The sequence below is a fragment of the Pan troglodytes genome, chromosome 1 (assembly GCF_028858775.2).
Source record: "Pan troglodytes isolate AG18354 chromosome 1, NHGRI_mPanTro3-v2.0_pri, whole genome shotgun sequence".
NCBI lineage: Eukaryota > Metazoa > Chordata > Mammalia > Primates > Hominidae > Pan > Pan troglodytes.
This window is the reverse complement of record NC_072398.2, coordinates 208,406,117-208,464,183: the sequence shown is the minus strand read 5'-3', so window position 1 is coordinate 208,464,183 and position 58,067 is coordinate 208,406,117. Positions and strand designations below refer to the sequence as shown.

General features: G+C 54.7%; 1 protein-coding gene across 1 annotated transcript; it reads left to right on the top strand.

Moving 5' to 3' along the window:
* Positions 1–5,180: 5,180 nt before the first annotated feature.
* EPHA8 (EPH receptor A8) lies at positions 5,181–47,343 on the top strand. The gene is made up of 17 exons (XM_024356921.2): positions 5,181–5,416; positions 10,969–11,033; positions 17,799–18,462; positions 29,961–30,116; positions 32,356–32,691; positions 36,762–36,886; positions 36,960–37,122; positions 38,665–38,758; positions 39,542–39,609; positions 40,750–40,914; positions 41,114–41,299; positions 41,588–41,649; positions 42,275–42,484; positions 44,401–44,550; positions 44,638–44,828; positions 45,040–45,213; positions 45,377–47,343. Exons 1-17 carry the CDS (start codon positions 5,323–5,325, stop codon positions 45,489–45,491), a joined length of 3,018 nt encoding a protein of 1,005 aa, XP_024212689.2. The 5' UTR covers positions 5,181–5,322; the 3' UTR covers positions 45,492–47,343.
* Positions 47,344–58,067: the final 10,724 nt, after the last annotated feature.

Below are 58,067 nucleotides of genomic sequence, written 5' to 3'. Positions count from 1 at the left end.
CACTGCACTTCAGCCTGGGTGACAAGAGCAAAACTCTGTCTCAAAAAAAAAAAAAAAAAAAAAAAAAGACTTTTTTGGAGATAACATTTTAAATTGTACGTTTTAAGTTTTGGTGCCTTACAGTTTCTGAAGCATTCCCTTATGTGGAAGGGGGTTTTGTAATTGCCTATTTAATTATCCTGTTAGACGGAAACGCTGTGAGAACAAGGCCTGTGTCTGTGTGGCTCGCTGTCCTCTTCCAGCACCTGGCACGGTGCTACAGGGGGTGCCCGGCGCACATTTGTTGAATGAGTGAATTTAGTAATAAATTAATATTACATACCAGGCACCACTCAATCAACAAATGTATTCTTACATCTAATTTCACCTATTTCTTTCTTTCTTTCTTTCTTTTTTTTTTTTTTTTTTGAGATGGAGTCTCACTGTTATAACCCAGGCTGGAGTGCAATGGCACGATCTTGGCTCACTGCAACCTCTGTCTCCTGGGTTCAAGTGATTTTCCTGCCTCAGCCTCCCGAGTAGCTGGGATTACAGATGCCCATTCCCATGCCCGGCTAATTTTTGTATTTTTAGTAGAGATGGGGTTTCACCACGTTGGCCAGGCTGGTCTTGAACTCCTGACCCCAGGTGATCCTCCTGCCTCGGCCTCCCAAAGTGCTGGGATTACAGGTGTGAACCACTGCGCCCAGCCTTCTTTTTACTTTTTAATGTGATGCTAACCACATTTTAAATTACATATGTGGCACACACCACTGTCTTTCTATCAGATGGGACAGTCTTAGACCCTTCTGCCCTGACTCTAGAGGCAAAGTACAAAGTTTAAACACATTCCCTGTGGTCTGCGTGGAACTCTCCCATGCAACATAAGCTACTTCCTCACTTGTTTCTGGCTGGGACACTTCAAGGGCAAAGTCAGAACTTATTACCAGGGAACCCCAGCAGCAGCCCGGTGGAGTGCCAGCGCCAAGCTCCATTCCCCTTGCAACTCCGGAAAACAGCTGGAGAAGGAACCTTATAGGTGGAAAAGCAGAGGCCCTAAGCGGGAAAGCAACATGGACCTCGTGTTAGGAATAGGTCTCTTCCAAGATCTCCGATGACTCCACCTTCCAGCCAGAGGAGAGGGAGAGATTTAGATGCCAGTGTCCGGAAAGCCCTGTCCCCTTTGAGACCCCTCACAGAGTGAACCAAGCCTGCTCTGGGATGTGGGGTGGGAGTTTCGAGACAGCTTGGGTGGGCAACAGGAGATCCAGGCCGAGGGCAGGGTGGCTCAAGGATGGGTGAAGATTTAACCACTCACCACTGCCCCGACTTGACCCCTCACACTCCTACACATCTGTCTTCTACCAGAACATCTTTTCTACCTGGGCCTAAAATGGCACCCGGCCTAGTTCGCCCGCAGAGCGCAGAGCCGCTGGGCTTCAGTCCCTTCCTCTAGCCTGTAACCATGCCTTCCAATCTTAGATCTCGTTATAGGTTTCCAAACACGTTTGCATCTATGAACTCACTTACGCTTCACAGCAACCCTGTGAGTTGTTGGCATTATCCTCATTTTATAACTGGAGAAACTGAGGCTCAGAAAGGTGACGTGAGGAGAGATACATCTGGGAGCGTCCGCACATAGACGAGGCTTGTCTGATGTTCTTTGCAATTACTCTTCCCCCTTCCAGAGGGAAAAGACATGGGTCAGGGAGGAGTTGAAAGTGGGGAAGGACTGACTCAGAGGCTGCCCTGCTCTGCCAAGCCCAGCTCTGCCCACTGCTGCCCCCAGCTTGCCTGTTTTGTAGAACAAGGTCCCGATGTACTGATGGGAGAGGGAAAGCACTGTTCAGATTCACCTCTAGGGTTCAGGCCAAACCCACTTGGCAGGTACAGCTAGCACACCTGAACAGCTATCCAACTGTCCTGTAACTCTAGCCATGCTCACCTGGCATACTTGGCCTGCAGAGTGTGGCCCTTTTAGACAGCTGCTCATTCAGTCATTCAGCAAACGTTCCTGCAGCGTCTACAGTGCACCAGGAAGACCCAGCGGGACCCAGCCAGGACCCTGCCATGGACTCTGCTCTCAAGCAGTTCAGAATCCAGTTGGGGAGAGGAGACAAAAGAAGCCGCAAGCATCAGGGATTCCACCCATGCACCTCACAGGGCTCCCTGTCCATCAGTCCTCTCAAATCTCATTGCGCTTCTCTTTAAAATGGGTGAAATCTATGCATTGCGGGGATTCAATGAGAAAAGGCATTCCGAGTCCGGCCTGGATGGTGTTCGCAGTGCTGTGGTGGAGCTGGGGAAGATTCGCCTCAGCGGGGAGCCTGCCCCAGTCCCCCTCTGAGGCTCTCCCCACAGCCCTGTACTGCTTGACCCTTCAGGGAGGATGGAAGGTCAAGTCAACAGATGCAAGGTCAACTGTCTTCCTATGGAACTGTCATGTCCCCAAGAGCCCAGTGAGATCACCTGCCCCTCTAAGAGTTTCTTCCTTCCCATCGGCAGATGGGCAAGTTGCCCCTTTGAAACCCAGAACAGCAGAGGGGAGGGGTGGGAGAGAGAGACCCCGGGGAGAGGGCACACCTCGGCTGGGGCATCCTGGGAGTTTCACAGGGGGCAGGGAGACAGCTGAAAGCATGCTGCTCTTAGCATTCCACGGAACATTGGCAAAATGAATTCCTTATTTTGCTAAAGAGCTTTGGAATGTAGAGCAGACTCCTGACTCAGAACCATCCCTCATGCCCACTAAGTCCCTCAAGGACTCCCCAGGTCCAGAAAACTTGGCTTTCTTCAGTTTCCTCACCTACAAAATGGGCAAAACCCAGATTTGGTCGGCTTCACATACATGTGGGGATGCAGATCCCCAACCCCCAGCAAAGCCTCTCTCCACCAACAAATCTTTCTGCGAGCCTGGGATGGAGTAGGGGATGTCCAGGATGCTTGTGACTGTGTTCTGCATACTGTCTGCATTTTTTTCTTTTTCTTTTCTTTTTTGAGATAGGGTCTTGCTCTGTCTCCCTGGCAGGAATACAATGGCACAATCACGGCTCACTAATGGCTCGCTGCAGCCTCAGCCTCCCAAGCAATCCTTCTGCTTCAGCCTCCTGAGTAGCTGGGGCCACAGGTGTGCACCACCACGCCCAGCTAATTTTTAAACAATTTTTTGTTGAGATGAGGTCTTGCCATGTTGCTCAGATTGGTCTCAAATTCCTAGGCTCAAGCGATCCTCCTGCCTCTGCCTCCCAAAGTGCTGGGATTACAGGCATGAGCCGCCATGCCTCGCCTTGTCTGCGTTTTTCTGCCTCTCATCTGCCCACTTCTCTGACACCCCAGGAGTGAGTTCCCAGCCATGGATTCTTCCATCTGATGAGCCTTGAAGCACAGCCCGGAGGCCTGTGGGCTACGGCCACTCTACTCACAGGTCTGCCTACACTATGGTGTTATTAAAATGTTTACATTAGCTGCCAACCTTAAAAATCAAGACGTATCACAAATAAGTTCCAGATAGACAACTTTTTCTTGAAAATGCAGAAAACTGGACACACATCTCCACCAGCAATGTTGGCTGGATCTGGGTACACTCTCCTAGCAGGCTCTGTAAGGGTGCCTGCCTATCTCATGTAGGCATTTGAGTTTGCCACTCTGGATCTAGTCCAATCTGCTTTGTACTCACCTGCCCTCTTACAGCATCTCTGAACAATTTCTAGCTAGTATCTGCTTAAATGCCTCTGGTCGCAGGAGGCTCACTACATCAGTGAGGCAGTCCACCTGAGCTGCGAGGAAGGGGCTCCTATGGAACTGTCTTCCCCCTTTCTGTAGCAAAAAAAAAGACACAGAGGAAAGAAACGGGCGTTGGAGCCAAGCAGCTGTGGATCTGAGTACCTCTCTAGCATTCAACCAGCTGTGTGATCTAAGGCAAATTATGGCCTTTCTGAGCTTCTGTTTCCTTAGGTGTGCCAGCCCTGCAGGGCTGTGTGAGGCTTAAACTGGAGCGAGTTTATAAAGCCCCTAGAGCAGGGTCTGACTCAGGGCACATGTTCCCCAAATGGCCTTTCTCATCCTATGTAACTTCCAGCCATGGCTCCAATTCTCCCCACCCCCCAGTGACCATGAGAGCTGGGAGCGAAGGAAGAGGGGACTGGACGATGGTCTGTGCCAGACGGCAGTTGGAAGCGATCAGGCACTTGCTCCCGTGGGCATCCACCCTCTCAGGAGGCTGCAGGTCTCTTGCCTGCTTCTCGGACTGCTTGGCCCACCAGGTGTGTGAGGGACTTGAGGGTGGCAGAGCAGGCCCCAGGATGCAGCCCTATATCCCTGTCCTCCCCTCACAGCCCAAAGCCATCCCTGGATGAGACCCCTAGTCCTGGGGGATGGAACTGGAGACAGGGAAGGTCAGGGGAGGGAAAAGCAGGGAATGATAGTCCCCCTCACTGGAGAACAGCTCCCATGACCGGCCACCTGGCTGTGTGCCCGGCCGTCTGCCAGGAGTTCCACCTGGGCCCTTTCACACCACCCTAGGATATCGATACTGGTATTCTTGTTTTACAGACATGAAGTTTTAGACTCAGAGAGCTTAAGAAACTTGCCTAAGGCCACACAGCAGGACACTTGTCTTCCTGGTCCCTGAGCCTGCCCTCCTGACCACTGCAATCTAAGGCCTCCCTAAAATCCCGTGGTCCCTAAATGCCAAGTTGTTGGGGTGGGGAAAGGGAGAGAGTTTTGGTTTTGGTGTTTTTTTGGTTTTTCACCTAAAAGTGCCTCTGAGTTTGCCGCTGAGCCCATCTCTGAGCCTCTGCCCATGAACTAGTGTGTATCCATTGGAGTGTGTCACCACGCGAAGCACTCGGTGTTGGGGTCATGCGTGCAGGAGCGAGCGTGCGGTGGATGTGCGGCCCGCGCGTGTGTCCACAGAGGGAATCCCTGGGTGGGTCTGGTCCTGGTGTCGCCGGGACGTCCCGATGGTGGCTTCGCGCACTGGGGCCCTGAGCCCCGAGTCCAAGTGCGCAGCGCGGGGCGCGCCCCCGAAGGTGCCCGCCGGGGGAGTGTGGGCGTGCGCACGTGTGGCGGCGGTGGCCGCGGGCCGGGTGGCCGCGGTGCGGGCTCCGTGTCCCCCACCCCCCCGCCTCGGTGCTGATTGGCTCGGCGCCGTGACGGGCCGGCCCCCGCCCGGGGCGGCGGCGGCGGCGGGCGCGGGTGCCCGCGTGTGCGCTGGGAGCCGCGTGTGCGCCGGGGTGTGCGCCCGGCCGGGTGTGCGGAGAGCGAGGGAGCGCGCTCCCTCCCGACGCGCGGGCCGCCGCGGCCGAGCCCGAGGGTGCGTGGCGCCCCCGCCCGCCCGGCCCGGCCATGGCCCCCGCCCGGGGCCGCCTGCCCCCTGCGCTCTGGGTCGTCACGGCCGCGGCGGCGGCGGCAACCTGCGTGTCCGCGGCGCGCGGCGAAGGTGAGCGGCGGCGGCGGCGGCGGCGGCGGGGCGGGGCGGGGGCGGACGAGGGGCTCGGGGCGCGGCGCGCGCTGCCTGCGGCTCAACTTCCTTTGCATGGACCCTGAGCTCCAAGGCGGCCGGGATCCCTCGGCCCGGGGGGCGGGGTGGCACCGCGGAAGAGACCCGGGATTAAGGGACAGAGCGGTGGAGATGGGAACCCGCGAGCTTGAGGAAGACGGACAGGTACCGGGGGCTGGGGGACAGTGGGAAAGGACAGGAGACAGGACTGAGGGATGTGCAGCTGGGGACAGAATACTGAGGGTCGGACGCCGGGGACAAGGGGACAGGACTGGACAGAAGACAAGAGAAGAGGTAAGGAGGAGAGGGTACAGTGAGGTAGGGCAAGGAACAGGGTTGGGGACAGAGGACAGGGGGGTAGGCACTGGGGTTGGAGGGACAGGAGAATGGGGGAGGAGGTTCAGAGGGCAGAAGGAAAAGGGGGTGGGGACGGCATTGAGAGAGAGGAGCCAGGCGCTGAGAAACGGGACCCCGGAGAGCAGGACTGGCTTTGAGGGGAGGCAGGAAGGAGGGGTGCGGAATGAGAGTCTGGGAGAGGGGTCAGGGCCCGAGGGCCACAGTCTGGCGACGGGCTGGAGAGAAGAAGGGAAGGCAGGGGAGTTCCAGCTGGAGGAGAGGCAGCTTCGTGGGCAGCGGGAGCGGCTTGGGGAGGAGAGGGCTGGGGGATGGGGAGGCCACAGAGAGATTGAGGCAGGCAGGCCCCGGGAGAGCAAAGTCTTGTCAGAGAAGGCTGGGATGGCAGGGTCACTCTGGGGCCCTGTGTGGGAGGAAGGATTGGGGTGGGGAGGTACACTGAGTCGTTGGGACCAAAAAGGTCTGGGAAATGACTTCTGGTGGTGGGGGCACAAGAAGAGCTGAGAGGGAACACTTAAGCCTGCCATCCACACACCCGTTAGCTCCCTGGAGACCCCAGCTCCATCCAGTTCAGGAGTTTCCCTGGGTCCCACTCCCCACACCCCAACCCCTGCCCTGACCCTCCTCTGTTCCCACAGCTCTGCCCCAAGGAAGCCAGAGCGTCTCTGTGCAGGCTCCCAGGGCTGATGTCCAGGGACCAGAGCTGGGTCCTCACCCTGCCAAGATGAACTTCCAGGTGTAAGCGAACTCCGGAGCTGGTGCTGCTCTTCCACGCCCAGACAGACCACACATCTGCCCTTCACACACAGCTCACCGAGGTCCCACCCTACACACAAGCACACACACAGGCTACTTGGGATTCACACTTGTGACCCAGGCCTGTAGAGACTGACATGTGTGGTCAGTCCACCCCACATAACATCCACAGCCACACACACAGAAATGAAGCCAGTATGCATGAGCACAAACACACATGTACATGCACGTACAGATGCATGCACATGAAAATACGCAACTCTGTGTCTACATATATACATCACACCACATATGTAAGGAGCCCGTCGTTTGCATCCATGCCCACGGAAATGCATGTGCACCAACAAACACACACAGACACAGATAAAATCATAGTCTCCCATGAGCCCAGGGCCCAGCGTGGAGGAGGGGCACGGCAGGGTGGCCAAGAAGTGAGATGCCGGCAGAGCAGGGCCGGGTGGGTGTAACAAGGCACAGGTTCCCGGGGCACCAGGAGAGGTCTGGGGTTGGGGGGTGCTGGGGAGTAGGAAAGGGGGCAAGATTGGAATCTAAGAGGCCTTGGGGCCCTGGGAGCTGCACCTGAGAAGACGGCTTTCTGAGGGTGGGTGGAGGGAAGGGGACAGTTCGTTTGCCCAGCAGGCTCTGAGGACCCCTCCATCGAGGCGCTGGGAGTCAGGTGGTGCACCCCCAACCCCCTGCCTCAACTCTCTTCTCTGGGAAGGAGCCAGCACCCTCTGGAATCACAGGCTGGTAGCCCCAGAGCCCCTCGAAGAGGGGGCTTGGACCAGGCTCATGTGCTGAGGACAAACCATGGGTCTGGGGAGGGGACCTGCGCAGTGGGTGGGGGCCAGCAGCTGAGGAAGAGGCAGGGTCTAGAGAGAGAGGCAGGTGGGGAAGTCTGTGTCCAGGGTGAAGGGAGGCATAGCCCAAGGGCGAGAGTCCACGCCCTCTCCGATCAATGCAGCAGGGTACCCACAGCCAGGCACAGGTTACCCACGCGAGCCAGACAGCCATGGGGTGGAGACCTGGGACCTGAGTTCCATGTGGTGCATCTGGGAGTCCTCTCCAGCACTGTCCCTGGGCTGGTCTAGAGCAACCAGAGCCAGCTGAGGGGACTGTTGGAACTCAGGGAGGGGCCTATGCTCCCAGCTGGGTCTAGCAAAGGTAACAGGACCTTAGCCTGGCCAAACACCCCTACAACAGGCCACTCTCAGAGCTTTTGCTGGGGCACCCGTGGGCCCAGGAAGGGCCCTGCACCTGCAGGGACGCCCCCCGGACCCCTGCCAGGCCCAAGGCTGCTTATTGCTCTCTGGTGTGGCTTATCCTCCACTTTGAGGTGATCTCCAAGGCATTCAGAATCCTGGCTGACGTCCCCTGGCCACCCCGAATTCTCCAGCCTCACCATCATGCGCTGCGTCCTCAGGGAATGTAAATCAATTTAAGTATTAGTCTCAGCGAAATGGAATGGGGGAAGGCGACGGTGCCGGAGAAAAAAAGAAATCGCATAATGCCTTCCACAGTCGAACAGGAACGGCTTAGGAGTTATCTGTGCTTCCCAGAGCAGGAGAGGGACCCGTCTGATCCCCCCAGAACAGCCCGGGCAGATAGGCCTAGGAGGGATGCCTATGGACATCTTTCAGATAAGGAAACTGAGGCAGAGGGGTTAAGTGCTTCGCTTCACTGAAGGGCCCTAGGAGACCATGGAGTCCAATCCCCGTGTTTGGTAAGCGGGGAGATGGGCCCACAGGGGAGAATTGGCTTCACAGTCCGGCAGCGCAAGAGGCAGGAGAGAGGCCAGCTGCGGTGACCAGAGGGTCTGAATTCCCAAGGGGACCCAGGCCCAGGCTGGGTGGGCCTAATGCTGGCGTTCTCTTCAGCACTCATCAAACCTCCTATGGACTTGGGGCTTCCTTCAAGGCACACTCTGCGTTCTCACCCATTCAAGGGGACATGGATGGGGAAGGTGGAGATGGGGACAGAGGAAGAGGAGGGAGGGGAGGGACACAGAAGGGTCTGGAATGAATTGGAACAAACAGCCCTGGAATCCCATAGCCCTTCCTGAGTCCGATAGCATTGACTTTTGACTTATCTTTGGATTATCTGATCCCCCTGGCTGGTTGATCAAGAATCAGCTGCAGATACGGTGGGGCTTCCCCCAGGAGGGCAGGGCCTGGAGAGCGGTGTCTGCAGGCCCTGAAGCCAGCACGCTCCAGGGCGAGAATCCTAAGCAGTGGACATCCACTTGAGTGGCTCCGGGATAGGGACAGGTCTGGGCTGCATCCAGGCCAGGTCACAGAAGGGGCCCAGTCACCCCGAGACCTGTGTCCGGGATGCGGGGTGGGGCGGGGGGACCCATACGTGTGTGTCCTTCCCTCACCATCTCCCCAAACTCGGCTTTGCTGGTCTGGGGGAAACTGCAGTGCGGCCCCCTCCCCCTCCCACCAGCCAGCAGGAGGAGAGAGCTTGCCTGACCCAGTTTTCTCTACATTGCCTGAGAGGGAGGGAGGGAGGCGGGAAGCCTTCTCTCTGCCTCTGCCCCTGGCGTGGGGCCGGCTTGGGGAGGGGGAGGTCCCTCTGCGGACATTCGCTGTGTCCCCTGATCCCAAGTGGCCCCTGGGGACCCAGGGAGGAATGCAGGGAGGAGCGCGGAGACCCCCTCCCTAGTTCTGCCAGCCCCACTCCAGCCGGCCTCCTTCAGGGTCCCTGACGGTGGGGTGGGGAGGGTGAGAGGCAGGAGAAAATCAGCAAATAAGAGCATCCTCACTCCAGCATTTCCTGAGGACACTTGTCTCTGTCTTTGAGGGGCAGGCTTAGAGCTATGCAAATCTCAGGCAGAAGGACACCCAGCCTCCCCACGGGAAAGTTCCAGGAGAGCTCCACCTTTAACCCCCGTCACCTGCCCAAGCCCGCTGATTGGGGTGGTTAAAAGCCCATGGCTGTTGGCTGGGAGAGGAGGTTCATGGAAGGCAGAGTGAAAGGGAAAGCTGTGGGACTCTGGAGCCAAAAGCCCTCTCATACAGCAGTCACCAGCTAGATCAAAAGGAAGCAAAGAGGTGAAGGGACTTAACCAAGGACACACAGCAGTTAGAGACGGCTGAAGCCGGAGCCCTGATTTCTAAACAGCATAATGCATCTGTATCACCTTAAGTGAGGGTGTGACCACAAGGGACATGGAGAGAGGCAGGGGGCGGGGGACTTAGAGAAGGGGAACTAGTGTTGGTAAGGACCAGCCCTGGCTCCAGGCTTCACATACTTTCCTGACCCTCAGCCCACCCTTAGGTACTATGAACCCATTTTACAGATGAGAAAATTGAGGGTCACTTGCTAATAAGTAGCTGCCTTGAGACATGGGCCCAGGAATGTCTGACCCCCAAGATGGGCTCTTTTCCCTACCATGTTGAGCCTGCAGGGTCCCCTTTGCAGAGGGCCTGACTTAGAGTGACTTTGCCCTTTGGACCAGTGCTCCTTCCCTGCCGTGGAGACTACCCAGAGGTTCTGTTTCTCGGGCCCGAGCATCCAGGGATGGTGGATGGCCTGCAGTTGCTACAGCAAGTGCTCTGAATGGCAGCTCCGCCAGCTACACCTGTGGGGCTCTTGGCACATTCCCGGACCTCCCTGAGGCTCGGTTCTTTTATCTGTAAAATGGAGGTAATACTGGCCGCCTCTCAGGTTGTTGTGCGGGGTGCAGATGAGGCATCTCAAGCTCCCCTTGCAGATATTGGCACATAGTAGGTGCTCACTAAGAGGCAGCTCTTACCCCACTAAGCCCCTCCACACCAGATGTGCACGGAGGACATGCTAAATGCCAGGCACCGTGCTGGGGGAACAGGGTAATTATGAAGCTGGGGCCAGTCCTCAGAAGGGAGGTATGACTTTGCAGCATGGACCTTGAATGCCATCATGGCTCTTACAGGAGAAAAGGATCAGGTCATCGTCACAAAAGCCCTGTGGGACCGGAATCGTTATCACCCCATTTTACAGAGGAGGAAGCTGAGACTCAGGGAGGTGAGGGGGCTTGCCCAGGGACGCACAGCTCCTAAGTGGCACAACTGGGATTCAGAGGCCTGCCAGCTTCGAGCCCACCTCAACTATCCCACTGTGCCACCAACCAAGGATGTCTGGCACTTGGAACAGCTTGTGTTCTGGGAGTTCAGAATATTCCTTTTTGGCCAAGAGGGTGAGAGGAAGGCTTCAGGGAAGAGAAAGAACTTAAACTGGGCCTTCAAGGAGAGGGGAAGAGAGAAAGAGCATTCAGGCAGAGGGACCCGTGTGAGCTGTGTGCTGGGGGCTGAGTGTGGACCAGTGTAGCTGGGTCAGGCTGCTCTTGAGGAGCTGGGGAGAAGTCACAGGGGCCTGATGCCCTCTTGTCTCCTGTTTTACAGTGAATTTGCTGGACACGTCGACCATCCACGGGGACTGGGGCTGGCTCACGTATCCGGCTCATGGGGTGAGTGATGGGCACTGGGGACAACATCATCCCTCTGTGAGCAGAGAGAGGCTGCCACTCACAGAGTCTGCATGAGATAGATCAAAAGGAAGCAGAGGCCCAGAGAGGTCAAGGGACTTGCCCAAGGGCACACAGCAGTTAGTGCTGCTGATCTCTTAACAGTTTAGTGCATACAGACCCTTGAGATTACAGAACCAACCCTGGCACCAGATCCCTGATTCTTCAAGTCTAAGGCCCTAGGTCCGGGGATCCCCATGGCTGCATCCTACAGATTCATAAGGTGCCAGGCCAGGACTAAAGAAGGCCAGCCAGGCCTTCCTGCCTTCTGGGTTGCTCCCTCCCTCCCAGCTGCCCTGGCCTCACCAGTCCTCCGACCTCTGGAGTCTCTGCTTGTCTGTCTCCCCAATGTGGCCAAGCTCCCGGTCCTAGCCACAGACTCTGGACTCAGCCTTCAGGTCGCTGTGGGTCATGTGCTCACAGGCCGTGCCCCCATCCTCCTGGGGAAGGGCTGCAGTGAGCAGGCTGCACTGCCCCGTCCCTCTGCTTCTCTTCTCTGAATCCTGCGGGGGCAGGGCAGTAGAGTAGGAGTGAGCCCGCGAGCCTGGTGAGATCCCAGCTCTGCCCTTGACAAGCAGGTGGCCTTGGGTCACCATTTCACCTCTCTGAGTCTCAGTTTCCCCATCTATAGAAAGGGACAAGTCTGTGATGACCTCCCAGGTCTGCGCCAGGGTGAGAGTAGATGACACAGTCTTGGCACCGAGTCTGGCACAGGGTGAGCCCTCGATGAACATAGGCTTTTATAATGATCATTAGCATTGTTACTCACGTGTGTTCTCTCACACAGTTACTGTCACATGAACTTCCTCTCACCAGCGTGCTCAGAAACACACACATGCACACACACACGCACGTACACACACATGCACGTGCACACACATGCACACACGTGTACACACATGTGCACACACACGCACGCACATGCACATATGCACACATCTCTGCCACAGGCACGAGCACATTGTGCATACTTGAGTTCTTTCATGTCCACGTTCAGCTTCTATGGCTGAGGACAGAGGGATAATAATATTAATAATGATGATGATAACAACACCAACAGTTAACATTTATGAAGGGCGTTTCTTGACTTTGGGTAGAGTTTTCATCTGGGCCTTTTGTGGGGGGCCTGTGGTTGGAAGTCTAGACACGGCCCCGCTTCTCTCTCTCTGGGGGTCTGGTCACCAGGCAGTGGTGAGCTGAGCCTGTTATCAGCCCTCATGCACCGGGCTCCCGGGAGCTGGGGGCAGGCCACATGGCCCTGGCTCTCCAGGTCCCTGAGCCTGGAGGAAGCCCTCGTCACCTGACCCAGCACCACTGCCTGAGGACGGACGCCAGGTTCTTGAGGTGTCCCTTTACCTCCCAGCCCATCAGTTCCCCACTCTGTAAAACACTCCTTGGTGTGGCTGTCTTCCCCGCGTGAGCGTGGTGTGGAAGGGCTTTGGTGCAGTGAGCTGGTCCCCCCGTGGCAGGGTTCCACCCATGAGGAGGTGGGTCCTGGTCCCTCCCTCACTGCATGGCGGTTGGCTGAGATGGCATTCTCCTGAGTCCCAGCAGCTAGGAGGGCACGCCTGGGCCCTGGCTGGCTCCGGGGTGTCTTTATCCCACTCAGAGCATCGGACTTGGTGTTTAGGGTAGTGAGGAATTGTCAGGGTTTTCAGCAGGTGGGGAGCATGGCTGGCCTCGTGTTTTGGACGCTCACACTGGCAGTCTCAGGTGGGTTTTCATGCGGGGCGCTATAAAGCATAGCTCAGCGTTCTAGCATTGCATTTGCGAGTTAGAACATATCAGGCAACTTAGATTCGCTGAGCTCTGAGCAGGTCACAGGCGTAATCTCATCACTCCCCACAACCAATCCTTGAGGTGGGTGCAGCCACCACACTTCACAGGTGAGGAAGGTGAGGCTCAGGGCAGTGAGGAGTAATTTGCCCATCATCAAGCAGGTTCCAGCTGATGGCAAGCTGGGACTCAAACTTGGGTCTCTCTGGGCCCAGAGCCTGTGGTGAGTCCCTTACGCCACCTTCGAACTGCAGGCAGTGAGGCCCACTCTCTGCTGAGGCAGGGACCACCTGCCATCTTCAGGGGGCCTGTAGACTGGGGTTTCTCGGAGAGGAGAGAAGGCTGGAATGAGATGCCTGATTTCCAAACTCTAGACCTTGAACCTGTGCCAGGCTAGCAGGTGAGGCATGCAGAGTCCCACATCCAGGAGGTCTGCAGAGGGGCCTGGGAATCTTCTGTTTAATTAGCTTTCCAGGGAGCCAGGCATGGTGGCTCACACCTGTAATCGTAGCATTTTAGGAGGCTTGCTTGCGACCAGGAGTTCGAGACCAGCCTGGGCAACATAGTGAGACCCTTTCTCTACAAAAAAAATTAAAATTAGCTGAGAGTGGTGGTGCACGCTTGTGGTCCCAGCTACTCAGGAGGCTGAGGTAGGAGGATCGCTTGAGCCTGGGAGGTCAAGGCTGCAGTGAGCCACTGTACTCCAGCCTGGGTAATGGAGAGAGATCTTGTCTCAAAAAATAAAAATAAAAAATAATAAGCTTTCCAGGTGATTCTCCTGCCCAGCTGGGAGGGGGAACCTCTGGAGATGGTCCTTGAGGTTCTATCCACCCCTCTGACTCTGGAGTCCATTCAGTAGCTTGAGGACAAGGGTCACCCAGGGCAGTCTCCAGCCTCAGAAATGTTACCCGATTATCAGACAGGTGCAGAGCCTGAAGGGCCAGGGCACTGGGTCCTGATGAACGGGGGCTCCGCCTCCTGTAGTCAGTGTGATTCGGGCAGATTACTTACTTCGCCTCCACCTCCTCATTTATAACGTGGGGACAATCTTAGAACAGCTCCGTGCAGTGCCATCATTGGGCTGATAGATGAAAAGGCCATTTTACCAACGAGAAACTGAAAACTCTCAGAGGCAAAGCAATTCTACGAAGACTGGGGGAGGTCTGGCCCAGACCCCCTGCTCTTCATCAGGCTGCGTCCTTCCCTCTGCTCCCGGGAACTTCCGCACGCTGGGACGTGCTCCGCCTGCTCTGGCTAATTAACATGGACTAACGAATGCTGCTTTAGGTAAGTGGGCAGGTTAATTTCCATTGTCTCACTGGATTCTCACCACACCCTGGAGTAGATGGAAGGAGCAGGCATTTGCTACCCCATTTTACAGAAGAGAAGCCCAAGCCCCAGAGAAGGGATATGCCTCACCAAGCGCTGCACAGCTGGTTTGCTGCATTCTGATATGGGAGGAGGACAGAGTTGGGGGAGCAGCGTGCCAGAGTCAGTTTTTGGGCTTGAGAAGCAGCGGAGATGAGAGTGGCACCCATCACGGGGTGGGGGTGCCCCAGGCAGAGAACAGGGCTGATTCTGCCCTTGCACCAGACCTCCAGGAGTCTGTGCCACTCTGGGCATCAGCAGCTCCCGGGGCTGGCAGGGCTAGGCCAGACCATTGGCCCCGGTGGGGCAGCTGGAGTAGACTCAGATGGAACTGATTAATTTATCCGGGTCCCTGGCAGGAAACAGACAGGGAGCAGCTGGCTGGCTCTTTGGTGCTCCATTAATTGTGACAATGACTTTAACCCCAGATGTGATGCTGTGCTGCTTGGAGCCTCTGACAGCAAAGCGGGGTGTGGAGCAGGGGTCCTTCTTGGGTCGGGGAGACTCGGAAGCCTAAACTCTTTCAGGTGAGGCTGGCGCTCCCTGGGGCCCCTTTGGAAGCAGGAAATCCTCCTGCATGGTCCCTGGAGGCAGGCGTGGTGGGCTGTGAAGATGCTGCCAGTTCAGTATCATATTAGGGCCATTGGTCAAGGGCCTTCCCGTGCCAGGCCTGAGCTAAGCACTTTGCAGAAATTTTCCCACTGCATCCTCTCAAACCTCGCTCAAGTGGGGCCTGTTTGAGTCCCATTTTACAGATGTGGGCACTGAGGATCAAGACGAGATTAGATGGAGGGGCTTGGGATGGGCAGAAAAAGACTTGAGATGCCCATGACCTTCTTTCTAGTGCTTGTGGAATAAGCCCAGAACTCCACAGGCTCTCAGAGCATCTGGTCATGAAGCCCCCCTCCCCCTTTAAGCAATAGGATCTCTAGTTCAAGGACAATTGAAAAAGGTCAAGGTGTTGCATGCGTGGAGGAACCAGGACAGGGGCCCAGAGACCAACCCCTCCCTCTGCCCTCATCCTCCAGCTCCTCCTCAGAGCCCTCATGAGTCCCTGAAGTCAGCTCAACAAGGGACTGCTCCTGGCCAGCCGGTGCTCAGCAGCCGAGGAAGCTAGGACTGTCCCCTCCCCTGTCTTCTGCAGACCTCCACCCTTGCAAGAAGGTCCTGCTTCATTGCAGTGCCAGGTTGACAGGTAAACTACAGATGCCCACACCCAGGAGGGCTGGGAAGGGGCCTGGGAGTCTTGCCCACCTGGATTCCCTCAGCTCATCACCCTGCACTGCCTAGTCTGGTGGACCCGGGGCACTTGAGGACAGGGAGTGTTCTTGGCATCTTTCTTTTTTTGAGATGGAGTCTCGCTGTGTCACCCAGGTTGGAGTGCAGTGGCACAATCTCAGCTCACTGCAAACTCCGTCTCCCGGATTCATGCCATTCTCCTGCCTCAGCCTCCCGAGTAGCTGGGACTACAGGCGCCTGCCACCACGCCCGGCTAACTTTTTTGTGTTTTTAGTAGAGATGGGGTTTCACTGTGTTAGCCAGGATGGTGTTGATCTCCTGACCTCGTGATCCACCTGCCTCAGCGTCCCAAAGTGCTGGGATTACAGGCGTGAGCCACCGCGCCCAGCCAGGCATCTTTCTTTCTTTCTTGTTTATTCTGGTGAAATACACATAATGTAAAGTTTACCGTCTTAACCCTTTTTAAGTGCACACCTCGGTGACATGTAGTGCATTCACATTGCTGTGTGGCCATAACCACCACCACTGCCAGAACTCCGTTCATCCTGCAAAACGGAAACTCCACACCCTTAAACAGTAACCGCCCCCTCCCTGCCAGCCCCTGGCAGCCAGCATTCTACTTTCTGTCTTTCTAAATCTGACTATCTAGGTACTGCGCATACATGGAATCCTAACTATTTGTTTTTTGTTTCTAGCTTATTTCATTTGGCATGTCTTTAAGGTGTATCAGAATTTCCTTCCCTTTTAAGGCTAATACTCTGTTGTAGGTATATGCCACATTTTGCTTATCTACTGGTTCATTGACGTACGCTTGGGTTCCTTCTACGTTGTGGCTATTGTGAATAATGCTGCTATGAATAGGGGTGTACAAATATCTTTTTGAGACCCTGCTTTCAATTCTTTGGGATATATACCCAGAAATGGGATTGCTAGATCATATGGTAATTCTATTTTAAACACTTTGAGAAGCTGCCATACTGTTTTCCACAGCAGCTGCACTATTTTACAATCCCACCCGTAATGCACAGGGTTCTAATTTCTCCACATCCTTGCCAACACTTATTATTATCATTTTTTTTTTAAGAGGGAGTCTCGCTCTGTTGCTCAGGCTGGAGAACAGTAGTGCGATCTTGGCTCGCTGCAATCCCTGCCTCCCAAGTTCAAGTGATTCTCCTGCTGCAGCCTCCCGAGTAGCTGGGATTATAGGCACGCGCCACTGCACCTGGCTAATTTTTCTATTTTTAGTAGAGACAGGGTTTCGCCATGTTGGCCAGGCTGGTCTTGAACTCCTGACCTCAGGTGATCCACCTGCTTCGGCCTCCCAAAGTGCTGGGATTACAGGCGTGAGCCGCCACACCTGGCCTTATTATTATTGTTTTTTATAACAGCCATCCTAATGGGTATGAAGTGGTATCTCATTGTGGTTTTGATTTGTATTTCCCTAATGATTAGTGATGTTGAGCATCTTTTCATGCACCATTTGGCCATCTGAATATTTTCTTTAGAGAAATGTCTGTTCAAGTCCTTTGCCCATTTTCTAATTGGACTGTTTCTTTTCTGTTGTTGTCGAGTTGTGGGAATTCTTTATGTATTCTGGATATTAATCCCTTATCAGCTACATGATTTGCACATAGCTTCCCCCATTTCCTGGGTTACCTTTTCACTCTGTTGAGAGTGTCTGGTTTATTTCGGAATCACTGATGCCCAGCCAGCAGGCAGCACAGAAGCAATTAACACTCAACTTTCTCACATCCTGGGATTCCCTTGAGTGGGACCCAGGCCAGCCCAGGGGAACAGCAAGAAGAGCAGGGAGGAGGGAGTCTGTGGATCAGGCAATCACTCAACAAGCAGCAGTGCAGGAGAGGCTGCTGAAGGATTTGAAGTGGGGGCAAGGCATAGTCTGGTTCATATATTAGAAAGATTCCTCTGGCAGCTGATATGGAAACTGGACTTGCTGACTTCCCCAGGCAAGTCCTCCCACTCTAAGATAGGAGGAGCCATAGAGAAATGAGGGCAGAGCTTTGGTATCAGACAGGCCCGATTCCCGTCCAGCCATTGCTCGATAATGACATGACCTCAGATGTGTGGCTCACAGGTCAGAGCCTCTACTTCCTCATCTCAAGAGTTAGTAAATAACACTTCCCCTGAAGATCGTGGCCCTCTTCGAGATCATGTCTGCAGGGGGCCTGGCATCTAGTAGCCACCAGGAGGCCAGCTCCTTTGTCTTTTTTTTTGCCAGCGTCCCCAGCACAGAACACAGGGTCATTGGCAAAAGAGGGTGAGGTGCTGGCTCTGCTGTAGTGGCTGTGTTCTCTCTGTCCACAGTGGGACTCCATCAACGAGGTGGACGAGTCCTTCCAGCCCATCCACACGTACCAGGTTTGCAACGTCATGAGCCCCAACCAGAACAACTGGCTGCGCACGAGCTGGGTCCCCCGAGACGGCGCCCGGCGCGTCTATGCTGAGATCAAGTTTACCCTGCGCGACTGCAACAGCATGCCCGGTGTGCTGGGCACCTGCAAGGAGACCTTCAACCTCTACTACCTGGAGTCGGACCGCGACCTGGGGGCCAGCACACAAGAAAGCCAGTTCCTCAAAATCGACACCATTGCGGCCGACGAGAGCTTCACAGGTGCCGACCTTGGTGTGCGGCGTCTCAAGCTCAACACGGAGGTGCGCGGTGTGGGTCCCCTCAGCAAGCGCGGCTTCTACCTGGCCTTCCAGGACATAGGTGCCTGCCTGGCCATCCTCTCTCTCCGCATCTACTATAAGAAGTGCCCTGCCATGGTGCGCAATCTGGCTGCCTTCTCGGAGGCAGTGACGGGGGCCGACTCGTCCTCACTGGTGGAGGTGAGGGGCCAGTGCGTGCGGCACTCAGAGGAGCGGGACACACCCAAGATGTACTGCAGCGCGGAGGGCGAGTGGCTCGTGCCCATCGGCAAATGCGTGTGCAGTGCCGGCTACGAGGAGCGGCGGGATGCCTGTGTGGGTGAGCGCGCCATGGCCTGGGCATGGGTCAGCCGGCAGCGGTGCTTGGTCTTGGCAGGGCTGCCAGGGTGTAAGGGTGAACGTCAGAGCCCACAGGCACCTGGGTGACCCACACAGCCCCTGGGAAGATGGATAAACCTCCAGTGTTCCTACATCCGGAAATAGGCGAGGCCACCTGTGTCCGTGTGTTGGGAAGGACGTGGGAGCAAGATGGGGGAGGGGAGAGGGAGGGAAACAGACTCCAGCCAGGCGGTGCCTTCTGTGGGAGGTACAGCTAAAGGCACCTGTGCAATTGGGTATGTTATGGGATTCCTACCCGGATTAGGGAGTGATACCATGGGCTAACTCAGGTCAGACATAGTTCTAAGCACTTTGCGAGTATTAACTCATTGAATCCTGGCCACTACACTATGACGTAGGAACTACTGTTATCCTGGTTTTATAGATGAGGAGAGACAGTGAGGCAAAGCAACTTGCCCAAGGTCATGCAGCTGGGGATGGCAGAGCTGGGATTTCAACTCAGAAGTCTGGCTCCAGAGTTGGTGCTCGAAACCGCTGAACTTCTAACCTGTAGGGTGGAGGGAAGTGGGACCGGGGCCCTGGGTGAATGAGCACACTGAGGGGTATGAAGCCAGGGGCACCCAGGGAGTACAGTCTGGGTTGGGCCTGTCCCTGGGGCCCTGAACAGGCTGCTTCTGTTCAGGGGGAATCTTATCAGGGACCTGTGTGAGAAGACAGGCAAGGGCCTTGTGGAGGACAGTGAGAAGAGAGCCCCTGGGCCATGACTTAGGGTGGCAGCTGTACCCATAGGTGTGCTGCTGGGTTCCTGTGTCGGAGCAGGAGCAAGGCATGCAGACGAGGGAGCCTAGGCCCAGGTGGTGTGCATGAGTGTGTGTGTGCATGTGTGCGTGTGTGCATAAGTGTATGTATGCATGTGTGTGCATGTGTGCGTGTGTGCATGTGTATGTGTGCATGTGTGTGTATGTATGCATTGTGTGCCTGTGTTCATGAGTGTGTGCATGTGTGTGTGCATGTGTGCGTGAGTGTGTGTGCATGTGTGTGTGCATGAGTGTATGCATGCGTGTGCATGTGCGTATGTGTGCATGTGAGTGTATGTGTGCATGTGTGCGTGTGTATGTGTGCGTATGTGCATGTGTGCATGTGTGCGTGAGTGTATGTATGCATGTGTGTGCATGTGCGTAAGTGTATGTGTGCATGTGTATGTGTGCGTGTGTGTGCGTGAGTGTATGTATGCATGTGTGTGCATGTGTGCGTGAGTGTATGTATGCATTGTGAGTGCGTGCACATGTGTGCATGAGTATGCGTGTGTGTTCACGTGTGTGCATGTGCGTGAGTGTGCATGTGTGCATGTATGCATGTGTATGTATGCATGCGTGTGCATGTGTATGTATGCATGTGTGTATGTGCATGTGTGTGAGCGTATGTATGCATGTGTGTGCCTGTGTGCGAGTGTACACATATGTGCGCATGTGTGCGTGAATGTGCATGTATGCATGTGTGCATTTTTGTATGCGTTTGCGCATGTGTGCGTTGAGTTGTGCGTGTGCATGAGTGTATATGTGCATGTGTACGTGTGCATGTGTGCGTGTGTATGCATGTGTGCATGTGAATGAGTGTAGTGTGCTTTTGTGTGCATGTGTGTGTGGGTGTGTGCGTGTGCATGTGTATGTGTGCGTTTGTGTGCATGTGTGCGTGAGTGTACCAATGTGTGCATGTGTGCATGAGTGTGCATATGAGTGCATGAGTGTGTGTGCATGTGTGCAGGTGTGTGCATCTGCGTGAGTATGTGCATGTGTGCGTGAGTGTATGTATGCATGTGTGTATGTATACGTGTATGCATGTGTGTGTGCATGTGTGCATATGTGCGTGAGTGTGCATGTGTGCATGAGTATGTGTGCATGTGTGCATGAGTGTATATATGCATGTATGTGTGCCTGTGTGCGTGTATGTGTGCATGTGTGTATGTGTGCATGTGTGTATGTGCGTGTGTGTGTGTGTATGTGCAATGTGTGCATGTGTGCGAGTGTATGTATGCATGTGTGTGCGTGCACATGTGTGCATGAGTGTATGTGTGCATGTGTGCATGAGTGTATATATGCGTGAGTGTTTGCATGTGTGCATGAGTGTGCATGTATGTGCATGTGTGCGTGAGTGTACGCATGTGTGCATGTGTGCATGTGTGCATTTTTGTATGTATGTTTGTGCATGTGTGCGTTTATTGTGCATGTGTGCATGAGTATGTGTGCATGTGTATGTGTGCATGTGTGCGAGTGTATGCATGTGTGTGCATGTGCCAGTGTAGTGTGCATGTGTGCATGAGTGTGCATGTGTGTATGTGTGCGTATGTATGCGTGTGTGCATGTGTGTGCATCTGTGCGTGTGTGCATGTGTGTGCATGTGTGCGTATGTATGCATGTGTGCGTGAATGTATGTACACCTGTGTGTGCATGTGTATGTGTACATACACATGTGTACATGTGTGCATGTGTATGTATGTATGCATGTGTGCATGTGTGCATGAGTATGTATGCATGTGTGTGCATGTAGCGTCAGTGTATGCATGTGTGCGTGAGTGTATGCATGTGTGCATGTGTGTATGTGTGCATGAGTGTGCATCAGTGTATGTGTGCATGTGTGCGTGCATGAGTGTGTGCGTGTGTGTGCATGTGTGTATGTGTGCGTGTGTGTCTGTATACCCGTGTGTGCATGAGTGCATGTGTACGTGTGCATGAGTCTATGCCTGTGTGCATATGTATGCATGTGTATGCATGTGTGCATGAGTGTATGCATGTGTGTATGTATGCGTGCATGTGTGCGTGCTTTAGTATATGTATGCATGTGTGCATGAGTGTATGCATATCTGCATGTGTACGTATGTGTACGTGTGTGTACATGTGTGTGTATGCATGTGTGTGCATGTGCATGAGTGTGTGCATGTGTGCATGAGTGCATTAGTGTATGTATGCATGTGCATATGTGCATGTGTGCGTGAGTGTGCACATTTGTGTTAGTGTGCATATGTGCATGAATGCGTGTGTGCATGTGTGCGTGTATGTCTGCGTGTGTGCATGTATGTGTGTGCATGTGTGTGAGTGTATGTATGCATTTGTGCATGAGTGTATGTGTGCCTGTGTGCATGAGTGTGTGCATATGTATATGCATGTGTGCATACGTGCAAGTGTATGTACGCATTTGTGCATGTGTGTGTGAATGTATGTGTATGTGTGTGCATATGTGTGTATGTATGCGTGTGTGCATGTGTGTACATGTGCATGCCTGTGTGTATATGCATGTGTGCATGCATGTGTGTATATGCATGTGTCCGTGTGTGTACATGTGTGCATGTGTGCATGAGTGTATGTATGCATGTGCGTGTATGTGTGCATTTGTGCATGTGTATGTATGCATGTGTGTGCATGTGTATGCATGTGCGTGAGTGTGTGCATGTGTATATGCATGTGTGTGCATATGTGCAAGAGTATGTATGCATGTGTGCATTTGTGCATGTGTGTATGTATGCATGTGTGTGCATGTGTGCGTGAGTGTGCACATTTGTGTGTTAGTGTGCATGTGTGCATGAATGCGTGTGTGCATGTGTGCGTGTGTCTGCGTGTGTGCATGTGTGTGTATGTGTATGTGTGCATGTGAGTGTATGTATGCATTTGTGCATGAGTGTATGTGTGCCTGTGTGCGTGAGTGTGCGCGTATGTATATGCATGTGTGCATACGTGCAAGTGTGTACGCATTTGTGCATGTGTGTGAATGTATGTGTACGTGTGTGCATATGTGTGTATGTATGCGTGTGTGCATGTGTGTACATGTGCGTGCCTGTGTGTATATGCATGTGTGCATGCATGTGTGTATATGCATGTGTGTCCGTGTGTGTACGTGTGTGCATGTGTGCATGAGTGTATGTATGCATGTGCGTGTATGTGTGCATTTGTGCATGTGTGTATGTATGCATGTGTGTGCATGTGTATGTGCATGTGCGTGAGTGTATGTGTGCATGTGTATATGCATGTGTGTGCATATGTGCAAGAGTATGTATGCATGTGTGTGCATTTGTGCATGTGTGTATGTATGCATGTGTGTGCGTGTATGTGCATGTGTGCATGTGTATGTGTGCATGTGTATATGTGTGTGTGCATATGTGCAAGAGTGTATGTATGCGTGTGTGTGCATGTGTGCGTGAATGTATGTGTACCTGTGTGCATGTGTGTGTACGTATGCATGTGTGTGCATGTGAGTATATGTGTACATGTGCATGCATGTGTCAGAGTGTATATATGCATGTATGCATGCATGTGTACATGAGTGTATATATGCATGTGTCCATGTGTGCATGAGTGTATGCGTGTGTGTATGTGTGCATGAGTGTATGTGTGCCCGTGTGTGCATGTGTGCATGAGTGTATGTGTGCATGTGTTTGCATGTGTGCATGAGTGTATGTGTGCATGCATGCATGCATGTATACGTGAGTGTATGTCTGCATGGTGTGCGCATATGTGTGTGCATGTGGGGGAGTCTGTGCAGCCAGGCACCCCAAGAGTGGGGAACACTAAGCAAGCTTGTGTGGACAAACAGCAGGTGTCCAGCTGTTCCTGGTCTTGGCCAGGCTTCTCTCCGTCGTTTTCTTTGGTCTCATGAGTGGCTGGGCACATGGTGGCTCAGCCCCCCGGGCACAGTGAAGCCTGGCTGTTGAGATCATTGGATCCCCTGGACAGAGGAGGTGAAAGGGAGGAGGATGTTTCTATGCAGGGATCAGAGAGACAAGAGCCTGTCCCCAGATACCCTTAGTGAAAACTGGAACGGGGCCCTTGTCAGCTGCTGGGAATATGCTTCTAGCCCTTTGCTGCTACTATACAGGCCCTGGGGCCACAGTGAGATGGACCTTTAGTCCTCATCACCCATCCCTCTACCCCCAGCAGGCAGGCAGGAAAGGCCCCTGAGCGCTAATAGGACTGGGCATGACATAGGCTGACAGCCTCAGGTGATAACAGGTGGGGATGGAGTCCAGCTGGCTCCACTTAGGAGCCATCTTGCCCAGAGATCTCTGGGGCCAGGATCTTCCCTGCAGCCACTAGGCCCTTTGAAGCCCTTCCCAGAGGCTCTCTGGTTTTCTTTCTTTCTCTCTTTTTTTTTTTTGGAGACGGAGTTTTCACTTTTGTTGCCCAGGCTGGAGTGCAATGGGGTGATCTCAGCTCTCTGCAACCTCCGCCTCCCGGTTCAAGCGGTTCTCCTGCCTCAGCCTCCCGAGTAGCTAGGATTACAGGTGCCCGCCACCACGCCCAGCTAATTTTTGTATTTTTAGTAGAGACAAGATTTCACCATGTTGGCCAGGCTGGTCTCAAACTCCTGACCTCAAGTGATCCGCCTGCCTCGGCCTCCCAAAGTGCTGGGATTACAGTCTTGAGCTACCACGTCTGACTCGCTCTCTGGTTTTCTTAAGAAATCTCATTTCACATCCCCAATTTCTATGAGTCTTCTCCTGTCCCGAGCTCTAAACCCCAAAGCACCTTCTGTGGCATTTGCCCATTTCTGGATTTGTTCTGCCCTCTGCAGCCTGGTTTGCCAGGCTCCCCAGGCCACAAGCTCTCATGGTTACTATCACAGACAGCCCTGTGTGTCAGCTTTGCACTGGGGAAGAAAAAACAACCAACACCCCTATTGCCTTCACAGCTCATAGCGGGGCGCATCACATACCAGCTCATTTGCTCATTGCAGCAAGGCAGGTATCACAATTCCATTTTACAGATGGGGAAGCTGAGGTGTAAGAGGTAGTGTTACCTGCTTAGGCCTTACAGCTAGTGAGAGCTGGAGCCTGAAGACAGGTCTGTATTGCTCTGAGCCAGGTACAGGCTTTTAGCGTCTCCCTAGCCTGCCCCGGGCTGCTTTGTCCGCCAGAGCTGCGCCAAACCTCTCCTCATTCAGGTGGGGCTAATGAAGGACCTTAGTGATGATTTTTCGTCTTTGATGTAATAGTTATCCATTCTGCTGAGCATCTACTGTGTCCCGGCATTGGGGATACAGGTACAGGGAGTCCCTGCCTCTGGGGACTTAGCAGTTTCTTATCCTTACAACAGTCCTTTAAGATAAGTATTATAGTCCCATTTTACTGATAAGAAAAACTGAGGTCCCTCAACTTAAGTAGCAGAGTAGTGATCTGATCCCAGGTTGCCTGACTCCAGCACCTTCAATTGCTTCCTCTGTGCACAAAGCCCTCTGCAAAGCCCCACTTCCCTCCTCCCTGGGGTAGCATTCGGATGGATGGTTAGCAACTGGTACAGCATAAGTCATAACAATCTGGCTGGTTGGCCGGTGCATACGCACTCAGGGTCGGCCACCGTCCCCAAGTCTGGATTTAGCCAGCGAGTACAAATACGCCAATTATTTGTCCCAGGTGAACTGAGCCACATTTGTCTCTAGGAAGAAGACCTGCCCTCCTGTCTTTGGGGTCAAGACCTCGCTTGGAGGTCTCAGGTAACGCTGCAGTCTCCCTGTGTGGCAGAAGAGGGAAGCGGAGCCCAGAGAGGGGATATGTCTTGCCCAATTTTCTCAGCACATCAGGGGTGGGGCTCTGAGTGGAAACCCCAGGGCCTGAGTGGCAGGACCTCACGGGGGCTGGGAGAGGCCAAGGCCACTCCTATTTCCTGGCACTGCTGCCACATTAATAACAAATAAAAAGAAATGCCAAAGTGGGGTTAGGGAATTGCAGCATATTTTGAATTTTACATTTAAATAATAATACAACATAATTATGCCAGTTGCAAGATAATTACAGGTTTTATAAAAAATATTAATTCATAGTGCACTGCAGGCAGTGAGATTTGGGAATGGAAAGCCCGTTTTAAGTCGCACAAGGAAAGACATTTCTCAGCCCCGTTGGTGGCTTCTGTGGCTGTGTAACCTCATTTGGGAAGGTCAGCACGGGTCTCAAACTAAGGCCTTTCACAAATGGGAGCCAGGTCCAAGAGCCCTGCCTTGTCCCCCTTTCTACCCCTGGAGAAGCCCTTGACCTCTTTGGAGCTGCCCGGCTCCTTGGTGGATGGCCTGGGGCAAAGGAAGGGCTGGGAACAGAGTGGGGTACCTTTCCTGGGATACTTGAGATGTCTTCTGCAATCTGGGACTGCCCCTGCCCAGCCTGAGGGAGTCTTCAGGAGACCTGCTGAGGTCCATGGGGCCCCTGCCTGGTTTCAGAACATCCTGATCCCTTTTGGGCAATTCTCTCAGCAAACAGTTAAGGAGAGGAAGGGCGTGGAGTCAGGGGGTCTCAGCTCGCCCAGTCCTGAGCCCTTGTCCTTCTAGTGACAGGAGCAGGGGTTGAGAGCCTGAGACCCACAGCAGGGGCCAGGCCCCCTTCAACAGCTGCCCTCCCTGCCTTGGGTTTTGCCCTTAGAGGTACCCTCAGAAGGTGGCCAGGCAGTACTTGATTTTGCAGAAGACAGTATAGCCTGGGATAAGGGACCCGCCAGGTCACATGGCTCTTTAGAGGCCTTGCTTAGATTGCACTCGGACCTCAGAGACCCATGGAAAAATGTCAGAGCCATGTGGGGTTCGTCCAGTTTACCACTGGGGAATTGGAGGCCCAGAGAAGTGAAGTGACTAGCCCAAGGGCACACAGCGAGGGGTGGTTGATAGAATCTCACATCTCCCAACTCCTTGCCCAGAGGAAGCTCCCCACACTCCACAACTCCGGATCCAGTGACCTCCCCACACCAGACTGCACTTCCCAGCACCCCCCGCACCCTGGTTCACCCCAGAAAGAGGAAGGGCCTCTCAGCGCATCACCCAGCGGAGCAGCAGCTCAGAGTCTGAAGTCCTGGTTGCTGTCCTTCCTGTCACCTGGACGCAGAATATAAATCACCCTTCGCGGCCCTAATCATCTTTCTATAAATATCAGAGAGTCTCATTTCGGAGGGGGAGCAGGAACAGTGAGCTCTTTTGCCTTCCTGACTGTGTTTAAAATCTGATTTAGAATTAATTTCCTTTGGTTGTCCACCAGCGGACACCTTATTTGTCAAATCTCCGGCTCTTTGCGGGGGAGAGCAGAGAGGTGGCCAGGGCCACAGGCAGGTGCTGGCCTGACAGGCGGCCTGAGCAAGGTGCCCTCAGCAGGGTCAGGAGCCCCTCCTGGCTCGCGGCCCAACACCCGGGCACGTGCAGGCTCCGGAAGCACCCTGGGTCGACAGGCAGGGCCGGGCCCCAGCCCAGAGCCGCTCCATCTGTCTCAGCCATTAATTCCCGGCCCAGCCTCCAGGTCTCTGGGCTCCCTGAGGCCTGGTGATTAGTATTCTTATTAAAGATTATTTTATTTTCATTGCGTGGATTAATCTGGCCTTGACACATTATAGCCATATGGGTATTAGCCGAGTGTGTGAGAACTGCCGACTGGTGAGCCACAGCGGCGCAGCCATCTCTCAGCTCTGGGATGGTGCTGGGAGGACGGGGGGAAAGGCCATAGCTCCAGAGGCTCCCCCGCCTGACTGCACATTCTGGCTCTGCTGGGAAACTGGGGCAAGGCATTCAGGCTCCCTGAGCCTCTCTTTCCTCTTGTGTCGAACAATTGTAAGAATTCCAACTACATCAAATTATTGTAACAACAAGTGCCAGGCACTGCCCTGGCATGAATTTATGTGTCTTCACTCATGTCATGCTTGCCATCTCCAAGGCGGGTAGAATTATGATCTCCACCTTAAAGACGAGGAAACTGACTTCCAGCAACTTGCCTAATGTCACTGAGCTCAGATAAAGGGGGTTAGACGAGGACGGGAACCCAGGTGCTACACCCGAGCTTCTGCTCGGGCCTGACAAGGACCAGGTGGGCCCTGGAAAGGGTCAGAGACTTGCAGGGCCAGCCGTGGTGCTGGCTTCCCTCAGGCCCCGCATCACGCCATGAGGCTTTGCCTGTCCGTCTGCCAATGCCGTGGAAGCTCCCTAAGAGCAGGCCCAGCTCTTACTTCTCTTGGGTCCATAGTAGAAGCTCAGTAAATGTTGGGGAAAGGAATAAATGAGGGAGGGAAGAAGCAAACAGTCTCTGAGATGCTAATCGTTGTGGATTGGATCATTACGGTGAGGATTACTGTCATTCAGCTCAATAACAGGTTCAACAAATATTTGCTGACAAAATGCAAAGCCCTTTTCTGATGATGCCACCCCCAGTGGCCCCCGGGGCTCAGAAGGAGCCTGTGCCCAAGGCTGTGCCCCAGGACTGAGCCTCCTGGGGGGCTTCTGGGAAGAGGAGGCGAGATCACAGTGTGTCAGTCAAGACTCCTCACGACTCCGAGCTCCTAGACCTGAGCTCAGCCCCCAGGCAGACCAGAGCCCTCTTGGGATCCTCTGGAGGGGAGGGAAAGATGTTGCAACAATGGGGCGTATTTTCCCCCACTCTGCAACTTACAAGCTCTTTCTGGCTCTGCAGCCTTCTAGAGTATGAAGCAACTTCAGGGCGTTACCATTTCTCCTGACTCCAGGTTTTCTCTCAAGTTTGTAGAATTTTACAAATGAACCTGGTTTTAGCTTTTGTAATAAAGAGATACGATCAACATCCAGAGAAGAAATGCTCTGCAGTGGCCTGATGTCTTTGTAATTGAAGGTTCTCTCAGGCACTGAGTTTTCCAGAACAGGATTTAGTGGAGAGAGAACCACAGTGAGCTTCCCGGTGGTCCCTGTTGCAAAGGACTTCAGTTCCACGGACAGAGCCGGGAGCTGCCTGGCTGGGTGGCATTTGGCCCACCTGAACCTCTGGGGTCTCTGCCCAGAGCAGATAATGGTGGGATCCATTCAATTTGAAAACTCCTGCCTGGAGTTTAACAGCATCTGCCCAGGGCTAGCACTGGACCAGGTTCTGGGACATTGAGATGAATAAGGGAGTCATACTCTGTTTGCAAGGATCTGCCCACGGGGGCCTCCCAGTCTAGAAGGAGAGTCAGCACTGACAAGCGAGTATAGCCATAGTGTTGCAGGTGGTGAGGCCAAGCAGGGGCCGCAGGAGCAGGGCGGGGAATGGTTGTTTCTGTGTGTGTGTGTGTGTGTGTGTGCGCGCGCGCGTGCGCGCGCGCGTGTGTCTAGAGTTCCAGAAGGGACAGTCAAAATTAATCTTAAAAGAGGAGCTCAGTAGGTGGACAGAGGAGAAAAGGCAGCCCAGGAAGCGGGCACAGCGTGTGCAAAGGCCCCGAGGCAGGAATCAGACTGCTGGGTGTGGGGATCGGCCAGTGCTTTAGTTTGGCCTAAGGATGGGGGTGAGGGGCAGCACTAAACGAGGCTCCAAGTGGGTTTTGGCTGGGCAGGGAGGGATTTGAACACCAGGTTTCATTGTCTAAGCCCTGGGGAGCCTGTGAGGCGTGAAACAGGCAGTGACTGAGTGAGATGTGCATTTTGGAGACTCCCTCAACCTAGGGTATCCCCCTCCCTGCACAGTGGACTCCTTATTCTTTAGGCCACAACTCAAATATCATCTCCTCCTCTGGGAAGTAGCTCCTCCCACCATTTACCCTTCCATCACCTTAGCCCCCTTGTTCTCTCCCTCCCTCCTAGCAGTGATCCCAGCTGAGAGCCAGTGGCTCTGGTTCACAGCCCTCCAAGGCCCAAACAGGCCTGGTCCAGAGTTGTGCTCATGAACAGTGGTTGACTGAATGCATGATCATGCAGGCAGCTGGGTGGGGGGAGGCAGGGCTGGAAGCCAAATCTGCAGGCTGCTGTGGGTGAGAGATGAGGTAGGGTGTGGCAGTGGCTGGAGGAGAGGGTCAGTCCCAGCCACAGTGACAGTGACAGTGACAGTGTGGGCCTGGGAGGGGAGAAGCCTGCGCTTCTTGGATAGTCACCCTCCCATAGGGGCTTGGAAAACAGACCCCAGGTGCCGGCCCTGGCTCTTCTAACTCAGCTGTCTGTGGTGGGGCCAGGAATCTGTATTTTTATGGAGGTGGCTCCGTGTCTGCCCGTGTTTGGGAGCGATGGGTCTTACCAGGTGTCCCCCCCTTTCTAGTCGCATTCCCAGCACCCCCATCCCTGGCCTGCTTCCTCATCCCACCCAAGTCAGTTCCGGGGCATTTGATCCTCAGCCCCATGGCCCTGGCCCCTAGGCTGGCGTCCCACATAAGGACCAGTGTCCCATAAAAGAGAGAAGGACAGCATCTCCACCCCTAAAGCTGGAGACAGGGCCTGGGGGAGGGGTCAATTAGAGGAGGGCTGGGGAATTTGGAGATGCTCAGGGTGGGGCTCACTTTGAGGCTGGGACTCCCATGTCAGGGTCTGAACCTCAGCTCTGCCCTGACTGGCTGTGGAACCCTGTGGAAGACACAGGCCCCCTCTGCGCTTCAGTTCTGCCCCCTGCAAATGAGGGCAGCACTGGGCAGTGTGAAGGTCTGCACCTCCGTCCCTCTGGGGCACCCCCCAGGAAGCTGTGGGCCACAGTGTGAGCGGTCCCCAAGGCCAGCCAGGGTGGCCCTGCTGGCTCATGTGCAGCCGCCTTCTCCTCCACAGCCTGTGAGCTGGGCTTCTACAAGTCAGCCCCTGGGGACCAGCTGTGCGCCCGCTGCCCTCCCCACAGCCACTCTGCAGCTCCAGCCTCCCAAGCCTGCCACTGTGACCTCAGCTACTACCGCGCAGCCCTGGACCCGCCGTCCTCAGCCTGCACCCGTGAGTACCACTCCAAGATGCCAGCACCCTTGAGCCCAAGACTGGGCCGGGCCCCTGTGTTTGGTCCTCCAGGCCTCAGAGAGCCAGTTCTCTGCTGGTGGGGCAGGGGCGGGTGGCTCTCTTGAGCCAGAGGCCAGTCTGGGGTGGGGGGTGGGGTGACTCTGATCCCTCCACGGTGGCCTAGACCTCTCTGGGCTCCCAGCCTCTGTCCTGTGTCACCTACACTGGAGGGCAGAATGGAGCTGGCCTCACTTCTTTCCCCACACTGGGCAGTTTTTGTCATCTTCTGATCTAGCAGCGATGCCGATGTCCTGGGGGCCAGGTGGGCAAGCCAGGGTGCTCGCCTGTGCGGAGAGGGTGAGGGTTAGGGCAGCAACCCTTCCATCACCATCATCTTTGATGAACTTGTTGGAACTGCTGAATGCTAAGAGCTGCCTTACGTGTGTATGGTGTGTGTGCATATGTGTGTGTACCCATGGAGTTCGAATATCTGATTCTGTGTATGCCCTGGGACCCCTGCAGTGATTGTGTGTTAGCATGTGTCTGTGTGAGCAGCTGCTCTTACAGACGACGCCTGTATCGTGTTTGGATGCCTGCATGTAAATGTGTGACGTGTAGTTGAGCTCACATATATAAAGGATTCGTCACATATATTAAGGATTCTTAGGAGGAGGTGTGTGTGTGTGTACATCTGGGTACCTGAAGGGGACTCAGAAGTCCTTGTAAAGCTTGAATGAGGGTGTCTTGTGAGCTCAGCACGTGTGTGTGTGCATGTGCACACCTGGCCCTGCAAGGGTGCATGTGCCTGGAGAGGGTGTGGCTGCATGTGCACGTGCCCTGCGGACCTGAAGGTATGGGGGGATTCTGCGCCCATGCCTGCAGGGCTGCGTGACTGTCCTACCTTCTGCTGATGCAGCGCCTGGATTCTCTCCTCTCATGTGTCCTAACGGGCCACTCATACTCCCATTCCAGGCCTGGGGAGGGACCACAGCCTGCTCAGCCCAGCCCAGTTGCCAACCCTGGGCTCTTGTGGTAGGGCAAGAGGCACTTCAGACTGTTCTGATTTTGCTCTGAATCTGCCCAAGCATCAGCCCCCATCTCCCGCTCCCATACATCCATCACCACCCAGCCCCAGCCTCCCTGCACATGGCAGGCGAGGGCCCAGGTGCATTCATGCCCACATGCTTGTGCACATACACACAGACACACACACCCACCCTCCCTCCACTGCCCTGCCCGGATCTGTGCATTTTCCACGTGTGGGACCTGTTGGGGCAGAAAAGGTGGCCAGGTGACAGCGTGGGCACCTCAGGCAAGTCGAGTCTGGCCCCAGGTCATGGACACTTGCGCGAAGCTGGCTGGACTCTGGTTTCTTTCCAAACCCACAGTTCAGTGCCTTTAGGTTCTGGAAAGCTTAAGATCGTAAAGGCTGAGCTTTTAGTATTCTATACCCTTCAGATGTTAAAAATTCTCTTCTCTTCAAATTGTAAGATTCTGATTCCAAGATCTTACAATTCTATTTTCTGAAGATCTAAGATTCTCTGCCTGGAATTCTGAGAACTGGAATTCTGAGGCCAGGGGTCCCCACAGACCCCCATGCCCTCTTGGCTCAAACCCCCACCCCAGCCCCTCAGGCCCCCAGCCCCACGTCCTGGTCTCCTCAACCAAGGGGTCACCCCTCTCTCTCCAAAGTCTTTGTGCTGCCCAGACAGAGGCTCCCATGCCCGGGGTTGGGGAGCGGCTGCTTGGTGCACACAGCCATGGGGATACACGGTGGGCTTCTGGGGGCCTCCACTTAATTCCACAGTGCGCGCTCAGTGGCATTTTGTATCGGATCCGGCACAGAAGGGTCAAGGAATAGATGTGGCTGCAAATACCTGGGTCACTTACACACGGGGTGGCTGCTGTGGGCACCCCCGGGACTGTGTGGTCTCTCTCCCACTCTGGGTGAGCAGTGGGATGTCCAGACCCTTGGATCATGGTGGTCCTGATGGGTGGGGGGGATGGGGTCCCAGGGTTCTGTGCCCAGACTCTGACATTGTGGTCCCGGTCTGATGGCAGAGACACAAACTCTGCCCTTGGGGAGGCTACAGAGGATGGAGTAGATGTGGACCTTATCCTTAAGGAGCCCTAAATATGATGGGGAGCCCTTCCCTTGGGGAGCCCCAGGTCTGATGATAGGAAGACAGGACAGCCCAAATAAATAACCACTGCCCCATCTGTCATCCTCTGCCCTCAGGGCCACCCTCGGCACCAGTGAACCTGATCTCCAGTGTGAATGGGACATCAGTGACTCTGGAGTGGGCCCCTCCCCTGGACCCAGGTGGCCGCAGTGACATCACCTACAATGCCGTGTGCCGCCGCTGCCCCTGGGCACTGAGCCGCTGCGAGGCATGTGGGAGCGGCACCCGCTTTGTGCCCCAGCAGACAAGCCTGGTGCAGGCCAGCCTGCTGGTGGCCAACCTGCTGGCCCACATGAACTACTCCTTCTGGATCGAGGCCGTCAATGGCGTGTCTGACCTGAGCCCCGAGCCCCGCCGGGCCGCTGTGGTCAACATCACCACGAACCAGGCAGGTAGGCGGAGAAACTCCGTCCCGCAGCATCCTGGTCCCCCAGCTTCCCCTGCCCCAGACCCATCCAGGGATCAGAGCTCTGCCGGGGACGTGCTGTGGGCCTTTAGGCAAGTGCCTCTCTGGCCCTGCGCTCCTCACCAGGACCCAGAGCTGGAGGCTCTTCATTGCCTTTAGAAAAGTGGAACACGTTCTATAAGTAAGAGAAATCCCAAAAGCTCAGAGGCAGGCTAGTGTGGCCGTCGAAAGCCTAGGTTCCAGAACTTTCCCTCTCTGTGCCTCTGTTTCCTCCCTGGTGCAACGGGAATAATAGTACCTGTCTGAGGTCCTCTCAGGAGGCTTAAATGAGAGGAATGAAATTGCTTAGCCCAGCACCTGGCCCGTGGTAAATGCTCAATAAATGTCATTAAAAAATAAAATCACTCGGATGATCATTTTCCAGAACAGCTGCTACAGCTGCCCTTGGGATAGACTTGGCTGCAGTGGCTTGGACCACAGTAGTTTATCTATCAGTTTCTGGCCAGTTGGTGGGCTGAATTCACCCCCGGAACCTCTTTCTTCCCAAACTCTGGAGGATCCTGCCCGTCAAGTGACAGCATGACCCAAGAGCCCTCCTAGGGCAGCTTCCTATTAACAGCCACCCTCACCTGTGCCCAAGACCCTCAGGCCCCCACCCACCATCTCCTCCCAAAACCACACAGCCCTGGCCCTGCAGACACTATGCCCACCAGGTCACAGAGGAAGAAACTGAGGCCTGGAGAGCACCCAGGGCCACCTGACATAGGAAGTGGCAGAGGCAGGGCTCAAACCCAGGTCTGTGTCACTTCCAAGTGAAGCAGGTCCCCCCAACTCTGAATCCAGGGCATGCTGCTCCCTGACGCGAGGGCCTCAGCCCTTCAGAAGATTCCCTCATTCGACAGCCCTCATGGAACACCCACTAAATGCCAAGTGTGGTGCCAGGTGCTGGCAATACAGAGAGAGTGAGCTGTGTGCCCTGTGGTAGAGCCCAGCCCTGGCCCACCTGTCTCTAGGCACCTGAGGCCCCTGGCAGGCTGGTCCCAAGTGGAGGGGAGAGCAAGAGAAGTTCACAGCATTCAGGCAGCATCCGGGATGCCCCAACATTAAAGAGGAAACTAGACCCTGCCTTGAACCTGCCTTCCCCTCTGTCCACCAGACCATTTCTCTTCCCATACGACCCTCTCTGTCTGTGCCTGGCGTATCTACTTCTTCCTCTCCTCTGCGGGCCTTCTCCATGTCTTTCCTCACCTCTCCACAGAAATCAGCAGCCCTGCGTGGCCACATCCATGGGCGCCTCTTCCCCCTTTCATTTCCTCCTCCTGGAAACACTTTTCTCTTGCTCCTGTGTCCCAGCCCACGCCCATTTTCCATTGACCTGTGTGGCCTGTCCCTCTCTGTCTTTGTAGCCCCACCTCCTTTAAATGGCCTCTAAAGGCCATGGGTCCCTGGGAATGTCCTGGGCCCTCCTCTCTTTCCTGTGTGCCCAGATCCATCTTTTCTGGGCGGCTGTTTCAGGGCCCATGACTTTGAATTCCACCTTTGTGCTAACAACCCCCAACTCGCGGTCACCAGCGCAGACCTCTCCCCTAGGACCCAGCTGCCCACTCCTGTCTCCATTCGGTTATGTGAAAAACAAACAACCCTGCCACACCTGCACCTGCCCCGCCCTAGGACATGGCACCTCCAGACCCAAGCTGTCATCCTTGACTCTCATGCATGTCACATCCATCCCCCCTAAAGCCCCAGGGACCTCCCTTCAAAATGACCAACTGACTTCCACCCCCCACGAATCCATGCCTGGACCACCACAGGAGACCCCTCTTGCCTCACCCCCACAAGACATTCTCCACACCAGTCCTGAGTGAGCTTTAAAAATAGAAGTGAGGGCTGGGCGTGGTGGCTCACGCCTGTAATCCCAGCATTTTGGGAGGCCAAGGCAGGAGGATCACTTGAGGCCAGGAGTTTGAGATCAGCCTGGGCAACATGGCAAGACCCCATCTCTACAAAAAAAATTTTTTTTGAGACAATGTCTCTATCTGTCGCCCATGCTGGAGTGTGGTGGCACAATCACGGCTCACTGCAGTCTTGATCTCCAGAGCCCAAGTGATCCTCCCACCTCAGCCTCCCAAGTAGCTGACCAAGGGCACACACCACCATGCCCAGTGATTTTTTTTTATAGAGATGGGGTCTCCCTATATTTCCCAGGCTGATCTGAAACTCCTGGGCTCAAGTGATCCTCCTGCCTCAGCCTCCCACAGTGCTGGGATTACAGGCATGAGCCACGATGCCCAGCACCACCCCCACCCCAAGTTTTTTAGATGAAAATACATGAGAACAAGCTGTCCTCAAAGCCCTTCACAGCCTAGGCTGAGCGCACATGCAATTCAGACATTCTCATGGCCTGTGGACCCACACAGCTTCACCCCTGCCTGCCTCTCCAGAGCACCTCTTTCCCTGGCTCACTCTCTTCTGGCCATGATAGTCTCCGGTGCCCCCTCCTTGAACAAACTGGGTCTTTCCCTGCTGCTAGGCCGTGGCCTGGCTTCTCCTTCGGAATGACTCGCTCTTCCCCTGACATTCCCATGCCTGGCTCCTCTGCCCTGGAGGCTCCCCCGACCACCTCAGCTGAAATGTCCCAGTGCCCTTCCGGGCCCTGCAGAGGTCTTCTCCATCACAGCACCCCTTCCTACCTTTCCCAGCACCAAAAGAACCCCCATTCTCCTGTTTATTGGACGCCCTGTCTCCTTTCCTGGGACAGAAGCTCCTTGAGGGATGTCTTGGGCACTGCAGAGTTCCCGGCTCCTAGCCCCGTGCCCAGCATGTGATAGGCACTCAGGAGTCCTAGAGGATCAAGTGACAGCTCTAAGCAAATGTGGAGGACTGTGCTCAAAGACCACCTGCCCCTCCTGCCTCACCATCGCCACTTCTCTACAACCAACTCCTCCCTGGAGCCCTCTCGGACGCAAACCCCATTCCCCTCCCGCTCTGGGCCCTGGTCTCACTCTGTCCACCCCCATCCCACAGCAACTCCTGCCTTGGCTTTTAAGAGACACACCCTGTGTGTCCCTTGCAAACAGTGGCCTCATCGAATCCTCCCCTCCCCCTGGCAAGTGGTGCTCACTAGCTTCACTTTATAGAAGGGGACCTGGTGTCCGCAGACAGCAAGTGACTCACCCAGGGTCCCAGCTAGCAAGAGAGGGAGCCGAGTCCCGAACCCACGCCTGGCTCCCAGACTGGTGGGCTTTCCCCTGGACCACACCCTTCCAGTGCAACTCTGGAGCTGCTTCTTAATTTCTCATGCCAGAATCCTCAGCAGCATTTATTGGGCACCTACTGTGTGCAGTCCCTGCCCCTAGGGAGCTCCCGGTTGTGCTGGGGATGCCCAGACATGAGGGAAGACTTAGTCACGTAGGGCAGAGAGTCAGAACTCGGGGTGAGCAGAGGGGAGGAGGAGGCCTGAGGGCTGGAGGGGCAGGGAGGACAGGGCAGTTCCCTCTGTTTGGCTGTGGCTGTGTCTGACACCTCCTAGCAGCCTCCCCACAGGGCTGACCGCACCTGAGCCAGGAGGGAAAGATGCATGAAGAAAGGCATGGGTGACTCCGTCAAGGAGGGAGGGGTGGGCGGGCAACCAAGTGTGACTGGGAGAATACTTGGGGCTCAGCTCACCCCCTTCCCTCAGCATCCAGAACTGTCCTCCAAACCCAGGCAGTGAGGGGCCAGTTCCTCCATTCTTTCTACACTTCTTTCTCCTGACCTTTCCTCCTTCCTCAAGCACTCCCAAGGCTGGGGAGGGAGGCTCAGGCATCTTCTTGTCCAAGCCAACCCCAACATCCCAGACTATGCCAGGCCACGCCAACCCCAGGGGACTGACCCCAAGTGGCCACCAGCGATTTGTTGGGAGAACTGGAGGGTGCTGGCTGTCCTGGGGCTGGGGCAGGACCATCAGGAAGCTGAGCAGGGCTGGAACCAGGATCCCCGGGTGGAGCCTGGGAAGGGTTGGGAGAGAGGCCACGCCTTGTCTCCCCTCCGCCCATCTGACGAGATTGGCCGCCCCAGCCCCGTCCCAGGTGGTGGTGATCCGTCAAGAGCGGGCGGGGCAGACCAGCGTCTCACTGCTGTGGCAGGAGCCGGAGCAGCCGAACGGCATCATCCTGGAGTATGAGATCAAATACTACGAGAAGGTACCACGGGCAGGACGGAGCGGGAGGGGCTGGGCCAGCAGGGCAGGGCCCACTGACCACCGTCCCGTGGCAGGACAAGGAGATGCAGAGCTACTCCACCCTCAAGGCCGTCACCACCAGAGCCACCGTCTCCGGCCTCAAGCCGGGCACGCGCTACGTGTTCCAGGTCCGAGCCCGCACCTCAGCAGGCTGTGGCCGCTTCAGCCAGGCCATGGAGGTGGAGACCGGGAAACCCCGTGAGTGCAGGGAGGGGGCATGGGCGCGGAGCAGCCCAGGTGCCAGGACCCTGGGGTCGGGGGGTGGCCGAGGAGAGAGCTAGTGCAGGCTGAGCCAGTGCCAATGCAAGATTTCTGCTCTCCTTGCCCTACCAAGTGGGGTTGTGGGAGTTTTTTATTTAATTGAGACAGAGTTTCACTCTGCCACCCAGGCTGGAGTGCAGTGGTGCGATCTCAGCTCACTGCAACCTCCATCTCCCAGGTTCAAGCAATTCTCCTGCCTCTGCCTCCTGAATAGCTGGGACTACAGGCACCCGCCACCACACCCGGCTAATTTTTGTATTTTTAGTAGAGATGGGGTTTCACCATCTTGGCCAGGCTGGTCTCGAACACCTGACCTTGTGATCCACCCGCCTCAGCCTCCCAAAGTGCTGGGATTACAGGCATGAGCCACTGCTGCCAGCCTAATTTTTTTGTGTATTTAATAGAAATGGGGTTTCACCATGTTGACCAGGCTGGTCTTGAACTCCTGACCTCAGGTGATCTCCCACCTTGGCCTCCCAAAGTGCTGGGATTACAGGCATGAACCCCTGCACCCGGCCTCTGTCAGCATTTGCACAGATGAAAAACCGAGGTTAAGAGAAGGATGGTTGCTCGCCTGAGGCGGCAGAGATGGTGACAGCCCCCCACACACCATGGCTGGTACTGAGATGAGTGTCAGGGTCTGGGACCAGCAGCATCGGTCTCACCTGGGGACTTACCAAAAATGCGAATTCCCAGTCCTCACCCCAGCCCTTCAGAAACTCTGTGGGTGGGCCCAGTCATTCGGATTTTAACAAGCCCTCGGTGATCCCCAGGCACTGTCACATTTGGGACCCTCTGACTTCGAGGCTGTCCCTTTCACTCTCCTCCTGCCCCAATCTCCAGCTGAGTCAGGGTCTCCTTTATGTGCACCCACTGCGTGGTGGGGCTAGGACAGAGCTAGTGACCGCCCACCTGGCGCTCCCTGGGCGTCTGAGTGCCTCCGGTGCTTGTAGGCCTGGCACCCCCTGGAGACCACCCAGATGGGAATCCTGAGCCCTCCATCCCATGTACTGTGTGGCCTCGAGTCAATTCCTCGAGTTCTCTGAGCCTCTTTCCTTCTGAAAACTGAAGATAGTGCTGGGGTCTCTCTGGAAGGGACATGGGGAGGGTTTACTGGGGCTTGAAGGTACAGCTCTCAGCACACTCCCTGTTGTCACTGTCAGGATAACAGGGAGGACAGGCATTTATTGGCTCAGAGGACACGCGACTCTTCTCCAGTCCCACAGCCACAAGAAGCAGCGGCACCAGCATTAGGAAGCCGGGCATCCAGGTCTCAGGAACTTGAAGAGGAAGCTTAGTAGAGGGTGGGGTGGGAACAGAGGAGGAGCTGGCCTGCGCCCTGACTCTGGGCTGGCTCATGGCTCTGGGCTCCCCACTGGCCCCAGGGTCACAGCCAGGCAGGCTCAGAGGTCTGCCAGACCCCTGGGCCCAAGGCCAGGGCTGAGAGCCTGGTCCCCCAACCCTGGCTTTCCCCTGCAGGGCCCCGCTATGACACCAGGACTATTGTCTGGATCTGCCTGACGCTCATCACGGGCCTGGTGGTGCTTCTGCTCCTGCTCATCTGCAAGAAGAGGTGGGTGGTCTGGCCCAGCCACACCCAGCCCCTCCTCTCAAGCGCCGTACCTCCTGCCTGCCCCCAGCGCCACCGAGCCGGTGGTCCCCGTGTGCCTGGGGCTGGCTCACTTATAAACACACCACCTCATTTAACCTAGTGACATGCCAGTGATGTAGAGATTCTGACCTCACTTTGCAGGTGAGTAAATGGGGGATCAGAGAGGTTAGGCTTCTTGCCAGAATCACACAGCTGATAAATGCCAGAGCTAGGACATAAGCCTAGGTCTGTCAAACTCAAGCCCATACTCTCAGTTACTTTGTCCTCTCCCACTCCATTTTGGAGGGAGGTGGAGACAGGATAGTGTGTGGGCTTGGGATCCCAGACAATGAGAACTGTAAGGATCATCTAACTGATGGAGAAATGGAGACCCAGGGAAGAGAAGGGGCTGGCCAAGGTCATCCAGTGTAGTTGGCCACAGAAGCCTCATCTCCCAATGCCCCCACCAAGGGTGGTTTCATATAACATGGGGCTAACAGCATTGTAGACTTTGCCAAGAGGGTCAGGTGGACTTGAGGACATTTTGAGAATCCCACAGTGCTTGTGACCATCATGGCGGTCACAGTTTAGCTGGGTTGAGAGCCTGGAGTCAGGGACTCTCCCCTGCAGACTTTGTAAGGAGCAGGAGCTGACCTGTCAGGGGAAGGGGCATGAAGAGAGAAGCCATGACTCGTCCCCTGGTTGGGGTCAGGTCCCAGGCTAGGGATGGCCTGGCCTCAGGCAGGGCGGTGCCCTCCCCTGCAGGCACTGTGGCTACAGCAAGGCCTTCCAGGACTCGGACGAGGAGAAGATGCACTATCAGAATGGACAGGGTGAGAGCAGGGGCCCGGTGGTCTGGGGCAGAGGGAAGGCCACAGGGGGACCCAGTGCTGGACTGGGGATGGCACAGATGGGAAGGAGGAAGGTGCCCAGTGAAAAAACCAGAGCCCAAGAGGCAGATTCCAGGGTGTCACAGAGACCTGGTGCCCCAGAGGGCAGCGCCGTTCATGCCTCCTGGACGCTCAGACCCCATTCAGGATGCTAGAGATCCTCTCCCCAGGGAAGGGCACACATTTGTATATGATTTCGGGGTGGGAGTGCATATACTCTTGGACAAGAATCCCTACTATGGAGAGATTTTCAGGATCCTGTAGAGATCCCAGACAACAAGGCGAATCTGGAGATGCCTCCCTCCATGCCCCACTCCTGTGCCCGTGGCAGACAGCATCAAGCATAGTGCTGATTCCCACCGGGCCTGGGTGCAGCCTCAGACTCCTCCTTAACTACTTTTTATTTTTATTTTATTTTATTATTTTTTATTTATTATTATTATTTTTTTCTGAGACAAAGTCTCACTCTGTCGCCAAGGCTGGAGTGCAGTGGCTCAATCTCAGCTCACTGCAACCTCTGCCTCTGGAGTTCAAGCGATTCTCCTGCCTCAGCCTCCCAAGTAGCTCAGATTACAAGCATTCACCATGCACTACTAATTTTTGTATTTTTAGTACAGACGAAGTTTCACCATGTTGTCCAGGCTGGTCTCGAACTCTTGACCTCAAGTGATCCGCCCGCCTCGGCCTCCTAAAAAGCTGGGATTATAGCATGAGCCATCACGCCCAGCCAGAAACTATTTTCAATGAATCAAAGTTGACCCTTGTGGCAAAAACTTATTTTTGCTACATCCCTACTCCAGAACAATTTAGAAAGATCTCAAGGACTGTAAAAGTGACCCCAGAAAATGACAGACATGCCCAGAACTCACTGGAGACTCCACAGCCCCATAGAAACCCCAGAGCGACTCCAGAGACCCCACTTTCACTTGGGAAATACTTATGGGGTGCGTGTTGTTTGCTACCACATCCAGAGACTCCCAGAGACACCCCTCACCCCACCCCAGACCCATCCCAGGCCCAGGGAATGTCGGGAAAAAGCAATCTCTCCTGGGCCCCACTGAAGGCCCTCCTCCCGCCCCTCAGCACCCCCACCTGTCTTCCTGCCTCTGCATCACCCCCCGGGAAAGCTCCCAGAGCCCCAGTTCTATGCGGAACCCCACACCTACGAGGAGCCAGGCCGGGCGGGCCGCAGTTTCACTCGGGAGATCGAGGCCTCTAGGATCCACATCGAGAAAATCATCGGCTCTGGTGAGTCTCAGGGGTTGTGAGGGCGGGGCCAGCATGGGGCAAGGTGGGGGCACCCAGGGCAAGGTGGGGGCACCCAGGGCAGAGGGAGCGTGTGACCCAGGGGTCTGGCAAGCCCAGGGGGTCCAAGGGCCTGGGCGGCTGGGGGAGTCTGAGGGTCCCACTGCCCTCCCTCCACACCTGCCCCTCTCGGGGCCTGCAGGAGACTCCGGGGAAGTCTGCTACGGGAGGCTGCGGGTGCCAGGGCAGCGGGATGTGCCCGTGGCCATCAAGGCCCTCAAAGCCGGCTACACGGAGAGACAGAGGCGGGACTTCCTGAGCGAGGCGTCCATCATGGGGCAATTCGACCATCCCAACATCATCCGCCTCGAGGGTGTCGTCACCCGTGGTAGGTGCCAGGCAAGGACAGCCTCCCCCTGCAGTGTCCCTCCTGCCTGGAGAGGCCTCTGGGTCCATCCCCTCATCCATCCTGCTCTGCCCCACTGACCCTGTCCTCTTGGTTCAGGTCCCCGAATGACTCGGGGTGCCCAGAGCCTGGGACCCCAGTGGAAACCCAAGGCACCGTGGGGTTTCCAGTGCTGGCACAGGTCCTGAGATGGTGGTATGCTCCTGGGGTCTCTGATCAGCAGCCCTGAGCCCCAAACCAAGAGCCACCCTCTCCCTACTGCCCGCCCAGGCCACCTGGCAATGATCGTGACTGAGTACATGGAGAACGGCTCTCTGGACGCCTTCCTGAGGGTGCGTGTCCCACCCCTGCCTCTCGCACGGGCTTGGGGAGGGAGGTCCAGTCTGGGTGTTGGGAGATAGTGCAAAGCCCTCTAAGCCCCCTCCCTGGCTTGGACACCACAGGCCGGGGGACAGGAGGCAGGTACAGGGAGGAGCTCTTCGAGGTCAGCCAGTTGAACTGACTTTCGGCCCCCATTGCATGAAAGTCCCTCTGCTCCATGGGATCCTGCTGCCCTGCACACAGCCTGAGGGGGGTGCCTCTGTGGGAATCCAGGCCCCACCCAGCTGGGGGGCATGCTGGCTGTGGTGGAGATGGCTGGATTCCCAGCTCCTGCCCACAGTTTCTTTGCTGGGTGCTCTTAGGCACAGAGCTTAACCTCTCTGGGCCTCCATCTGTCGTTCCACAAAATGGGTAAGCAGTCATTGCTGCCCCACCTACCTCGCAGGGTTGCTGTGAGGGTAAATGAGACCAGGAGAATAACCCTTAACTGCAAAGTGCTTCAGAAGTAGTGGCGCACTTGGTAAATTGCAAAGCACCGTCTCAACTCGAGAGCATCCTACAGATGGGAGGTGTTCCTGTTCACGGACCAGGCGCCTCGCTGGGCTTTCCTGAAGCCCAAGCCGTGTCCCCCTGCAGACCCACGATGGGCAGTTCACCATCATGCAGCTGGTGGGCATGCTGAGAGGAGTGGGTGCCGGCATGCGCTACCTCTCAGACCTGGGCTATGTCCACCGAGACCTGGCCGCCCGCAACGTCCTGGTTGACAGCAACCTGGTCTGCAAGGTGTCTGACTTCGGGCTCTCACGGGTGCTGGAGGACGACCCGGATGCTGCCTACACCACCACGGTGCGTCGCCCACACTTCTTCTGGCTAGACTGGGGAGTGGGGAGGTGGCGCCGGTGGCACCTAGGGCCCAACAATTCTGCAAGTAGCTGAATGAAGTTGGCAGTTTCGGGGTGGCCCTCAACCTGGGGCACATCCTGTTTCTCCTCTTCACGCCAGTGCCTTCCTCTGGGAAATGGGAACAGCTTTGCCTGCCTTTCCTCTGTCACCAGGTGGCCAGGGGAGACCCCAGGGCTGGTCCCCACGGTCACTCACTCACCAGGAGACTTCAGGAGGGTTGGAATCTCCCCGAATTGTACCCAGACTCCACATCTGTCTCTAAAGTTTGCCTAAAACCCAGCTGTTTTCAAACATGTTCCATGGGGATTTGGACCTCTCTAGAGGTGCCTTAGGGGCAGCCTTAAAGGCAGGAGCTGAGTGCACAGGGGCCAGTTTTCACCCTGGCCCCAATAGGAGCCCTTCCTTAGCCTCTGTCCCACAGCCTCTGAGTAAGGTTTCGCATGGAGAAAGGATCCTGTGACAACGAAAGAAAGAAGGAAGGAAAGGAAGGAGGGAGTGGAGAGAGGGAGGGAGGAGGGAAGGAAGGAAGGGAGGGAGGAAAGGAAGGAAAGGAGGGAGGGAAGGAAGGAAAGGAGGGAGGGAGGAAGGAGGGAAGGGAGGGAGGGAAGGAAGGAAAGGAGGGAGGGAGGAAGGAGGGAAAGAAGGGAGAGAGGGAGGGAGGAAGGGGGAGGGAAAAGAAAGAAGGGAAGGAAAGAAGGAGAAAAAGAAGAAAGGAAGGGAAGGGGAGGGAAGAGGAGGGGAGGGAAGGGATGAAGGGAAGGAAGGACAGAGGGATGGAGGGAAGGAAGGAGGGAGGGAAGGGAGAGAAGGAGGGAGGGAGTAGGGGAGGAAGGAAAGGAGGGAGAGGGAGGAAGGAAGGAGGGAAGGAGGAAGAAAGGAGGGAGGGAAGGCGGGAAGGAAAGGAGGGAGGGAGGAAAGAGGAGGGAAATGAGGGAAGGAAGGAAGGTGGAAAGGAAGGAAGGAGGGAAGGGGAGAGAAGGGAGGGGAGGTAAGGGAAGGGAGGAAGGCAGGGAAGGAGAGAAGGAATGCAGGAGGGAGTGGGGGAGGAAGGAAGGGAGGGAGGGGGGAAGGAAGGAAGGAGAGGAGGAGGAAAGGAGGGATGGTGGGAAGGAAGGAGGGAAGGGAGAGAAGGAGGGAGTGGGGGAGGAAGGAAGGGAGGGAGGAAGGAAGGAAGGAGAGAAGGAGGAAAGGAGGGACAGAGGGAAGGAAGGAGGGAAGGGAGAGAAGGAGGGAGGGAGTGGGGGAAGAAGGAAGGGAGGGGGGACTGGGGGAGGAAGGAAGGGAGGGAGGAAGGAAGGGAGGGTGGAAGGAGAGAAGGAGGAAGGAAGGAGGGAAGGAGAGAAGGAAGGAGGAGGTAGGGAAGGAGGGAGGAAGGAGAGAAGGAGGGAGGCAGGAAGGAAGGAAAGAAGGAGGGAAGGAAAGGAGGGAGGGAGGAAGGTGGGAGGGAAAGAAGAAAGGAGGGAAGGAAGGACAGAAGGAGGAAGGAAGAAGAAGGAAGGGAGGAGGAAAGGAAGGGAGGAAGGAAGAAGGGAAGGGAGGAGAAAGGAGAAGGAAGTGGGGGAAGAGAAGGAAGAGGAAGAGTTAGAAAACGACTAGGCTGTGGCTCCTGAGCCCCCTTGGCTTGTGACTGGTATTGGCTGAGCACCTGCTTGTACCAGGCGTCTCACTCCTTCCTTCCTTCGTCTTCACAGTGGCTCTTGTGAGGCCTCCCTCAGGACAGGTGCTCTGGGAAGGTGGGGGCTGTATTGTCCCTCTGGACTGGAAAACAGGACCCCAGTGTTTAGCTCTCTGACTCAGACGGCTCGGGGGACACCCTGCCAGGCCTGGGCAGCCCCTCGACTCTTGTGTGTCCGTCGCAGGGCGGGAAGATCCCCATCCGCTGGACGGCCCCAGAGGCCATCGCCTTCCGCACCTTCTCCTCCGCCAGCGACGTGTGGAGCTTCGGCGTGGTCATGTGGGAGGTGCTGGCCTATGGGGAGCGGCCCTACTGGAATATGACCAACCGGGATGTGAGTGCCAGGCCCTGGCAGGGCCGCGGGTGGTGGAGCCTCGGGGTGCAGGGAGGGACGGCTGAGCCCAGCGCTGATCCCCTGCAGGTCATCAGCTCCGTGGAGGAGGGGTACCGCCTGCCCGCACCCATGGGCTGCCCCCACGCCCTGCACCAGCTCATGCTCGACTGTTGGCACAAGGACCGGGCGCAGCGGCCTCGCTTCTCCCAGATTGTCAGTGTCCTCGATGCGCTCATCCGCAGCCCTGAGAGTCTCAGGGCCACCGCCACTGTCAGCAGGTGCCTTGTGCCCACCCCAGCTCCTTGAGGCCCAGCTGCCTCCCAGTATTGCCCCAGATCTGTCCCTGGGACAGTTTGGCCCTGACACTAGGACCAGACCCAGCCTGGGCCCCCGGCCCCTGCCCTGCCTAACCCCTTCCTCAGCCTGCTTCTTCTGGGGGTCCAGCCTCCCGAACCCTCTGGCCACTTACCAAGAGCCCCTGTGCCTCAGGTGCCCACCCCCTGCCTTCGCCCGGAGCTGCTTTGACCTCCGAGGGGGCAGCGGTGGCGGTGGGGGTCTCACCGTGGGGGACTGGCTGGACTCCATCCGCATGGGCCAGTACCGAGACCACTTCGCTGCAGGCGGATACTCCTCTCTGGGCATGGTGCTACGCATGAACGCCCAGTGAGTGACGGGTGGGGCTGGGGCCCCATGCATGTGGGGGCGGGGGGGGGTACCCAGAGGCAGGGCTGCCGGGGAGGCTACAGGTCCAGATCCATGGTGCTGGCTGCGTGCGTGGCTCCCAGCCTCCCAGGCCCAGCTGGCCAGCAGCACCCTTCCTTCACAGGGACATGCGCGCCCTGGGCATCACCCTCATGGGCCACCAGAAGAAGATCCTGGGCAGCATTCAGACCATGCGGGCCCAGCTGACCAGCACCCAGGGGCCCCGCCGGCACCTCTGATGTACAGCCAGCAGGGCCCAGGCAGCCACCAAGCCCACCCCAGGTCATGCCAGCGGCAGAGGACGTGCGGGGCTGGCAGCAGGCAGGGCGGCCCCAGGCCTCCGCCCTCCTCTCGGGCGCTGGAGGGGCTGAAGGCTTCGCCACAGGACCTGGAGTTATCAGGGGTCAGGCGCCTGGGAAGGGGCCTTTGGTGGCCACCCTGGCGAGGACACCTGTCCCCCAGGGCAGGCACCTTCTCTTTTCCAGAGCCTGGGGCCTCCACGCCACAGAGTCCAACAGGGACATCACTCGCCTGCCTCTGTGTGCGTGCATGTGTGTGTGTGGTGGGGAGTGTTCTCACAAGGTCATGGGATCTCATGTGAACAGTGTGTGATCAAGTGTGTCCACCCCTTCGGGTCTCAGCATGGACGTGTGCATGTTATGAGCGTGTGCTTATCCGTTAAGGCTGGAGGCACATGTGGGTGATGGTGGATGATGTGTCATGAATGAGGAGGTGTGTGAGCAGGGAACTCAGTGTGACACCGCCAGGTCCAGCACCCACGGGGGCGGGGGAGAGGCTCACCCCTACATCCCCCCACGCCTGGAGGCTGGAGCCAGGGGCCACTTCTGAACTGCACCAGCACCAGGCCCACCCTCGTCTCTGCCTGGGTGAGCCCACCCTGGCTGTATCTCAGGTCTGGGTCCTCCCTCTAGCCGAGGAGGCCACCTGCAGCCTCCACCCGGCTCTCACCGCTGCTTCAACAGGAAAACAGGGTTCCCGGCCAGTCCGGCTGGCCGCCTTCATGGAGGCATCATGGCAGAGCACATGAGATGCCCTCAGCTGGGCTTGGCTGCCTGGCCAGGGCCGGGGGCTCAGCAGCCTCCTCTAGCCTCTGATGCCTTCCCTCCACGGCCCAGGTCTCCTCACTCAAAGTCCCTTCGCCAACCTTTCAATGCCCAGCCCTGACACCTGCCCTTTGTCCCCCAGGCCTAGGATCAGGGACCAGAGGATCCTATCTTCTCAGCACCCAACCCACCCCTTCCTGTAGCATATGGGGAGACTAAGGCCTGGAGAGAGGGGTGATGCCCTGTCCCAGGTTGCACTGCAACCAAGTGTCAGAGTCGGGGCTCCGGCCTCCTGCCAAGGCTCTTGTCCCCATACACCATCCCACAAGGGCGCTGGGGGTGGAAGTGCCCTGGAAGCCCCTCCCCTCTCACACTGACCTCCCCCTTACGGCCCACCAGGGTATGTAAATATCTCTTTTCTACCATGTCAGAATATTTTTTCCTCACTCCTGACAATGCAAAAATGGTCTTCAAAGCACATAAAAAGCACCCAGGGTGAGAAAGCCCCATCCCGGGGTCCCTTGGCAGGCAGGGGAGCAGGAACCCCACTGTGTGCCCCCTGCCAGCCCCAGAGGGAGCGGCGAGCCCAGCTGCCCAGCCCTGCCCCCCCTCCCCATAGCCAGCACAGCTATCCCGCGGGGACACCAGCACTGAGCCCCCTCTCCCTCCTGCAATAATTCGGGGAGTCTCAGCCCCATCCAGGTGCCGCGGCTAGCTCTCTACACCTCTATATATTATATTACTATATAGCCGAGCTGTTCTTCCTTCCTATGGAAGTCGGAAACATGGTCAGAACACGATCTGGGGGGGGATCCTGTCTTCCTCCCCACCCCACCCCACTCTTACCCGATTTCTGGGCTCTGGATCCTCACAGTCATGGAGGCACCGTGGGCCTGGCACTTGCAAAAGTGTGGCCCCTCACTCTAGTGTGTGGTCCCTCTCAGGGTCCTGGGGATCTGCCTCTCTGTGGTCTCCATCCTGACTCTTGAACTTACCCACAATAAGAATAAATTCTGCCTCATCTTTGCCTGCGTCCCCCATTTTTTCCCATCTCTGAAAGCTTGACATCTCCTGTTGGGGAAGGGCCAGCCTCATACTGAGCACCTACTGTTTGCATCCCATTCATTTTTCTCCCCTCTGGTTTTCTCATCTGTCTGGGGAGGTAGGATTAGTGCATGGATTGTACATATGGGGAAGCTGAGTCCTGGTTCAGCCAACCTGCCTAAAGCCAAGGACAGACCGGAGGATGAATCAGAACCTAGATTTGTCACACCCCAAATCCCAGGCTCAGCTAGGAAGCACCCCACAGCCCCAAATTCTCTCTTCCAAGAGGTGCACATGGTACTTAGCCGTAGAGTCCAGTCCCAGCTGGACACTACCCTTGAGTTCTCTTGGCGGAGAAAGATGCCCCCCTGGAAGAGGAGTACACAGGGAAAGGACATTTCCTGGGAACAACTTCCTCAGGATCAAGGGGGGCCACTGGGAGACCTGGGTGCTGGGAGGCAGAACAGGGTCCGAGCATCTTCCAGAGTTACGTCAGGGAGCCGAGGACTCCCTCTGCTCCATGGGGAGAGGGAACAGCAGCAGGGGTTCTGGGCAGGAGACAGAGGCAGAGGCAGAGCAGATAACAACAGCATCCATTTGCACCAGTGGCTCAGACATTTGGAAAAGGTGCTCCAGGGTCTTAGAGATGACGGAGTGGATGATCTCCAGCTAAAAGAAGGGCTTCACTCCTGAACCCCCTCAAACTGGGGAAGTGGGAACAGGCAGAAAACACCCACACTGCATTTCCTACATTGTCTCACTCAGAATCACAATAGCCGTATGAGATTGAGAATATCATCCCCCACTTCCACATGGGCAAAAGCTTGCTTGGAGAGGCCAATGTCCCACATGGCAGAGCCACCACGTAAAGCTAAATCTGTCTGATTTCAAGCCAGCTATGCTTCCCCTGAGACTCCAAACTAAGCACCAGGCCCTTTCCCCACAAAACCAGTTGTTTCCTATGAGGAAGAATTTGTTACTACAGACTTCTCTTCCCTTAAGGGGAAGAGACCCTAACATCCTATTGGACGATAGGATCCAATCATCAGATCCTAATCAACACCTGCTCTGTGCTGGGCTCCACCGGGGGTAAAAGACAATGAGATGCAGCCCTTCTTCTCAGAAGCTCAGAGACTAGGTGGAGCTGCAGACTGCACAAAAGAGGTTCCCTCAATCAGATCCAATGTGCTAAGCATCCAAAAAATGGAGCACACAGAAGTATTCTAGAGGGTCAGAGAGAGCCTTGACAGGCAGGTCTGTCATGGAGGACTTACTGCAGGAGGAAGCATTTCAGTTAAGCACTGAAGAGTGAGAAGGGTTTGGAGGTTGATTTCCGAGGCAGTCCTTTGTGCAAGGCATGGAATGCAGAGGAGAGGAAGAATACAGCCAGAGCAGAAACAAACCATGTTCATGGATGAGGAGCCTCACCACCACAATGCTGGCTACGCCCTTCCAATTTAATCTATACATTTTATTTCCAATAACAATTGCAGTGGGGTTTTCCTGGCAACTTGACAAAGTCATCCCCAAATGTACATGGAATAATAAAGAACCCAGAATAGCCAAGACAATTTTGAAAAAGAAAGAGGAAGAGGAAGGGAACCTCACCCTATCAGGTATCAATAGGCACTGTGGAGCTCTAATAATTAAAATAGTGTGATTTGGTCCCAGGAATAGACCAACAGATAATAGAAGAGAGAATAATGCCTAGGGGCAGATCAAAATATATAGGAGAGTGTGAGACACGACAAAGGGTAAAATGGTCTTGTTAACAGATGATGTTGAACAATTGAATACCCCTACTGGAAAACATAAAATTGGATCCCTGCTCACACCACTCACAAAATAAGTTCCAGGTTGGTTAAAGTCCTAAATGTGAAGAGAACACTATAAAACTTTTTAAAAGAAAACAGAGGAAAGTAACTTTATGATCTTAGAGTAGAAACTAAACAAAACACAAAAAGCATAAATGATTTTTAAAGTGATAAATCTTACTACAATTAAGAGCTTCTCTTTGACAAAAGATGAATAGATTTGTTAAAGCCACTGGCTGGGAGAAGGTATTTGCAGCCCATATAAGCAAGAGACAATTAGTTTCCAAAAGAATTTTTTTAAAACTCTAGAGAATCAATCTACCAAAACATTCCAGAGCAATAGGAAAATGGGCAAAAAATGTGAATAAATACCAGAGGAAGAAATTTGAAAGGCCAAACAAGATATAAAAGAGTCTCAACATCACTAGTAAACATGGAAATGCAAATTGAAACAATAATGAGATGGCTCATTACACCAATCCGATTGGCAAAATTAGTGTCTAACGGGAGTATTGATGAAGATATGGGGGAAATACCAATGTTTATAAACTGATGGGAATTTAAATTTGCACAACTACTTTGGAGAGCAATTTGAAAATGCTTGATAAACTTTAAGACGAGCAAATCTATGATCCAGCCAACTTTGCCACTGATGTGTGATTCTTAGGTTAAGTTTCCTAATTGGGGCCTGAGTCAGGGATTCTTGTGCAGTGATTTATTGAAGCAGAACTCTTAGGTGAAAGGGAGATGGGATGGCAGATAGGGTGGAAGCGCTGGGCAGTGATATGTTCTTGGTTGAAGATTAGCTTCAATCTGATCGCATGGGAGCTCTGGGGCATGAGTGACAACACAGAGTCTGTCTACCTCGAGGCAAGGGAGCCAAGATTTTCCACCCCCATGTCACTCAGTCATCAGCTATGGCCACCCCATGGGGAGGATGGGGAAGTGGTGTAACTGTGGGCAAGGGAGTTCCCAAGAAGAGAGTAGCTCTGAGCCCTTAGCGGCAACACTCACAGCTAGAGGGTGGGAACACCTACAGGTAAAAGGCATCCGAGTGGGACACCACCAGTGTTTTCCACCATGTCCCAGAGAAGCACACTCATATGCAGAAGCATACATATCCATGGGTATTTATTGCACCTTAGTGTGTAATAGAAAGACAAAGAGGAGCCTAACTGCCTCTCAGCAGGAAAACAAAAACTGCTTTATAAGTACAATAAAATAATCAACCACAGTTCAAATGAACAAACTAGATCAACATCCATCAATAGGGATAAGTCTCCAAACATAACATGGAATGAAAAAAATAAATAACAAAGGAACCTCCACAGGTTTACACCATTTATGTAAACTTTAAAAAAAAATGTAAGAATTGAATACACAGGTTTTGAATGCATAACTAGGTAATGACAGCATAAAAATATTCACGAGACAGATAAACACCCGGTCAGCACAACTGTATCTGTCTTTCATTGATAGCTCTTTTGTAAAAATAGAGGACTCTGAAGCAAATATGGCAAAATGTGAATATCCATTTAATCTCGATGTGTGTCTGTTACATTCTTTCTCAATTTTCTCATATGTTGCAATGGCCTATAATTTTAAATAAGAGTGTTTAAAGAACACAAAGGGGACGGGGCTATATGAGAAGTCTCTGTACTTCCTGGTCAATTTTTCTGTGAACCTAAAAATGCTCTAAAAAATAAAGTTTCTTATTTTTAAACATCCACAAGGGAGGGAGGGGTTCTGCAGGCTGCCCTCAGGAAACTTGGGGTCTCAGAAATGGGGGTGGGGAAGTGGGGGGATGGTGGGGTGGGGAGGTTAGAAGAACTGGCTCTTCTGGGCTGTGGGGAGGACTGACGCTGTCCAGGGTCCTGGACCCCGGTGGCGGGGGCTGGTTGCGCTGCAACAGACCAGCAGATCTGGTCAGCTCTCTTCCCAAAATGTACACAGAGACTAACCATCTCCTCCTGCCCCTGGTTCTGCTGCCACCTCCGCTTCCCTCAGCGACTGCGGAAGCCTCATCAGTAGCCTCCCCACTTCCTCTCTGGCCCCCATAATCCGTTCTCCACAAGCAGCCAAAGGGATCTTTTAAAAACATAAACCAGATCATGCTACATTCTGGATTACAATCCTGCAAAAGCTTCCTATCACGTTTACAATAACATCGAAAATCCTCCCCTGACCTGCAACGCCCCCTGTCATCTGCTGCTGCTGGCCTCTCCAATCTCTCTCCAACTATCCTCCCCTCTCTGGTGCCCTTCTTTTCTTTCATTTATTTATTTAAAGACAAGATCTTGCTCTGTCACCCAGGGTGGAATGATCTCGACTCCCTGCAGTCTGGATGGACCTCCTGAGCTCAATCAATCTTTCCTCCTCAGCCTCTCAAGTAGCTGGGACCGCAGGCGCATGCCATCACACCTGGCTAATTTTGTTTTTTGTTTTGTTTGTTTGTTTTGTAGAGACGAGGTTTTGCTATGTTGCCCAGGCTGTCCTCAAACTCCTGATCTCAAGTGATCTCCCCACCTTAGCCTCCCGAAGTGCTGGGATTACAGGCATAAGCCATGGTGCCTGGCCCCAGCATACCTTTTTTTTTTTCCTTAATCTGGCCCCATCCAAATCTCTGGCTTTGCCTCCTGTCCTTACTCTCCAGCAAGCCCACAGGAAACCTCCAGCCAGGAGGAAACACCTGCAGGCCGATCAATACTCTCACCCCTTTCCCATGGCTGTGGTGTGTATGTTTTCCACCAGAGGAATGTCCTTCCTCTCCCTTCTGCCCCTGGCCAATTTCAACTCACACTGAAGATCTCAACCTCTGGCTCCCTTCTCCTAATTTTAGGTTAGATGCCTCCCTTCTCTGAGATCCCACAGATTCTGGGGCTGCCCCCATTGAAGCACTTATCTTCCACTGTCATCAATCTCTCACTTTCATCGTGAATGGATTAAGGCCAGAACTGTCTCCACTTGGTCAGAGAACCCCAGTGCCTAGCCCAGGGGGAGGGGGTACATGGTAAGAATTCAGTGAGTGATAAATGCACAGGCAAATTGCCCTTACAGGGGCCCTGAGGATCTGCTGTAAAGCAGGGCCAGTTTCCTCATCCTTCCCTTTCATGTGACCTTGAGGAAGTCACTTCTCTTTGAGCCCTGTTTCATCCTCTGTAACATGGGGCTACCACTTTCATCTACTCCACAGGCTCGCCATGAGGATTGAAGGGTAATGTGAGGATAGCATGCAGGGGACAGTGTTTGTCACTATTGCTGGGGGAGGGGGCGATTGGATGTCTCTATGAAGGGGCCGAGAGCAAAGCTGCTGGCAAGCATGGATGAGTCTTGGGGAATAGGAGTGGGGGCAGTAGTCTGGTCCCGGCCCCACTGTTGCTCTTCTGTCGCTCACTCCACCTGGGGCTGGTGGCCTGGACCCAGGGCTGGCCGCCCGTCTTACTCCATCCCCAAAGCCCAAGAACCTCTGTATGACCCTCCAGCTCCCCAGCACTGGGCAGCTGGGGAAGGGTCAGCTGCTGGATGGAGTTTGCAGTCCTCAGAGGGTTTGCATTTCCATGTCTCCCATGTTGGGGATGGTGGAAGGTGATGAATAAAAGATGGGGATGGGGGGAGCTCCTGTGGCTTTAAGAGAAATGTGATGAGCATTCAGAGTGGGGAGATTAGCGCAAAACTTCTCCCTGAATACCAAGAATGCAGGTTTCAGCACCCAGTGCAAAATCAACCAAAATCAACCAGAAAGCCCTTTCTGCTGTGAAGTGGTAGAACCCAAGGAAGGAGAAGGCACCCCGGGGCCTTTGGTGGGGAGCAGGAGGGGCCGGGGGGTCACAGACTCAGGTGAAGGAAGCCTAAAGCATCAGGAGAGAAGTTCGTGGACGCATGGCCAAGGTGACCAATGGGTGGGACCAGGGTGGAGAGCGGAGGGGCGTCCAGGTGCAGCCCCTTCTCTCCCAGGTTGGACGCCCTCTTCAGATGCTAAAAGTGATAATCCCCACACACACTCACATGAGAGGGGCTGTGGAGGGAAGGCTGTCTGCATGCCCTCTGACAGGAGCCTCTGTGGGTGGCTGATTGTCATGATTGTCACTAATGATGGGGAGTCGCTATTTACCGAGCTTTTATCCTGCGCCACACACAGTGCCAAGTGCTTTCTGTGCACTGTGCTTTTCAGTCCTCACAGCAACTTTAGCAGAGTGTTGCTATTACCATCCCTTTCTCACCAGTAAGAAAACTGAGGCACAGAAAGGTTATGTAACTTGCTCCATGTCACACAGCAGGTGAGTGAGAATCAGGATCCAAACACAGGTCAGGCTGACTCCTCGGGGAGGGGCAGTGTTGGTGTGTGCTGCGGCTGGGAGGAGGGTTGAGGATGTGGGCCCTGTCTGAAGTTTGGGAGTCACCCAGCCAGCCAGCAGGTCACACCTGAATCTGTCTTCCGATTTCTCCTGGGGGAGAGCATCCCAGGCCCACTGGCCAGGGATAATGAGTGATGAGTAGAGGGATGCTTGCTTTCTCTCTCTCTCTCTCTTTCTTTCTTTCTTCTTTCTTTCTTTCTTTCTTTCTTTTCTTTTTCTTTCTTCTTTCTCTTCCTTCCTTCCCTCCCTCCCTCCTTCCTTCCTCCCTCCCTCTCTTCTTTCTTTCTTTCCTTTTCTTTTTTTTTTCAGACAGCGTCTTGCTCTGTCACTCAGGCTGAAGTGCAGTGGCACCCTCACAACTCACTGCAGCCTCGAACTCCTGGGCTCAAGTGATCCTCTCACCTCAGCTTCCCAAGTAGCCAGGACTACAGGTGTGCACTACCATGACTGGCTAACTTTTTAAATTATTTTTTGTAGAGACTGGGTCTCACCACATTGTCCAGGCTGGTCTCAAACTCCTGGCCTCAAGTGATGCTCCCATGTCAGCCTCCCAAAGTGCTGGGATTACAGGTGTGAGTCACCGAACCCCACTTCACTGCTATGGATTTGTGCTTAGATGTGAGTAGATGACTAGCAGGGGTTGTGACATAGTTGTGCATTTCGTGGTGTGTGACTGTGCAAAGGGTATGTGTGGCATTATCTCCACGTGTGTATATGACTGTTGGTGTACCACCGTGCATGTGTGCGTTCATATGAGTATGGCTGTGATGGGTAAGTATATGCTATGAGCATGAGAGTGGCTGATCACGGGTGTGTCTTTGTGTGTAAAATCCAGTGACTAAAATATATAAAATACACAAATGGGTTCAGTGCGGTGGCATGTGCTAGTAATCCCAGCCACTTAGGAGGCTGAGGCAGGAAGGTCACTTGAGCCCGGGAGTTCAAAACCAGCCTGCACAACATGGTGAGACCCAGTCTCTACAAAAAATAATTTTTAAAATGACCAGTTTAGGCGATAACCTGCCTCAAAAAAAAAAAAAAAAAAACACGTGTACGTGTGTGTGTGTGTGTGTGTGATTGGTGTAGGTATAGTCTTATATACATGATTGTATGTGTGTGTGCTTGGTGTACGTGCATTTCCATGACTGTGACATGGGCCAGGCTGTGACTGGGTGTGAGTTGCATGCCTATGTGTACAGAGAGCTGTGTGTGTCTGTGCACATGCCAAGCCAGGATGGTCACCTCTGATTCCTCTCTCCCCACCCCCATGTTGTCCCCAGGAGAATTTTATGTCTGTTGAGACGCTCAGAATAGGAATCATTTTGCCTCCACGCAAGGATCCTTGCAGGAACAGCCTGGACATGGAGTGTTCAACTGCAGATACTCAGCAGAGCCCCAGAGTCCTGCTTAATATGTTTCCCTCAATATCCTCTCAGTGTCCCTCCCGGCCAGGCAGACACTCCTGGCTGTATCCTCAAGAAAGGCCAACTCTCAGAAGGATTATGCACCAGGACGTTAGATATATTATATACTGTATATCTTTCTCCCCATTTCACAGCTGGGGAAACTGAGGTTCGGACAAGTTAAGACTTTGCCTTCAACTTCAAGTCCAATTGCTTCCTCTGAAGGTTCCCTAATTTTCTGAGAAAGCAATTCAGCAATGGCTGAAACCAAGACATTCAATTAGTCGCTCATTTATCAGTTAGTCAGCACTCCCATCCTGTGACCACACAACCTGGGCTGCCAGCTCATCACCAAGTCTCTGAGGATGCAGCCACCACCTTCTTCGGCCTCCCTCAGCCTCCAACTCAGCAAGACACAGGCAGATCCATAGCATGGCTGAGCTGTCCTTGGTGCTGAAGCGGCATCCGCTGGCTCTTACCTCTGGGTCCTGGGCTGGGATGGGCTACTTCTTGACTTCGAGAGGCTGCAAACATTGTTCCCAAGAAGTCCCCAGGACCTGGGGCTGGATTATTGGGAGCAGAAACTCACAATTTTCCCATCGTGTTCTATGCTGGCCTAGCACATCTACAGCCTTGCCTCTCTTGTAGCCTGAACACCCCTTACACAGCTTCGCAGGGGCAAGGTGAGGCTGATGCAACCCAGGAATTGGCTGTGATACTTGCTGGCCTGAGCTGAAGGGAAAGAACAGGGCCTTGGGTGTGTCCAGGGTATGGAACCGTGGTGGAGGGGGTCTGGACGCCATGGCATGGGGAGATGGTGGCAAGACCCTGGTGAGGATGCAGGAGCATCACTAAACTCTGTCTGTCCTCAGGTCCCTTGGAATCTCTCCCGGGAAAGGAACCCAGGCTAGATCTTTGCAGAACCACATGGTGGATGCTTCGGGAAGACAGATTTCAGCTCCACTTAAGAAACCCTTTCTTACTGTCAGAGTTCCTCAACAAGGAATCATTTTTGCCTCCAAAAGAAGTGAGCTTCCCAACAATGAGAAAGAAAAAAACGTTATTTTTCTAGGATTCTCATGGCAGCAGGCCAGCTTTTAGGCACAATGGCTGCCTTTTATTAAACACCTATTATGTGCCGGCCACAACCCAGAGGTATATGTATTATTAGCCCTATGATACAAATCAGGAAACTGAGGCTCAGAGAAGAAAGGCGACTTGTTCAAGGTCACACAGCTAGGAGGTAATTGGGCTGGGGTCACACTCAGGTGAGTCTGACTTCAAGCCTGTGCTGTTAACCTCTGTGCTACGAAGACTCCCTGAACCAATCCGGAAGGCAGAGCATTTCTACCCCTCCCCCACGCCCCGCAGCCTTCTCTCAGCTCCCTCCCCTCTTTCTCCCCTGGGTTGAGTTTTAAGGAAGAAATAAATGAAAAATGGATGAGGCACCCAGCCTAGGGTGTGGGGCCTGATCCGATTAACACTGGTGTTTCTTTCATGAGGGATGGGATGGTGTCTCTCACCTGCAGCAGCCCAGGGCTTGGAACAAGCTGCCTGGAAGTCACTAAGGCCACCTGCCTCCTGGCTCCGTGGGTTGTCTGGCCTGCCCCACCCACCATCTGCCACCACCTTCCCCTCCTCCCTCCCTCTCCACGGCCCAGCCACAGCTCTCAGAAGCCCTGCTAAGCTCCTGCACCATCTCTGAGACAGCCTGGGGCAGCATAATGAGCCCAGGCTTTAGAATCAGACTGGAGTCTAGATCCCAGCTCTGCCTCTCACCAAGAGACTTGAGAGAAGCCAGAGAGGCTTCAGCTTCCACTCCAGTAAAATGGGGCAGATGCCTGCCTCACGGAGTCACTGTGAGGTGTGAGCTAATGTGTCTTGGGCTTGGAACACAGTTTACCTCTTCCTGGATAACACTCAATAAATGACCATTACTGCTCCTGCCGCTCCCACCACTGCTATCGTTATCTTGACGAATGGAAGTATTTCTTGTCGTGAGTTTTGATGACTCACAACCAAAGAGAGAAATGGATGAAAATCAAGGTGATTTGTGCTGACGCCCCATTTACTCCTCAGGGAAGCCCCAAATTCCTCCCCTCCTGTCACATTGGTGTCAGGGATGGGGGGCAGTCAGCAAGAGGGAGTCGAGTGACCAGAGCTCCAGATGTCAGGGGTTTGCCTTACCTGACTTTGTGACCAAATAAGAGACAGATGGCAGTTCCCAATGGATACCACAGGCACTTGGATCACTGAAGAAGCTGATGCTGTCAACGTGGCTTCCATCTGAGAGCTAGTAGGTTTCCTAAAGGGAATTCTAGGGTCCGGCACAGTCACTGCCCTGCCAAAGTACATTGGACTTAGCAGCTACATCAGCTACGGAAGAGCAGAGCACACGTGAGCTTCCTGTGAGCAGCCCGGCCCCCAGTACAGAAAGATTCCACCCCCCGATGCTGAAAGTCCTTGGCCCAACTGCCTCCTCTCCCTGAGCCTCAGTTTGCTGCTCTGTTAAATGGGGGCAATAACAGAATCTACCACAGAGTGTGGCGGCCAGGGTCAGATGGAACAGACGAATGAGGCAGAGGGATGGGGCAGCAGCCCAACAGGCTCCCTTTAGGACTTCCCAACCCCCCAAGTCCAAGTCCCTAGGGCTAGGACCCTAAACTGGGTCTGAGCCCCCCACAGACAACGGGGCCCACATAGGGGTCCAGGCAGTGCCCCCATTGCCCAACCATGGAGCAGACGTCACGGCTGCTCTGAGCCTCCTTGCCTTGCGTGCCAGATCATGCACGTGGCTGTGAGGGGGAGGAGGAGGAGGGGGAAGAAGCCGGGAAGCCTGGGGCCCAGGGGAGCACCCTACACGCCAGTCTCATCACGCAAGGGGCTTAACACGATATAGGAAGCCATCTGCCAGGTCTCCTCCCACTAACCTGTCTAGGGAGGGCTCAGCGATTCCAGCCTCTGTCCCCAGCTCCAGCCTCCAGTCCCTGTTGCCTGGTGTCAGCCCATGCAATGGTCCTCTCAATGGACAGCCTGGCCGTCTGCCTCTCTCTGGACCTGCTGTTTGGACTGTCCCTGGGCCTGTCTGTCTGCCTGTGATGCTGTTGGTCTACCTGTGGGTCATCAGGCTTCTTG

Bases quoted from the DNA above. Each gene is read 5' to 3' on its own strand.
- EPHA8 (XM_024356921.2), top strand. From the start codon at position 5,323: ATGGCCCCCGCCCGGGGCCGCCTGCCCCCTGCGCTCTGGGTCGTCACG. The intron at 18,463-29,960 runs GTGAGCGCGCCA...TCTCCTCCACAG, and splicing joins GCGGCGGGATGCCTGTGTGG to CCTGTGAGCTGGGCTTCTAC. The intron at 41,650-42,274 runs GTGCGTGTCCCA...GTCCCCCTGCAG, and splicing joins CTCTGGACGCCTTCCTGAGG to ACCCACGATGGGCAGTTCAC.